At 37.0% G+C, this 67673-nt stretch overlaps 8 protein-coding genes and 1 long non-coding RNA gene across 13 annotated transcripts; 5 read left to right on the forward strand and 4 right to left on the reverse strand.

Moving 5' to 3' along the window:
- Positions 1 to 566: 566 nt before the first annotated feature.
- Positions 567 to 2910, reverse strand: LOC137243429 (uncharacterized). Of its 2 annotated transcripts, none has more exons than XR_010950529.1 (5): positions 2114 to 2910; positions 1693 to 1954; positions 1438 to 1639; positions 1318 to 1348; positions 567 to 1256 (listed from the first exon to the last, which is right to left on the reverse strand). It is a non-coding gene; the product is annotated as an uncharacterized lncRNA (long non-coding RNA). The 2 variants fall into 2 exon arrangements; XR_010950528.1 differs by having other exon boundaries at positions 2049 to 2908.
- Positions 2911 to 3645: 735 nt separating this feature from the next.
- On the forward strand, positions 3646 to 8949 carry Dpit47 (DNA polymerase interacting tpr containing protein of 47kD). Of its 2 annotated transcripts, none has more exons than XM_067771195.1 (7): positions 3646 to 3861; positions 3930 to 4219; positions 4277 to 4469; positions 4533 to 4816; positions 4890 to 5054; positions 5134 to 5240; positions 8813 to 8949. In XM_067771195.1, exons 1-6 carry the CDS (start codon positions 3709 to 3711, stop codon positions 5237 to 5239), a joined length of 1191 nt encoding a protein of 396 aa, XP_067627296.1. In that variant the 5' UTR covers positions 3646 to 3708; the 3' UTR covers position 5240; positions 8813 to 8949. The 2 variants fall into 2 exon arrangements, with proteins under 2 accessions (XP_067627296.1, XP_067627295.1); XM_067771194.1 differs by lacking the exon at positions 8813 to 8949 and adding an exon at positions 6981 to 7115.
- alpha4GT1 (alpha1,4-galactosyltransferase 1) lies at positions 5333 to 8052 on the reverse strand. Its single transcript, XM_067771196.1, has 2 exons — positions 7237 to 8052; positions 5333 to 7177 (listed from the first exon to the last, which is right to left on the reverse strand). Exons 1-2 carry the CDS (start codon positions 7815 to 7817, stop codon positions 6598 to 6600), a joined length of 1161 nt encoding a protein of 386 aa, XP_067627297.1. The 5' UTR covers positions 7818 to 8052; the 3' UTR covers positions 5333 to 6597.
- Positions 8950 to 9594: 645 nt separating the features above from the next.
- Positions 9595 to 12946, forward strand: Prp40 (pre-mRNA processing factor 40). Its single transcript, XM_067771190.1, has 7 exons — positions 9595 to 9985; positions 10057 to 10307; positions 10376 to 11424; positions 11495 to 11797; positions 11867 to 11935; positions 12009 to 12095; positions 12160 to 12946. The coding sequence occupies exons 1-7, from the start codon at positions 9597 to 9599 to the stop codon at positions 12439 to 12441; spliced, it is 2430 nt and encodes an 809-aa protein (XP_067627291.1). The 5' UTR covers positions 9595 to 9596; the 3' UTR covers positions 12442 to 12946.
- Positions 12609 to 34495, reverse strand: LOC137243424 (sister chromatid cohesion protein DCC1). 3 transcript variants are annotated; one of them, XM_067771193.1, is made up of 4 exons: positions 34341 to 34495; positions 33310 to 34276; positions 33089 to 33252; positions 12609 to 13950 (listed from the first exon to the last, which is right to left on the reverse strand). In XM_067771193.1, the coding sequence occupies exons 1-4, from the start codon at positions 34388 to 34390 to the stop codon at positions 13941 to 13943; spliced, it is 1191 nt and encodes a 396-aa protein (XP_067627294.1). In that variant the 5' UTR covers positions 34391 to 34495; the 3' UTR covers positions 12609 to 13940. The 3 variants fall into 3 exon arrangements, with proteins under 3 accessions (XP_067627294.1, XP_067627293.1, XP_067627292.1); XM_067771192.1 differs by lacking the exon at positions 12609 to 13950 and adding an exon at positions 19959 to 19989; XM_067771191.1 differs by lacking the exon at positions 12609 to 13950 and adding an exon at positions 32834 to 33006.
- On the forward strand, positions 13249 to 24982 carry Mpcp1 (Mitochondrial phosphate carrier protein 1). The gene is made up of 5 exons (XM_067771197.1): positions 13249 to 13408; positions 23577 to 23753; positions 23811 to 24387; positions 24447 to 24634; positions 24717 to 24982. Exons 2-5 carry the CDS (start codon positions 23603 to 23605, stop codon positions 24872 to 24874), a joined length of 1074 nt encoding a protein of 357 aa, XP_067627298.1. The 5' UTR covers positions 13249 to 13408; positions 23577 to 23602; the 3' UTR covers positions 24875 to 24982.
- LOC137243422 (ATP-dependent RNA helicase DDX24) lies at positions 29632 to 32925 on the forward strand. Its single transcript, XM_067771189.1, has 10 exons — positions 29632 to 29999; positions 30059 to 30469; positions 30529 to 31000; positions 31065 to 31388; positions 31448 to 31567; positions 31620 to 31936; positions 32009 to 32144; positions 32266 to 32449; positions 32507 to 32635; positions 32690 to 32925. Exons 1-10 carry the CDS (start codon positions 29739 to 29741, stop codon positions 32820 to 32822), a joined length of 2487 nt encoding a protein of 828 aa, XP_067627290.1. The 5' UTR covers positions 29632 to 29738; the 3' UTR covers positions 32823 to 32925.
- Positions 34496 to 35296: 801 nt separating the features above from the next.
- sced (scrambled) lies at positions 35297 to 39468 on the forward strand. Its single transcript, XM_067771198.1, has 3 exons — positions 35297 to 36050; positions 36110 to 37763; positions 38230 to 39468. The coding sequence occupies exons 1-3, from the start codon at positions 35530 to 35532 to the stop codon at positions 39031 to 39033; spliced, it is 2979 nt and encodes a 992-aa protein (XP_067627299.1). The 5' UTR covers positions 35297 to 35529; the 3' UTR covers positions 39034 to 39468.
- A 14174-nt stretch (positions 39469 to 53642) lies between these two features.
- LOC137245855 (uncharacterized) lies at positions 53643 to 61934 on the reverse strand. Its single transcript, XM_067777065.1, has 7 exons — positions 61619 to 61934; positions 61470 to 61547; positions 55872 to 56021; positions 55541 to 55813; positions 55240 to 55490; positions 54675 to 55176; positions 53643 to 54615 (listed from the first exon to the last, which is right to left on the reverse strand). Exons 1-7 carry the CDS (start codon positions 61932 to 61934, stop codon positions 54002 to 54004), a joined length of 2184 nt encoding a protein of 727 aa, XP_067633166.1. The 3' UTR covers positions 53643 to 54001.
- Positions 61935 to 67673: the final 5739 nt, after the last annotated feature.

Below are 67673 nucleotides of genomic sequence, written 5' to 3' on the forward strand. Positions count from 1 at the left end.
AGATTTTGCCACCGGATGATAGCTATTTTCCATCTTTCAGTGAGTTTTACAGCTCCGGCTCACGCTCAATTCTCACGGGAATGCTCTGGATCATTGAAAGACTTGAGAAGCAGATGTCGTGAAATTTTCGCACACGTGAAAGACATCTGCCTATCGCCGCTGTTTTTCATTTAACTCATACGGCGAAAGGCTTAGTAGCGACATCTATTTTTGAAAAAGTAGGTATATTAAAGGCTGCGTTGCCAACCTAAAAAAGAAGTAATTAACAAATTATCTGGCTCACAAATTGAACCAGACTTCTATCTGAATTTATGTGGCTCAAATCGTTGTTGTTGCATTTACATGCAAAATTATTTATCTGGCTCAGGATTTTGCCACCGGATGATAGCTATTGTCACTGTATGAAAGAGCACAAATCACACGAAAAGATTGCGCATTGCGTAAGTAAACAAAAGATCAGCTGTTTTTGATGACGTAGCATTTGTTTTTTTTCATTAAGCCGTTTTGATTTATCTACGTATGTTTGTGAAAGTTTTAATTAAATAATTATATTAATAATGCATTGTTCTGTGTTTGGGTGTGATAACAACTACAAGAAAACCAGTGAAAACAAATGTAGATTTTTCCATTTTCCAAAGGATGCAGTATTGGCTAAGAAATGGCTTCATTTTTGCCGCCGAAAGGACGTAGTGAATCTCAAAACAGCATGTATATCTGAAGTGCATTCCACTCCCGAAGATTTCGAAAAAAATATGTAATATGAATTAATATTTTATAATTATATAATATAATTATTAATAGCAGTCTAAAATAAATTTGATACGTGATATGATTATTAATATATCTACATCTTTTTATAAACACCAATATCTGGTAAGGAGTCTTTATTTATGTTTGTTGTGTAGATGCTGGTTGTCCGGCGGATGCGCCCGCTGCTGAACCTGATTGTCATGTGTCTGTTTTTTAGTGGTCAAATTCTTCGAAAATTTCACGTAAAACACGAAATTTTATTGGTTCTCCTATATCCACGAATAAAGCATGCTTAGCACCATCTTCTAGTGGATATTCCCATACGCAAGCTTGCTCAGCTTCCTCGAACCGGGAAGGATGTTGTAATGCAGATGGCGGTATTTATATATCATCAAAGAATCCAAGGGTATGTATGTATGGGACGCGCAATCCCTCTGTAGGATTATTAAATCTTTAAGCGATATGATATCTTTGAGCGCAATGCAGAGACCGAATTTTAATAAAACCTGTTACAATAAAATGCCAGTTTAGTAATTTCACATATGCATACACATATATTGAACTTACCTTATTGGATGGTGTTCTTCAGTTCTGCGTTCTGTAAAAATTAAGGTGGTTATTAAAAGTGTATAGGGCATTAATAGACCTCTCGCAAGATAATCTAAGAATCCTAATAGCTATTCTTACAGGGCACTGTAGACTGAACAGTCACATGCAAAACCTGGGTATAATATCGAACAACACATATCGATTTTCTGATCGTATTGTAGCCAACTTCATTTCCCAATTTCTCGCTCATTTCTGAGCTATAGGCGCTGCAACCCACATGGCAGCTACACGTCTAGGTTGTGCAAAACAGATTCGTAAAACAAACCACAACTATTGAAATCTGAAAAGATGAGATATAAAGTTTCTAATTTTTCAAATTGTGCTGTATTTTACCTGATGCTCCTTTACTGCAGCTATTAGATCCTCTTTAAATGGATAAACGATGTTGAATATAATTTAGCACCATTGCATGCTATAATCTGTATCAAGCCATTGATTATAGACTTGCAACAAACTCAAATGATCACCATGTATATGATTGAAGTTCTTACGAGCTGTAGCGGCATGTATGATTTTATCTTTTGGAGGATAGAATATTGCGCTATTCACAGAAATCATCACAGCAATTGATATCAATTCTTCGGAACATTTGAACCTAAAATTACGGAATTCAAATTTAATAATCCTGTCTACAAAGTATGGAATTCCGATTATGAAATCAAACTAAATTATATGCATTGGGTAGTTACATTTCAAATTCGGAATGCAGTTTTTCCAAATTTCTACTACTTCTCACTAGCAAACAGCATTTTACCCATCAACTGGAAATTCGGCCATACGTCTACCCAATTTCGTTAGTTCACCATGATGGTTGAGAACACCCAAAGCGTATAATTGTTCTAAACTAAGACAAGCGTTCATATGGCGGTGGATCTGAGAAGTCAAAGTGAATTAGATCATTTACACCAAGTGCTTTAAGCATAAGCACAGCATTCCCAAGATTTAAAACACATTTGCCCGGCGTAGTGCGTCCAGCACGTCCTTCACGCTGATTTGCTGATGCTTTAGAAATCGGTTCAACCATTAACGATTCCACACCAGTATGAGAATTAAAATTATTGTGCTTGGCAAAACCAGAATCTATCACATATATAATGTTGTCAATTGTGAGCGAAGTTTCGGCGATATTTGTTTAGATATGTTAAAATCATAGTTGACCGATAGGAACGATACATTTCTCCGATACATTTACGATTAAAACCATTTTAGTTAAACAATAAAATTATTAATTAAAATAGGTAATAGTCTAGTTGAGGGGTCGACTGCTAATACGCTACAAAAAATATCGAGAGAGGTGTGAAAAAACGCGTATTAATCTCGAGAACAATAATCCGATGGCGGAAAAGAAAAATTTTATTTCTGTCCGGAGATATTTGCAGTTGAAGTTGTCGATTTCCATGTGGTTGTTGTTGTGTTTTTACCCACCAAAAAAATTGTGCATCACCGTGGCGGTAGCCACGGTTATACCACACACCCGGTCTTGGCATGGCGGGATTCAAGGGGTTGTGTAGCGCAATATATAGCTTCTCCAACCCAATTGTCAACCTCACCTTCGAGCGGCGAATCCCGTTTCACTAACAGACGAGGCTCTGGCGACCCCGAGCTCCTCATGGAACTTGGGGGTGGGGAGGGAGGGATGGCCTGAAGGTTTAATGTGGCCATATAAATCGTTCCCGAGATGGTCGGGCCAGCACCTTAATGGTGCTGTGTTACCGGAGCGTATCGGATCTGTATCCGACAAAGGACCATCACATCGATAACACTCCCCAAAACCTTCGGGGAGTAACTAATCGCTACAACAACAACAACAACTTGGCATGGCGTAGCCCAGGGTTATTTTTTATAAGCGCAGCCGAAAGCCGCAAACGCAGAAAGGTGTTCTGCGCAAAAATAATATAGATCCCACCCCCGGTTTCGGAGGTACCCGCGGGTCTTTTTCCGGTTTTTCGTTAATATCTTTTGAACGAGTTAAAATTTTTATTCTCCGCCTTCGGATTATTAATACTGATGTCAAGACGCGTCGTTTGACACCTCTCTCGATTGTAGCGTATTAGCAGTCGACCCCTCAACTAGACTATTACCTTAAAATAGAATAAATTTACACAAAAACATGCTTTTGTATATTGCAATAAAAACAGCATAGCTGTTCGCTCGAGTCAGCTATGACGTTTTTGCGCAGAACGAAGCAATTTTGAGCTCGTGAATGTGCAATCTACACAATGATTTCTGGTTGATTTGTTGATGTCGTATAAGCTGATCTTATGAAACACAGCTCGTAAACAAAAACACATGTTCATTCATTTGTTTACAATTTTTCTGCGCCGTGTTTTTGGAAAATATTGAGGAATTATGACCGATGAAAAATTGGCAATGAGCAAGCAATGGACGGACGAGGAGCGCCTGGCTTTGGCGACCAAATTAGACGAAGAATTGGATGCATTCATTGATAGTTTGGAAAAGAAGCGCTATGAGGAAGGCTGGCCGGAAGATCGCTGGCTAGAGGTAATGCTGATTAAGAGTGAAACAAGTAGAAGACTTCAAACTTAAAATTGATATTAACCACTCTTTAGGAAATGGAAAAGCATCCGTTCTTCATGAAAAAAGCACCACAACCTGGTGACGAAGTACATCCAATGTTTGAAGGTTTGCAAAAACTAAAATATGATCCTGAGGAAAACACTGCGGAGGAGCTGGCGCTTAATTATAAGGAAGATGGCAATTTTTATATGAAGCATAAAAAATTTCGCACAGCAATTTATAGCTTTACAGAAGGTTTGAAAGCGAAATGTGAAAAATCCGAAGTAAAATCTGTGCTCTACAATAATCGCTCAGCAGCTCAATACTTCCTAAAGAATTACAGGTAAAATATATGGTAATGCTTGATGTACGTTAATTATTATAATTTTCAATATTTCAGATCTGCACTTAGTGATGCACAACGCGCACTGGAATACAATCCTAATTATAAAAAAGCACGTTGGCGTGCCGCCCAATGTGCCTACTTTTTGGATAAATTTGAAGTCTGTACACAATTGTGTGACGAAATACTTGAACGGGATGCAGACAATAACGTAGCTCGAGATTTGCTAAAGAAAAATAAAAATAAAAAAGTAAACCGCTTAGCATTGATTAAATGTTATGATATTTTTGAATATTATTTAAAATTTTTGCAGCTGGAACTTGAGCGTAATCAGCGTAAAGAAGCCGCTGAAACCAAAAAGCGTCTGACACGCTTGCAACATCTAATTGACACTCTTCAAAGGCGCAATATCAAATTCGATGATCAGAAGAAAAATAGTCCAATCACAGAAGAGTTACTGCGTCCCAAGCTCCTACCAATTGAAGATTACCCGTTGCACTTAGACGATGATAATGAGACTTTAATATGGCCTGCTGCATTTTCGTATCCAGAATTTTTATTTAGCGATTTTCAACAAGAACTGTGCGAAAATGTCATGTAAGTAAAAATATGTTAAATATTAGTTTCCTTGTGCATATATAAAATATGTATGCATTGTTCTCTACTGCAGCATGGATGACTGTATCAACGATATGTTCAAGGAGCCCCTACCCTGCGACAAATCGAATAGTTATCGGGCAGGAAATTTGAATGTGTTCTATGAGAATCGTAAAGTGGGCTGTGTGCATAAAGTTGATTTAAGCAAAACCATTAAAGAGATTGTAAATGAAAAGGGGTAAGTGATAACATTAAGCTGGTATTATAACATAATGTTCTTTGCTTTACCAATCTCAAATACTTTTCATATTCCGCAGCTTTTTTGTTACTGGCGGATCACTTTTGTTTTATATAGTACCGAAAAATTCTCGCATAGAAACTGAATTTGTTAATCAACAAAGAAGACCGTTAGTGTACGCTTAAGGTTTGTGGATTTTGCTAGTTTTAGGAAAAAAATGATCATAATTATGTAGGTATGTATATATGTATGTACTAAAAATAATTAAACAAAGTATATATGAAAATCGCAATCCTCATTTTATTTAAACAATATTGGAATTCCGGTGGAGGTTTTCTAACAGTGTTAGAATTCCAAAACAGGATTTCTGCATTTTCAAGTATTGTGAATGTATCACTTGCTGTAAATCAATCTACTCATAAAGTCGCTGAATACAAGTAATCCTGGTGTTGAACAGTTTCTAAGTTGGGTAACATTTTTTATTTGCAACAGTTTTTTAACTATACAACATTACTATTCGGTTTAATGTCATATACATTTTCTTATCGTAAACGCAGGCTAATATGTTTTGCATACAAATACATGTTCGGTACAAAAAGCGTTAATTTCGACTGTCGAAAGCAATGAAAAAGCAGATATGATACAGAATGGTAGAACCAATGTTTAAAAATAATATCAAAAAGTTTCACATCTGCATTCTTTTCATTTGTATATGTGACTACTTTGATGTGACCTATTTACATATTACATGGAAAATAAGTTTTTGGTAGGAGATTCGTTATATAATTCGATATGTTATCATACACAAAATTTAATTACATTTTGTGAGTAAAATAAGAGTATAAAATCATTGGTAAAATTATTTAAAATAAAAAAATACATCTATGGAATTTGAATTCAATACAATAAGGATATAATTTTACAACTAATTACCTATGTAGATATCTCACTGGTATCAAATATCGTATATATCATTTGTTCCTTTGTTTTAAAATTAGTTAGGCCCACTATTTTTAAAGTCTTTTGAATTTAAAAAAATTATAATTTTCTTATTTGCCTTTGAAACCGTATATAATTATGTTTTTAGCGATAAAATAGTAAAATAATAAAATTCTCTATTTATTTTTTCGAGTTATGATAAATTTAAAAATTAATTTGCGTGTTTTACACTAATCCAGCTAATTAATTAAAAAAATATCTTTTCGAACAAAAAATAACGACTTAAATGATTTTAACTAAATAACATTTTGTACATAAAATCATTGCACTCTTGTCAGAAACGTGAATGTGCAAAACGCAAATATTTGTGCAATCAGGTTCAGAACTTTTGTGAAACGATCAATGTTTAATAAGGTGAACCAATTAACTGCAAATCGGAAAATTTTCACACTCAAGCAGCTGACAAAAGTGCAAGTGTTTGTAAACTATCTTAACTATTTTCTACTACACTGGGTATATTACATATCTATTTTACAAGCTTTCACATCTAGTTTTATCCTATGCATGCAATATTTTTTCATCTACACATTTACTACAATTGTTTTCAAAAATACTCGCCAGATGCTGCATATACTCTTGGACAATGTTTTTGTGCTAATATACCGTATGCAGCATTAGCGCCTACTTTTATACGCCTTTGCTTTGAATGTTTGTTCCACACGTGTGCTACATACGAGTCCTGCAACCTATTCATTGTCTCTGTAAGGTATTGTGCCTCAAAAAAATGCTCCCAATTTCTCCATGGTATAGCATAAAATGCATCTCGTGGCATTACGTGGAAGCCCATACATCGTTTAGGATCTAGCATTAGCTCAATATTATTGGTTTTGCAGATATCATTCATGACGCGCGTTATAACGCCTGGTCCATTGTTACCCCAATCTTTACCATTGAAATTTATCAAAAAGTCGTAAATACATTTTCCAGCAATTTCATGACCAAATCCATCAGGCGCGAAATTCATTACTCCTGCCGCCAACGATGCACTTGACTCAGCACCGGTATAATTGGGTGGTAATTTTTCTAAACTACGTAAGACTACGACATCCATATCAAGATAAGTACCACCCCAACGCCATAATGTTAGATAACGCAAAAAATCAGAAAGATGTGAAAGTACATAACTGAAAGTAAATATAAATGATGCATACAAATTTTACTTTTATTCACTGTATTGTTTTACTTAGATCTAAACAGTTCCCCTTCTTTGAGCCATTGATACATTGGTGTGCCAGCTGCATAAGTCCAAAGGTTTAAATTTCGCAAATGTACGTTTGGATACCGGAGTATTGCTTCTATTACAGGTATCGTATTATTGTTATCACGATAGGCCGGACTAGCGAATAGTACAAAAACATTTAAATTAGGATTGTGTAATGCGGCCGATTCTATAGCACACGCTTCCCTTGCTGTTAGTTTCATCATGTTAATAGGGGCGTTTCCCATATATTGAATATGACTGCGTATTTTTTCATTCGAACAACTGGTTTCATGAAAAATTATGCTTTGCCCATTGGAGTTTGGCTTTGGTTCTGCCAGCATAACGTCTTCGAGAAGGTTAGGACCGAAAGTATACTTATTTCGTGTTGAACGATGTCGATGCTCATTCAGCGAGGCAGTCGATTGCAATGGACTAAAGCTATTCATAAAACAATAACGCATATCTCCTCGGTTCATGTTGGCACCATAGATTATGCACCAACTGAATGCCAAAAGCGATAGCATTACTAATATTATCCACTTCATTCTCGGTTTGTACATCATTGTACTATAGTATCTCTGATAGGAGTGGCGATTCTAATTGTATACAAACATTTTCACATAGTACTCAGCACTTTAGACATCGTTTAAATTATTTTGCAAAGCCAACCTCTGTGAAAATTTGGGACTTTCATGCAGACAATTTCGTCCTTATGTTGAAATTTCCATGGCAAAACACAAATTTTACAAAGTTTAAACAAATAAATTCCATCGAACTGTACGTACCCTGTAAGAACACTCTCAAGAGCAATGCTGCTAGGCCTACATCCTGTCAAGCGAAGCAACGCATCAAAGCGTTCTATGGAAATGCGGCATTAAGGCCAATTAATGGTGACTTATAACCATAACTAGATAAACAGCTGATCGAACCTACCTTTTGGAAATCAATATAATCGATTAATGGTGCCATACCATAACGCCACCGTGGTGTGATGGTAGCGTGCTCCGCCTACCACACCGTATTCCTTGGGTTCAAACCGCGGGCAAAGCAAGATCAAAATTTTAGGAATACGATTTTTCAATTAGAAGAAAAATTTTCTAAGCGGACTCGCTCATCGGGTGGGCAAGCGCTCCGGGTGTATTTCTGCCATGAAAAGCTCTCAGTAAAAACTCGTCTGCCTTGCAGATGCCGTTCGGAGTCGGCATAACACATGTAGGTCCCGTCCGGCCAATTTGTAGGGAAAATCAAGAGGAGCACGACGCAAATTGGAAGAGAAGCTCGGCCTTAGATCTCTTCGGAGGTTATCGCGCCTTAAATTTATTTATTTTTTTTGTTTACCATAACGCTAACGCCATAAACATATCATAACCAACCAATTGGTTTTTGGTTTCTCGCCATATCGATAACCTAAACATATTTGTGTTGGTGAATTTAATAACTTTTTGTTGATTTTATTCATTGGTTTGGATACGTTATGACCAAGAGACTTATTTTTTGTGGAATATGTTTGTAATTTTTTGCGTTTTCTTCATTTTTATGAAATTTTCACGATTTTTAGGTTAAGGCACCATTAAACGATCACATTGGAGATGGTTATGGATATGGTAACGACTATGGCATTGGGGTTAAAGAAGTTTAATTGGCCCTTTAATTTACAATAAATCGCCAATAAATAATCCACGCACAACTTCAACAGGAATTACTAATATGCGTCGAAAAGATCCGGGAAGGTTTCACAGGACGTGTTTAGACCTCAATGCCAAGTATCAGAAGACGGAAAAAAAAATTCATTTCCATCAGACGATATTCAATTGTGTTTCACCAACGGCCTTAAAGCTCTGAAAATTAAAATATGTAATTTCAACAATTGAGTCAAAAATTATTAGAAGATATTCAATAAGACTTGACCTGGTTGGACAAATACAAATACAAAAAACATTGTGTTTTTGGGCGGAACGCCTTTCTTAACCACTGTGCACCAATTGCGCTAAATGCAACCCTTCGTCGACGCTGTGAAACGTCAAAAAGGCAATTCTTTTCAGCCGGGAATAGTAATTTTAACAATCTTGCATGGTTTAATTTATCCAATAATGTAAACAATTGCACTCTAAATGCAAGTAAAAAGTTTTTGGGACGTTATTCTATTATTAAGCTAAAAACAATTGCGCTGCTAAAGAAAAATTTAATGTAAATACAAGCAAACGCACAAAGTACGACAACCTTATTTGAGGTTAGAAAAAATCGAGGAGTAGAGCGACTTATTTTCAGCATACGTTGACAAGTTTTGACGGGTACTTCCAATTAATTGCACTACTTTTGATCATATACTATAAAAAGGTACAATGAATGTGCCTCCGATAGCAGCTCCCAGTGTGATTCCACCACCATTGGGCATACCACCAATGTTTAATATACCGCCACCAGGTTTCGGGGGTCCACCACCACCAGAATTGGCAGCTGCATTTGGTGGTATACCGCCCAATACAGAATGGACTGAACATAAAGCGCCAGATGGACGCCCTTATTACTATAATAATAATACCAAACAAAGTTCGTGGGAGAAACCCGAGGCCTTGATGACACCGGCAGAGCGATTGACTCATCAATGTCCCTGGAAAGAGTATCGCTCGGATGCGGGCAAGGTATATTATCACAACGTTAACACAAAAGAGTCTCGTTGGGAACCACCTGCAGAATTCTTAGAAATGAAATCCAAAGTTAAAGCAGAAGAGTAAGTGGAATAATAAATTATTGCCTACTAGTTCAAACCAAATTTTCATCAATGTATAATATTGTTTATAGAGCTGCAGCTGCTGCCAAGGCTGTCGCTGCCATGACTTCATCCAGCTTAGTTGGTTTGGTACCACCTGCCGCTCTAGCCAGTATACTACCTGCGACTCTGCCCACCGTAGCAAATATAACTACACCTGACATTCGTTCACCATTAACTCCAGGGAGTAATGAAAACTCTTCATCCGCTTTGGATCAAGCAATGGCCGCGACTTTAGCCTCAATCGAAATGCCACAGACCAATAAGGAAGAAAAAGAAAACAGTAACTCAATAAAATATATTCATATACTCTAATAATGAAATATATTATTAATTTTAAATATTTTCCAGATAAAAAAGATCCTCCGAGCGACGAAAAGATTATATATAAAGATAAAAAAGAAGCTATTGAAGCTTTTAAGGAGTTACTGCGTGAAAAAAATGTTCCCTCAAATTCAAACTGGGATCAATGTGTTAAAATAATCTCCAAGGATCCACGTTATAGTTCCTTTAAAAATTTAAATGAAAAGAAGCAAACATTCAATGCTTATAAAACTCAAAAACTGAAAGATGAACGCGAAGAGTCACGTTTACGTGCTAAAAAAGCTAAAGAAGATCTGGAGCGTTTCCTTATGTCCACCGATAAAATGAATTCACAAACCAAATTCTATAAATGCGAAGAACTCTTTGCAAGCAATAAAATTTGGACTAATGTACCAGAACAAGATCGTCGCGACATCTATGATGATTGCATTTTCAACTTGGCAAAAAAGGAAAGAGAAGAAGCGCGCTTATTGAAAAAACGTAACATGAAAGTTTTAGGTGAATTACTAGAATCGATGACATCAATTACTTTCGAAACAACCTGGGCACAGGCACAACTAATGCTGCTGCAAAATGCTGCTTTCAAAAACGATGTAAATTTACTTGGGATGGATAAGGAAGATGCACTAATAGTTTTCGAAGAACATATCCGTTCATTAGAAAAAGAAGAAGAAGAGGAGCGAGAACGTGAAAAGAAACGTTTAAAGCGACAACAACGCAAAAATCGTGATGCATTTCTATCATTACTCGACGCACAACATGAGGCGGGGAAGCTTACATCAATGTCTTTGTGGGTGGAACTATATCCGATTATCTCAGCAGATTTGCGCTTCTCTGCTATGTTAGGTCAACCAGGTTCAACACCACTAGATTTGTTTAAATTTTATGTGGAGGACTTAAAAGCGCGATATCATGACGAAAAGAAAATAATACGTGAGATCCTAAAAGAAAAACAATATGTAGTGCAAGCCAACACATCATTTGAAGAATTCGCTACAGTTGTGTGCGAGGACAAACGATCTACCAATTTGGATGCAGGAAACGTAAAATTGACTTACAACGCCTTGCTTGAAAAGGTAAATTTAATTCACATTGTTCTGTTTTCAGTGTTTCAGTTTTTTTTTAATTTTTTTTACGTTAAAACAGGCGGAAGCTGCTGAAAAAGAACGACTCAAAGAAGAAGCGCGTCGTTTACGTAAGCTTGAGAATGAGATCAAGGCAGAGTGGCAAGAAGCAAATATTTCCGTACAAGAACCTTTTGAGGCTGCAAAAAAATTGGTGGAACATTTAGAAGCGTACACTGTATACGAAAAAGAACTTGGTGTCAAAAAAATCTGGGATGATTATATAAAAGAAAGTGAAGATGCATGCAGTCATCATCATTCCCGCTCTAAAAAATCCAAAAAGAATAAAAAGCACAAGAAAAGAACACGTTCTAGCTCTAAATCGGTAGACAAAATTTATCTTAATAACGTAACATATAGTTTTAAATTGTTTACCTTTAAAATTGCTTTATAGGATATTGAAAACGAACAAGAGGAAATTGAAAACACAAAGTCAAAGAAAAAGAAGTCAGTTTCTCGATCAGTAAGTGTTGTTGTTGCAAATTAAGCGTTTTTGAGCATTATAATTTATTGCTATTTTACTTCACTTCACACAGCGATCGGCTAGTTCTAGTCAAAGCATGGAAAGCGAACGCGTATCGAAAAAGAAGAAAAAGCGAAAGAACAAAAAGTCATCTCGTGCTGTAAGTATCACATTTCACGGTCTACATTTGTTGATGTACATAGGTTTCTACTTTCCATTTTAAGTCTTCCTGTGAATCGGAACGTCCTGTTTCCACGCCGATTGCTTCACCAGCAGCAGCTCCAATGGAAGATATAACTGCTAATCGGAAGAAAAAGCGTGACAAAAAAAACAAGAAAGATAAGAAACATCACCGATCTGTTACACCAATCAGCGCCAATGGCAGTAATCATTCTGATATTGAAAATTCGAACAAAAACGCAGAAGAACATGGTCTAAGCGAAACTGAGCTTGTAACAAAACGAGCCGCTCTTTTAGCACAGTTAAATGAACAAATGGAAGATTGACCATTAGACAAAAAGCGATTAGGTTCAAATTCAACTAGAACTTCAATTAAGAACCGAAGCAGCAAATAAGTACGCCAACTTAAACACAACCAAAATGCAGCAAGATGTACAAAAATCACGGGCACCGAAACATAAAAAAAAACGCCTTTCCTAATTTATGCATTTTGGTAGCAATAGAGTAGCTGCAATTTGTTTTTCTTTATTAAGAAGAATATTTATTAATATTAATTGTACTATGGGAATTACATACATTGTATTTATATACCGTAAATTGTGTGAAGACTTAAGTAGAAACTGGTAATTCAGTACTGGTATTATTATTATTAAAAATAAATATTTTTAAATTATGTAGTTGGCAGACATAATGAGCGCAATTAATGTACTTTAGCGTATAAAATAAAAAGTATGTATTAATTTTTTCAAATAAATAATGAATGAAGATAGAAATTGCAGATTGATTGTAAACAAAAGAAATAAAAATTTAACCTAACCTAATTTAATTACATATACGTATATGTATGTACAAACATTTTAATTATATACACAAGTGCAGAGAATAATTTCAACGGTCAGTACAAAACCAGAGCACACACTATGCTTCGCTGACTTCCCCTTCATAACAATTCCATCAGCAGCGTACACACTGTACCACGAGCATTTTCAAATACTACGAGAGACTGTTTTTGAAAAATAAGCGCTCGCAACTATGTATTTCAAAATATACTCTAATGACTAATTTCTAAATACATACTTTTGTATGCACTTGATGCGATATATCAAAAATTTTGCCAAACATTGAGACTTGAGCGTTCATATTAGAATTTGCTTGTTATATCAAATAAATATACAGTGCGTTTCGGTTCGTGGTTTGGCGTGCAGCGAACGTTTCTACGCTCGATTACTATTCCTTTATTTCAATCAAAATTTTTTTTCTGTTTCAAAACTTATATTTGTGATCTGAATTGAAGTGAGTTAAATTTATTTACTTATACGTAATTAAACAAATTGTATAAAATCCTTGTGTTTAGCTTTAAAATTTACAACTTTAAAGAACACAAAAATAAAAAATTTCATTACGCAACTTGCATTCTGTAAATCGCAAAATATGAGCGCGTTATATAATATGCACATGTACATGAAATGATATATGCTATTTATGTTTTGAATGAGTGCGCTATTTAACAGAAAAAATTAATTTTATGAAAATTTATTAAATTGTTCAATTTATATACATATTAAGGTGTAAAGGTTTTGAAATATTTTCTGCTTATACATACATCTATGTGCTTGCGTAAATATAAATGTGTTAACTACTCATATTTTAATACGTGAATTGGGTTTTCGAAAAAAATGTTCGTGCTCCGTTCTTCAAATGAAAAAAATCGCTACGTTGGCATGGCCTCTAATGAGATAATGACCTTGCCAAAAAAACCATTGATAAAAGAGTGACAGTTTGGCTTTATGTGTATTCGATTAATTGCATAATTTTTGGCAGCAAATTAACATAACCTAAAAAAAAAAAAAAATTAAACAATTAAGGAAGGCTAAGTTCGGGTGTAACCGAACATTACATACTCAGTTGAGAGCTTTGGAGACAAAAAAGGGAATATCACCATGTACGAAAATTAACCTAGGGTAACCCTGGAATGTGTTTGTATGACATGGGTATCAAATGGAAGCTATTAAAGAGTATTTTAAAAGGGAGTGGGCCATAGTTCTATATGAGGACACCATTTCGGGATATCGCCATAAAGCTGGACCAGGGGTGATTCTAGAAAGTGTTTGTACGATATGGGTATCAAATGAAAGGTATTAATGAGGCTTTTAAAAGGGAGTTGTATATGTGAAGGCGTTTTCGAGATATCGACCAAAATTTGGACCAGGGTGACCTAGAACATCATCCGTCGGGTACAGCTAATTTATTTATATATGTAAGAACAGTATTCTGCCATGATTGCAAGGGCTTTTGATTTCGCCCTGCAGAACTTTCTATTGTTGTTGTTGTTGTAGCGATAAGGTTGCTCCCCGAAGGCTTTGGGGAGTGTTATCGATGTAATGGTCCTTTGCCGAATACAGATCCGGTACGCTCCGGTACCACAGCACGGTACAAAGCAATCCAATCACCATGTTTCATCCTTTTTTTCGTATTTGGTATAGAATTATGGCATTTTTTTCATTTTTCGAAATTTTCAATATCGAAAAAGTGGGCGTGGTCATAGTCGGATTTCGCCCATTTTTATAAGCTTTTATTTAGTTTCACTTTTGTTGTATGTAATGGAATCTTGCAAGTTAAATTTGATACACTTCCCGGTGTCCGATTGAGCTGAAATTTTGCACACATGTATAACTCCGATGACAATGCAATATTAATTTACGAGAATTCGATAAATTAATCGATAACACAGTTATCGGTAAAGATTTGTGTTTACTTTGGCATAACAGCCTAAGTCCCGTACAAACCCGACGCCCGACGGTACCTAACCGTGGATTTTGAGACTTAGACGTGGTGAATCACGCGTGTCACACGTGGTGAATCTCACGCTTGCGAAAAGCGGAGACACAACCCTCTGTTGTATTTCTGTGTATAACCAACTTAGCTGAATTTTTAAGGCTGTTTAACTCTGTAATTTATTTTGCTTTTGGAAAAATTACCTATTTGAAAAAAGCTGGCTGAAAAATATTGGCATAACAGCTTAAGTTAAATCAAGAATGGAAAATCTTGGAAAATTTGGGCAGATGTGGCAATTTCGCGCGTCCATTGAACGAAATATTGACAATCTATTGATCATCGCTAGGAAATTAGCGACATTCCATCAACTTAGCAGCACTTTAGCAATACTACTGTTATTATTTGCCCGCTCAAACACACCCATATTAATTGTGCATTAAATCTAAAATATACAATTCAAAAATTACTCCGGTTGTTATGTCCGCAGCATTTATTTGGTGCAAATACACCACAATAATTTACACGGCCAAAGCAATACAACGAACGCTAACGCGGTTAGGCTGTTATCGGTAAGTGCTGCATACTTTTCTGCGCACTTGATTTTGTTTTACAAATTTTTGGCGATGGAATTTTAGCTAAGCGAAAGTTGGAATATTAGACGTTTTTTTATACACGCGTATAACGTTTGCGCGGGGAAAAAAAACGCCTATCCTCGCTTAGATAATGCTTAGGAGACCCATCTAGCGGCAGTGGTTAAACAAGTAGCTATAGCTGCAGGATGTACCGAAAAGCGGAGACACGACCCTCTGTAGTATGCTTGTGTATAACATATAGTTAAATCAGTTGCGATGAATTCTGGACACACATAGAATACATAGAATTAGTGGAAACAAAAACACATATTTCAGTTACATCTGAGTATAATGCGTATTGAAATTTAGTAGCACATATTTTATGCGCAGCAACTTCAGAGGTGTATTTAAAGTTTGACGCTTAGCAGTCCATATAAAGTATAAGCGTATAGACGTTTACGTGTAAAAAAAAACACGGCTATTATTTTAAAACAAATTTAACCACAGAGCAGAGATCTGCAATGAGTAGTTGTAAACTGAATGTGACATAGGCAAAGCCACAATAAAATATGATTTTAAGTTAGTTAACACTGTTTGAACAATTTTATATGTGCTCTCTGTCAAAAATGCTTCAACTAACTTAGTCACATTTTATTTCGATTATGAATATGCCCCAATATATTCAGATCATGATATAAAAAATCGTGTACTCATACTCAGTCAGGGTTATTCAAACGTAGCGATTCGTATCAGTAATTTGGTTGAGTCTTTTTTCATCCTGACACCACGTTAGCGTTGAACGCGAAAGATCTGACAACCGAAGATGCTGATATCCGAAGTGAAGCTACTTTTGACACACACATACGATATGTTTTCTCGAAAATCTGTATATTCATATGAATGTATGTATGTATTTAACGTTTTGTTGTTGCAAGAACACGTGAACATGTGTATGCAAATATATACAAATTCATTTGAATGAGTTTAACAAAGCATAGGGCGCATTCCAAAAGCAACACTGCTGGCGAAGTTGATTAGTGATAACTTCTTGGAACGCAGAGTTGCAACTTTACAGCAAATTAGTGAGCATACAAATTTTCCGCTCCATTCACTCAACGTTTTTATCGATGGGTTGTTGACAGTTGGCTCAACGTATCGTTTCAAAAGCACAATTTCTTTCACTCAGCTGATAACTGATTAGCTGAGCTAGCAGTTGCGCTTTTAAATTCACCCTTCGAAGCAAACTTTTGCTTCGTATTTCAATTAAAATTTCATACGAAAGCAAACCAAACACGAGAATAGTTCGTGAGAGACCGTTGTAGCTTGTATTCATATGCATCATAGCTTATGCTTACTGTTATGTTTGTCGGGTGTTAGCCGTAGCTCAATCTTTATTAAACATAAAATAACATACAATTTACAGGTCATAATTACATAAAAAACAAATAAATATATAAAGTCTTACCGCGTATTTAATTACCGGTTGTGGGATGTTCGGAAGACAGAAAAGGAATATGTAACGTTATGTCTTTTGACACTTATTTATACATTAGCGATGTCACATACATATTTAAATGAACGGCACAATACAATAGTAGATACTTATACAAATACATTTGACAAGTGAACATTTTCGGAATTTAATCTACAATTAAGGGTTGCCAACATCCCTTTTTCTTTTAGTTGGATGGTAATCTGGAGTCCAAGCTGGAGGTCTCTTGCGTCTCGTTGATCTTCTTAACTCTTGAGAAACTGCAGGTGGTTCAGTAGTTGACTCTCGAGCATCTGTAGGTGTATCACTGCTAACTGCTGTTAATGATTCGTTAACAGGAATTTCTATATTCGGAGACTGTGTCTGTTCCTCGGCTGGATTACTTAGCGTTGACTCTTGCACTGTGGCAATGTCACTTTCTTGAACTCTTGAATTGGTTGAATCGGAATTCGAAGCTGTTGGCTTAGGTAGAAGCTCAAAATAATCATATAAAATATCCAATGTGTTGTTTGGTGTTTTTACGAATCTTGGTCGAAGCTGGTTTGAATGAGATTTTACCGTCTAAATATGTCAGAGTTTTCGATTTTAACCTCGTAGTTAACTTTGCCTAGAACCTTTATGATTGTTCCGGGTGCCCAATAAGATTGGTTAAGTTTATATAACTTTGCGTAAACTAGATCTCCAACTTCATAATTTCTTTCTTTATCTCCATGTCGCTTATTAAACTGTTGTTCCATGTGTTCGTTACGTGACTCATTGGATGGCTTCGAAATTTTAAGCATGTCGAACCCTGTACGTAGTCTTCTCCCAACGAATAATTCAGCTGGCGATTTCCCTTGCGGTGCATTGCGATTGGGTATGGTGCGATATGTTTGCAAAAACGTTTGTAAAATTTGGGTTGGCGTTCCCGCGTCCTCCAATTTCTTTAAAGCTCGCTTAAGTGTGTCCACAAACCGTTCCGCTTGACCGTTCGACTGCGGGTGATACGGCGCTGTGAATGTATGAGCGATACCACGGTTTTTGCAAAAATCCGCAAACATTTCACTGGAAAATTGTGTACCATTATCGCTGACAATTAGCTCAGGATTTCCAAACTGTGATGTAAAATCTGAAATGCACTCTAAAATCTTTAATGATGTGATCGACTTAATTTGATATATTTGAGGCCATTTCGAGTATGCGTCGATTATTACCAAATAGTAAATTTGATTAACCGGACCTGCAATATCAATATGAATGCGTTGCATCGGATGCTCTGCATTACGCCATGAAGAAAGAGTTGTTTTTGGTAATGTTTTAGCAACAGTTGCACATTTTTTACATGATTGAATATACTGCTTTATATCCTCATCTATACCCGGTCAGTATACATAACTTCGTGCTAGCGCTTTTGAGCGTTCAATTCCTTGATGACCTTTATGCAGTTGCTTTAGGATTCGATTGCGAAAACACTTGGGAATAACTAGACGATCTTTTAGCATGATGCAATGTTCAACCATACTCAGACTATCACGATGTGTATAGAAACTACGTAAATCGTTGCTGATTGTGTTCGGCCACTTACCTGTCTTCACGTGTTTTGTAACATCTTGTAAAAATGCGTCTTGCATTGTCGCTTTTTGTACCATCTGAAAAGTAATTGGCAAAAATTCTATGGTATCAATTGTAATTTGTTTAATATCACGTTCAAGCTGGCAACTTGCTATGACCGTTTCTTCATTAGGTTTTGATGTGCTTCTAATAAGACGTGAAAGTACATCAGCTGCACCAAATTCATTGGTAGGTACGTATTCTAAAATAAAATCATATGACATCAACGTTAAGGCCCATCGCTGAAGGCGGTTTGCAGAGTGTGCAGGAATCCCCTTCTTATTACCAAATATGGCAAGTAATGGCTTATGATCTGTATGTAAACAAAATTTTTTTCCATACAGGTACTTATGAAACTTTACCACTGCAAATACCAAAGCCAAGCCTTCTTTTTCAATTTGCGAATAGTTCTTCTCAGCTTGTGTCAGAGCTCTTGCAGTATGCGCGATTGCTTTTTCTCTACCATCTGCGAACAAGTGACAAATATATGCACCTAGACCCACGTTAGAAGCGTCCGCTGCTACCTTGATTGGCAGTTTGGGATCGTAGTGTGTTAGTAAGAGATCTGATGAAAGAAGTTTTTTAAATTTATTGAAGTTATTCTGGCATTGTGTGGACCAGTTCCACTTTGCATTCGTTTTTAGTAAATTATCCAAAGGGTTCCTAAGAACGCGCATACCTCGGATAAACTTTCCGTAATAATTTATGGCACCTAAAAACGATCTTAATTCGCTGACATCTTTCGGTGGTGGAAGTTCCAAAATTTTGCTGATTTTATTCTTATCTGGCCTTACGCCTTTCTGATCGATGTGATATCCCAAATACGTGCAAGATTGTTGAAAGAATTTACATTTATTGAAATTGACCGTAATGTTGTGGAGTTTAAAACGTTCAAAAGGTTTAATTACTGCGCTTATATTTTCTTCTTTAGTTTTAGTAGCTACAACAACATCATCTAAATAGGGAAATACTCCAGAGAGTCCCGAAAGTAATGATTCCATAACAAGCTGAAACGCTCCGGGTGCAGATTTAACTCCTGGTGCTAAACGATTGAATGTATATAACCCGTGATGTGTTGATTACGAGAAGTTTTTTTGTTTCCTCGTCTACTTCTATTTGCATATAAGCATTGTTTAAATCGACTATAGAAAAATATGAACAGCCGTTGAAATTAACAAAAATTTCGTCTGGTAGTGGCAATGGAAATGTGTGAGGCTCAAGCTGTGCGTTGAGGCCTGTAGAATAGTCACCACAGATACGAATATTACCTGAAGCTTTTTTGACTACCACGATTGGAGCTGACCATTCGGAGAAATTGACTGGAGTAATAATACCGTCATCTTCTAATCTTTTCAATTCCCTTTCGACTTGTTCCCTTGCTGCATAAGGTATTGGTCTTTTTGGGCGAAATACCGGCACCGCTTGAGGCTTAAGCTGTAAGTGAACTTTGTATGCCATACAGTTGGAGATTAGAACAATTAGGACTGTGATATAAACTGTAAGATTTAATAATTTAGGTGTAAAGTTTTAATGTTAAAAATATATAATTATGTACAATATAGAATTTTTTTTGTCGCAGACGAAAAAGCCTAATTATCGTTAAAGGTTGCAATGAACATATAAAGTGTTATATTTCTTTAGGGTCAATTTATTGTTTACTTTATAGTTAATTTTATTAACCAATAATAAAAACTTATTTTTAAAAAAGTTTTTTTCTTTAATTTTATTTAATACCAAGATAAAGTGAGGTCAGATAAGTATGCAAACTAAGTTTAGTAAAGATATATCGATTTCTGTTGAAGTTATCGTGTTAACGGCCGAGCGGAAGGACAGACGGTCGAGTGTGTATAAGAACTGGCGGTGGCTTCAACCGATTTCGCCCATTTTCACAGAAAACAGTTTAGAGAATAGGAGCTATGCTCTTGCCACAAGGATTGGTAAATCTTTGTTCGACTTATTGCATTAAAAGTATTCTAGACAAATTAAATGAAAAAGGGCGGAGCTACGCCCATTTTGAAATTTTCTTTTAGTTTTGTATTTTGTTGCAGCATATCATTACTGGAATTGAATGTTGACATAATTTACTTATATACAGTAAATATATTAAATTTTTTGTTAAAATTTGACTTTACAAATTTATATTTAAAAAGTGGGCGTGTTCGCATACATATAGTAATAGGAGTAACGTTCCTGCCAAATTTCATCATGATATCTTCAACGACTGCCAAATTACAGCTTGCAAAACTTTTAAATTACCTTCTTTTAAAAGTGGCCGGTGCCACGCCTATTGTTCAAAATTTTAAAAATTTTCTATTCTGCGTCATAAGGTCAACCCACCTACCAAGTTTCATTGCTTTATCCGTCTTTGGTAATGAATTATCTCACTTTTTTGGTTTTTCGAAATTTTCGATATCGAAAAAGTGGGCGTAGTTGTAGTCCGATTTTGTTCATTTTAAAAAGTGATCTCAGATGAGTGCCCAAGAACTTACATACCAAATTTCATTAAGATACCTCAAAATTTACTCAAGTTATCGTGTTTACGGACGGACGGACATGGCTAAATGAATTTCTTTTTTCGTCCAGATAATTTTGATATATAGAAGTCTATATCTATCTCGATTAGTTTATGCTGTGAGCTCTGCTCAGCTGAGTATAAAAAACAAAACAAAAATTAAACAAGTAAGGACGGGACTGTCTTCGGCTGTGCCGAACAGATGTGAACAGATGTATAAAAGATTTTAAGATAAATATCAAAAAAATGGCAAAAAACCCCCTTATCTGAAAGATCGGTTGTATGGGATATATATTATATATAGCTCCGATCGGAATGATTTTTACAGGAAATCTTCTATAATATATTAGAATATATATAGCAGCAAGTTTCACGTTTTTATATTGGAAACTAAGGGAGAAATGGCCAGAAATCTTTCTATCTGAACGATCGGTTGTATGGGATAGGTATATACTATATACATATAGCTCCGATCAAAGTGATTTTTTCAGGAAATCTTCTATGATATATTAAAATATATATCACCGAGTTTCACGTTTATACTTTCTAAATTAAGGGAGAGATGGCCAAAAATCTTTCTATCTGAAGGATCGGTTGTATGGGATATAACTATATATAGGTCCGATCAAAGTGATTTTTTCAGGATATATTCTATGATATATTAGAATACATATCACCGAGTTTCATGTGTATACTTTCTAAATTGCAGCAGGAATGACCAAAATCGTCTTATTTGAACGATCGGTTGTATGGGAGATATATGTTATAGTGGTTCGATCCTACCGGATCCGACAAATGCCTAATATAACACAAAAATACATCCTTGTGCCAAATTTCATTGAGATATCTCAAAATTTGAGGGACTAGTTTGCGTTCAAACAGACAGACGGACAGACGGACAGACAGACATGGCTATATCAACTCAGTTCGTCGCCCTGATCAATTCGGTATACTTAATGGTGAGTCTATCTTCTATATTTCTAAACGTTACAAACATCGGATCAAAGTTAATATACCATTTCATGTTCATGAAAGGTATAAAAAGTGACCGCTAAACTATTTATGCAGTTGGTGAAATGTCACATTCGCAACTAGGGTGATCGCGTTTTCTTCCAAAATTATTGTTTTAGAGTTCAAACGAAACATAGGCACATCTAACTAGGGCTGTGAACTGCATCCGGATTTTTCAACTATCCGGAAAAACCGGATAGCTAGGCAAAAAATCCGACTATCCGGATTCGTAAATGGAAAATCGGGATATCAGCTGTTAGGATATCCGGATACGTAAACGGAAAATCCGGATATCCGTATGTCCGGATACTGGAATATAAAAGTTGAGTACCTGCATATGAATTGAACGAAGTAAACATCGAAAAATTGTTCACAAAATATGTTTATAGATCATGATTCAATTACTAGAGGTTTGTTCTTCAATGACGGCAGAGCTTTGACACTCCCACATTGAAAAATCTGGACGGGTTGCTTTTACGAAGTAAGGAAAACGGGTAATAATCTAATTCCCTTTAGCGAAAATTGTAGTAGAAAAGTACATTTAGTAGTATATTAGTAGTGATAATAAATTTGTAAATGCCAACATGTTTTGGAGGAAATAATTCATTTTCTACTAAATATTTCGTGAATTGATAAAAGAGAATTTTATTCAAAAATACACTCTATCAAAATTTGTTTCAAAAACTCCCTATATGAGCATAAGTTCAATGTATTTTGACATAAGAGGGAGTTAATGAAAATCATTCTGAGGCGATCTCCAATCTAATTCTAATATAGGATTTTTTGTGACAAATCATGAAATGGGAAGTTTTTGAAAAATATTTTGAGATAGGACGATATTGAAGAGGCAGCCGACATGGTCTGACAAAAAACAAAACAAAAAAAAAAAAAAAAACAAACAAAAATAAATGGCTTATTGTCTTAGAACTTTATATTCCGGTCTTGAATTTGACAGAAGAGTTCAGCTTTTATGCGGTCTGTAGCAGGAGCAGGGAGTATTCACCTTTTTATTCTGAAATTTCGGAAAGATTATTAAATGAACGTCAAAAATAAAAAAGCTACAATTTTACAAACATCAACATTTTTTTTTTTTTTTTTTTTTTTTTGTTTTTTTTGTTATTAACGTTAAATAAACATATGTTCATCAGTTTGTTGTTTTCACTGGATATCCAAAAATACGGTTATTAACCGGATCTTCATAAATCCGGATATCCGAATAGTTTCTCAAACGAATATTTACCGGATATCTCAAAGGATATCCGTATGGATATCCGGATATTCGAATATGCAGATAGTCCCAGCCCTACATCTAACTTATTTTTTAAGCTCCAGAGATTTTTTGTTCTCTAGCAAGTTCTGCGGAACGCATAAATTGAAAGAGTTAAATATATCGGCTGTTTTTGTTTTCAAAGCTCTTATCTTTTTTTAATTCTTTTACACAAACATAGGCGAATTTTGTGTTATTATTTTAAATAACCACCGTTTGATTTGATAACTGTCTTCTTTTAGTCCCATCGACGCACTGCACTTTCATTATGCTCTTCACATCACTGCTAGAGGCCGCTCAAAACTCTCCGTTTAAAACTCCTTTTTCTGCAGCGAGCTGTCAGGCAAGCACTCGAAGCGATGGAGTATCACAGCTTACGCCAAACCACCATATAATGGCTGCAGCCGCAGCTGCGGGTGGTAAGATTAACTTCTTTTAAATTAAGATTCGAAATTTACTTTTTTTCTTTGTTGCAGACTCTTGCGAATTTGGCTCCAATACCTACTTCGCACTGTGTGGTCTTGGTGGTATTATCTCTTGCGGGCTCACACACACCATGGTGGTACCGTTGGATTTAGTAAAATGCCGTCTTCAAGTTGATCCAGCAAAATACAAGAGCGTATTTAAAGGCTTTTCTATTACGCTGAAGGAAGACGGTATAAAAGGTCTTTCGAAGGGTTGGGCACCGACTTTCTTTGGCTATTCAATGCAGGGTCTCTGTAAATTTGGTTTATATGAAGTATTTAAGGTGATGTATTCAAATGCGATCGGTGAGGAGAACTCATATCTGTATCGTACTTGGTTGTATTTGGCAGCTTCTGCATCGGCTGAATTCTTCGCCGACATTGCTTTGGCACCTATGGAAGCGGCTAAGGTGAAAATTCAAACCACTCCAGGTTTTGCCAATACGCTACGTGAAGCCTTACCTAAGATGTCAGCACAAGAGGGCATTTCTGCTTTTTACAAAGGTCTAGTACCATTGTGGATGAGACAAATTCCTTACACCATGATGAAATTCGCCTGCTTTGAGCGGACATTAGAGTTGTTGTATAAGTGTGTATAAAATGTATAAATCAGCCATGAGATTTGTTTGAGGAACATTTCTTTTGCAGATATGTTGTACCAAAGCCACGTCAGGATTGCACAAAAGGTGAGCAATTAATTGTCACCTTCGCTGCTGGTTATATTGCCGGTGTCTTCTGTGCTATTGTATCACATCCAGCCGATACCGTTGTATCCAAATTGAACCAAGCCAAGGGTGCCTCAGCTTTTGATGTAGCCAAACAATTGGGTTGGGCTGGTATGTAAAATATGATGTAACCAATTCTTACCCAAATATTAATAACTATTTTGTAATTTTTTTGTTTGTTTTGTTTTAATAGGTCTTTGGGGTGGTCTGATGCCTAGGATTGTCATGATCGGTACTCTTACTGCTGCCCAATGGTTTATCTACGATGCTGTTAAGGTTTATTTGCATATGCCAAGACCTCCACCGCCAGAAATGCCAGAGTCGTTGAAGGCAAAATTGGGCGTAGCATAATTTTAAAGAAACATTTATTTGGATAGTGAAATTTATTTAGGGACTTTTCTGTAAATTGTTAAATTGATTAAAGATAAAAGTGCAAAAATTATTCACATAATAATACAACGAAGTTTGTATTAAATAAATTATTCGAAACCAATGTGGTTACAACAAGAAATAAAATAAGTAAGGAAGGCTAAGTTCGGGTGTAACCGAACATTATATACTCAGCGTGAGCTTCAATTGTACATTTCATTTCAGATAAATTACATTTTTACATAACACGTGGCACCGCCCGTTTAAAAAAAATGTCTCCACATTTCCTCTTACAATAAGGGTTGATAACTGAAATATCATTGATTCGAAACTATTTTTTGCTAAGTTATAATTTATTATTCTGTTGTTGTTGTTGTTGTAGCAGTGCTTCGCCCCACCTAATAGGTGCGACCGATCACAAATTGTCATCAATATCCTCTAACGGGAGTCCAAGGAAACTTGCAGTTTCAACAGGGGTGGACCATAATGAAAGGGGTGTTAGAGGCAGGTTCCACATTACAATTAAAGAGATGGTTGGTGTCATGTGGCGACACATTGCAAGCGGGGCATACATTTTGAATGTCGGCGTTGATTCTGGATAGGTAAGAGTTTAACCTGTTACAGTATCCAGATCGAAGTTGAGCTAGAGTGACTCGCGTTTCCCTGGGGAGTGTGCGTTACTCTTCCGCAAGTTTTGGGTATTGTTCTTTGGGTACTGGATTCACCGGGCAATTCCTGGCATAAAGGTCCGACGCTTTTTGTGGAGTTCGCTGAGGACCTGCTTGTGTTTTTTGGCTTCATACGGCTGAGTTCTCAGATGCCGTATTTGCTCATAATACTTACGGAGATGACTCCGTGTTGGCTCATCAATCATATTCTGGGTATTCAACAGGAACTGTTCGGTTAGCATCTCATTGCTCTCCCTGATGGGGAGTATTCTCGCCTCATTATGTAGATGGTCTTCTGAGGACATAAGAAGACAGCCCGCGGCTGTACTGAGAGCAGTATTTTGGCAGGCCTGTAGATTCTTCCAATGAGTAGTTTTTAGGCTTGGCGACCATATAGGGGACGCGTAGCATATAATCGGCTGGCGAATTGCTTTGTGTGTGGTATTGAGTGTTTCTTTGTCTTTTCCCTAAGTACTGCCAGCAAGAGATTTTTGATTATTTTATTACGGCTCTGGATTTTCGGTACAATTGCGGCTGCATGCTCACCAAAATGTTGATCCTGATAAAACGTCACACCCAAGATTTTGGGGTGTAGGACAGTCGGCAGCGTAGTGCCATTGATGTGGATGTTCAAAATGGTCGACATTTGGGACATCCATGTTGTAAATAAGGTCGCGGAGGATTTATTTGGTGATAATGTCAGGTTTCGCGAGGCGAAAAAGCTGGAGAGATCAGGGAGGTAGCCGTTAATTCATACAAATCGGTGGGAAGCAGACTCCATGTTTTATGCAGACCCCAAACGGCAGCTGCAAGGCAGATAAATTTTCACTTATTTTTACTGAGAAACTTTTCATGGCAAAAACTTAGATGTAGTAGGCGGAGGACACTAGCACCACACGACGGCGGTCTTTAAGTCACGGTTACGTAGGAAAAAAGAAAGACAGGGGGAAAGATAAACCGAAACAAACTGAACAAAAGAACCGAAACCGACGGACCGACACCAGAATTGAATCTGGGACCGAAAGTACAACAGCGACCAATCGCACCAAAGTAAGAGACCCCCAGCGGGTTAGGGGGTTAGAATATACCCGCGGTAAGTATGCACGTCGTAAGAGGCGACTAAAATACCAGATTCAAGGGGTTGTGTAGCGCAACCCTTCTGGTTGCCAGCGCAATATATAGCTTCTCCAAACCCAATTGTCAACCTCACCTTCGAGCGACGAATCCCGTTTCACTAACAGACGAGGCTCTGGCGACCACAAGCTCCTCATGGAACTTGGGGGTGGGGAGGGCGTTATGGCCTGAAGGTTTAATGTGGCCATATAAATCGTTCCCGAGATGGTCGGGCTAACACCTTAATGGAGCTGTGTTACCGGAGCGTACCGGATCTGTATCCGGCAAAGGACCATCACATCGATAACACTCTCCAAAGCCTTCGGGGAGTAAACTTATCGCTACAACAACAACAACCAAAATAAGAGCCGCAGCTAGAATGAAAAGAAAAAACCAGCTAAAGCCGAAATTGATCTACAAACCGAACCAAAGTGTAAATAAGAAGTGATTTCTTAAAAGCAAAGTAAAAGTAGAAAAACGACTTCTCTGGACCGGTGTTAGGTTCAACACCTTCCCGGAGCAAGAGAATATGGAGCAGTCCGACTGCTAGGATCTGCTCAGAGGATGGCAATTTGATGGAGGGACGCAACAAATTAAATGAGGTTACACTTAAATGACAGTCCTTGGTGGGAAAAACTCTCGAGTTGCTCGTTGCGGGTTCTCTATACCTCCAAGTAGTGGCGGCTACCTAATATACCGAAGATCTTGGGTTTACATTAAAAATAAAAAAAAAGTTCTGGAATAAATTTAAAAAATATATAGGCAATTGTGTTTTTTTTTTTTTAACCCATTAGTGCCCAGAGAGATCCAGATGGGTTAGGAACATAAAACTTTCAGACAAATATTTATTTGCTCGTAGAAGCAAAATATGAAAAAATAAAATTTCTACCTCTGCTGGTTTTCGAGTTATGAGCTGTAACATATGTGTAACGTACTCAGTACATTTTGATTGCCTTATTGGTAACTGACAATAAACGGAACTTGTTGAACTTTAAGTAACAGTTCACTGGTTTATTGTATTTCACTTATTTATGTAGTGGTGTGATGGTAGCGTGCTCCGCCTATCACACCGTATGCCCTGGGTTCAACTCCGGGGCAAAGCAACGTCGAAATTTTAGAAATAAGATTTTTCAATTAGAAGAAAATTTTTCTAAGCGGGGTCGCCCCTCGGCAGTGGCTGGCAAGCGCTCCGATTGTATTTCTGCCATGAAAAGCTCTCAGTGAAAACTCATCTGCCTTGCAGATGCCGTTCGGAGTCGGCATAAAACATGTAGGTCCCGTCCGGCCAATTTGTAGGGAAAAATCAAGAGGAGCACGACGCAAATTGGAAGAGAAGCTCGGCCTTAGATCTCTTCGGAGGTTATCGCGCCTTACATTTATTTATTTTTTTATGTAGAGAAAATAAAGAAATTCAGTCAACTTTCGAAACAAATATATAAAAACTTATAATAAATACATATGTATATGCTCCATTTAGGAATAAAGATTTAGTTAGTATTGAAATAATGATATTTCTCGAAACATTTTATACATAAACCAACGTTAAATTTTTTACACATAGAAGAAGGGTGAGCTGCACAATTCAGCCCAGCGCAGCGTCGCCTTTTTTTATCGATAGTTTCGACCACAAATGATTTATGCTGTCAAAACCCCGTAAGTTCTGCAATAACGATGTAAAATCCAAGCGTTTTGTATTGAAACATCTATTAGCCAAGTAACAATTGAGCGCCACCATTTTCTACCACGTGTTCCAATTCTATAGGCATTTACATTTTGGTCCATTCTATCCGTTCCACCCATGTGTTTGTTGGATTGTTGAATAGAATCTGGCAAAGGTAACATAATACGTTTCCTTTCCAATCGCGAATACCTACCAATGGTGGTAACAGGTAGTTTGCCATGTATAATAGAAGATACACTCATCACTGCATTGTCAACCCATTTAGTTATTTTAATATCGGTTGACTCCATCTTCGCGTTTTCCGTGTAACCACGTTCAAGTTTTCTCAATTCTTCTTTCGTCTGCAAAATACATGATTTTGGAATTATGTTTGGTCGAATGGTTCCGGTCCATGTTAACCACGTTGCCTTAGTCCAACTAAGGCTGAGGGTGACGTGAATAAGTTGTCAAAATAAAAACTGAATTCTAAACTCCTGATACTTTGGTCAAACGCGTCCAGCATGCAAAATAGCGGCGTTATGTTTTAGCCGTATTGGAATGCATACTCCTCTTTCATACGAAGATTCCATCCTTGGTACATCTCGAAATTTACTAAATACCCTAAAGGAGTATTCAGGCTCAACATTTTGTATCCAAATCGTAATGGCTTACTAACTTTTCTATGCCTTACACTGTTACATATCCGTAACGCTCCGATTGTCGGTTATCCCTAGAAGCCTACCGCTACCAAACATTTCATTTTGCATTTGCATAACTCTATATATATATATATATATCTAAGTAAATAAACACAAAACTTATATATATATCTAAGTAAATAAACACAAAACTTTCACTGCTAAAATGTTTCTTTATTATTTTAATATTTGTTCTTACCTTCGTCTCGTTGTAATTTTGGGTTTCGCCTCACTTTTAAAAAAGTCGTTTTCACAACGACCAACCGCGATGAAATAAAAAGTGCAACTGACTCAGTACTTGATTGACAGGATTATCTACATTTTATTATATTTCTCGGAATGCAAAAATTTGAAATTTTACTAGACTGCTATGACTAACGGGTGTTTCAAATTCAAACGGGCTGCGTTACGCATATGTAACAGTGGGCAGTATTGGGTTAAGTGCGATTGAGTCTCGACATGACTTGGAACACAGTCCGAGTGTATTTCTGTCATGGAAATGTACCCAGCGAAAATGTATGTGCTTTGAGCAAAGCGAATCCCTGCGAGTCAAGTTCGATTAACTGACATATTAAAGTATTAAAGTATCGGTAGGTATATCGCGTCTAAAATTTTCAGTTATTACATCGATTTTTCGGTGGGTGGTGTCCCATCCCTAATCCAGTGGCTTCTCAACTATATGATAAACAATTACACGTGCCAAGCAAATGTCAAAAATTTTGTTTTGTCAACCAAATGCTAATAAACATAAAAATATAAACTATTCGATTAAAATGACTGCAGTAAAACCTAAAAACGGAAAACAAGGTGCAAAAACAAAAAGTATTGGAATAGCTCTAAAAAATAACTCTTGGGAGAAGGTTAAGATAAAGGGCAATATAATCTCGGATGACGGCGGCGGATTTGAGGGTCTTATAGGATTAGAAGTTTTGGAAGATTATGATCCGAAACTGGTAGAAAATGCGAAGGTAGAGTATATTTTTATTCTTTCTTTAACAACTGCCCTTACAATAAGAACGTTCAATAGGAGAAACGCAGTAGAAAAGAGAAGCGAATGGATCGAAAGGCACATACCAAAAAGCGCAAGTTGGAGCAAACAGATGATGAGGAATCGGATGAAGCGGATACAGCAAATGTGGCAGGTGAAGATAAAGGCATAAAGAAAAATAAAAAAGAACGTATTGCAGAACGAAAAGCAATTTTAGTTCAGAAGCGCAAAGAGAAACGTTTACAACGTAAAATAAAAAGGAAAACAACCAAAGGTGGACAAGTAGATCAAGACCGAACTGAGTCACAAGATGATAAGGAATATCCACCAAATCGGTTTGCATTACTACGACCCCCACCAAAAGATGATGGCGGTGTAAACTGTGATAATCAAATTAATGAGACACCACAGCTTGTGAAGTCATCTGCACTAAGCGTTGATGAATTGGAGGTAAGAGAAAGAACTGCCACCTTCTCTAGTTAAATTGATATTTTATTGCTACAATTCAGGGTTGGAATGGACTGGGAGTTCCGCAAACTATTTTGCGGGCAATTGCTGATAAGGGTTTCAAATCGCCGACTGAAATACAAGCTATGACCCTACCAGCTGCTATTATGGGAAAGAAAGATATACTTGGCGCAGCAGAAACTGGCAGCGGTAAAACTTTAGCGTTTGGTATACCAATTTTAACTGGCATTATGGAACTGAAAGCCAAAAATATACGTAGTGGTATACGCAAAGCACCCAAAGTGAAGGGCCAAAAACTGGATGATGTAAAAAAGCAAACCCTTGTAGAAAATCGCGAATTGACACCTCCACCAGAAGAGCTCGACTTTTATCCCACTTTGCCAACAGATGATGAAGCCAGTGATTTGGAAGAAGTTGACGATAAAGGCCCACTTTATGCGGTTGTGTTAACACCAACACGAGAGCTGGCGGTGCAAGTTAGAGACCACTTGGTAGCAGCAGCTAAATACACCGGTACAAATAAAAATGTAATTAAATAAGGTTTTTATTTAATTATCTACTTTTTGTTGTAAATAAGGCATTAATATAGCTGCTATTTTTGGAGGCTTGGCTGTTGCAAAGCAAGAACGTTTGCTTAAACGTTGTCCTGAAGTTGTGGTCGCTACACCCGGTCGTTTGTGGGAGTTGTATCAACAAGAAAATCCACATTTGAGTAAAATAGAGGACATAAGCTTCTTGGTAATAGATGAAACTGACCGCATGGTAGAAAAGGGACATTTTGAAGAATTACGCAGCCTTTTAAAAGTGTTAAACGCCAACGAAGATAAAAAGCATTCACGTCAAAATTTTATATTTTCAGCAACATTAACATTAGTCCATGATTTACCAGAGCATATGCAGCGTAAGTTTTTTATGAACCCCTCTTTACATCAACTAATTTTAAAAAATTTTAATGCTTAGGACGCAATGTTGGAAAGCGACCGAAATTTATTAAACAAACGCCGGGCATGAAAATTCAGAGTCTGATCGAGGAGTTGGGTATTTCACAGCCTAAAATAGTGGATATAACAAGCAGTCAACGTAAGTGCAAATAAATATTTAATTTTTACGTTTATACATTTTGTTTATATAGAAACGGCACAAACTCTTACTGAATGTCGCTTGATTTGTCAAATTGATCAAAAGGACTACTATCTCTATTATTTCCTACAACGTCATCCGGGCCGTACAATAGTTTTTTGCAATTCAATCGATTGTGTAAAACGTTTAGCCACAATATTTGGTTTATTAGAATGTGCGCCTCTACCGCTTCACGCAAATATGATACAAAAACAACGCTTAAAAAATTTGGAAAAGTTTCGTGACAATGTTAATGGCCTCTTGATAGCTACTGATGTAGCAGCGCGCGGCCTTGACATACCAAACGTAGAGCATGTCATTCACTATCAAGTAAATAATTTTAGTATTTAATGTATCACTGAATGCACTTTGTAGTTTAATTATTGTATCCCTTATTCTCAGGTTCCACGTACTAGCGAAAATTATGTGCATCGTTCAGGACGTACAGCGCGTGCAAATAAAAATGGTATCACTGTAATGTTCATGGAACCAGGTGAAGTAAAGAATTATGTGAAACTCTACAAAACTTTAGACAGAAGTAAGTTTATACATACATACATTTGGCATAACACTAATTTCATACATGATCTTATTGTACTAATATATATTTCTTTTAATAAATGAAATGAAATGAAATGTATAATTTATTTGTCTTATAGCGGAGGATCTACCGCTGTTTCCCGTTTCCGAGCAATATTTACGTGCTGTAAAAGAACGTGTTAATTTAGCTCGTGAAGTGGATAAACAAGAACTGAAATTACGCCGTACGCAAAGTGAAATTGGTTGGATGAAGAAGCAGGCCGAGGAAATGGATATGATCATAGATGGGTTTAACGACGAGTCGTAAGAAGACTAGACATTTAACACACAACTAAGAATAATCACCATTTTTACTTGCAGTGGCAGCGATCAAGAGGAGGACGCATTTGTGATCGAACGAAGACGTAATCGGTTACATTTGGAGAACGCGCGTGCGCAGCTAAAGTCTTTGTTGGTCAAACCTATGTTTCCAAAAAGCTTCAGTTTCAGGTAAGTGTCAGTTAGTAAAACAATGCTTACAATTGGTATATGCTTTTGGTTTAGGTATCCAACCAGCACCGGAAAGTTGCTGATGCCAGAAACAAACACAGACAAACCAAGCGCTGTTAATGTTATGAAGGCGGCTATCGAAGACATGAAAGAAGCCAGGAAACAACGCAACAAGAAACGTAAATAATGACGTGAAAATTTGTACATATGTATATAAGTATTTTTTTATAATGTTTGGTAAATCATGTTTAAATAAACCATTAAAATGAAATCAGTGTTTCGAAACGAAATACCGTACACCGTTCTCCGTAAGCGAGCGCGCATGCTTCGCCAGCAAAGTCGATACAGAAAGTGAAGGCGTACTGAAGCATCTAACAAGAAAAAAAACAGAGACAACATTACAATACTTCCCCCCCCTTACATTGATACTAAAAGCTAACATGCCAAACTTACTCTATATAAGGCTCCATTTCTGCCATAGTCCAGCGCGTCTTTGTCTTAAATAATACACGCATACGTTCCTGTATATTTGTAGGCAAAAGCTCTTCAACTAATGAGCGTATACAAACTGTATTTCCTTCTTTATCTATAATGCCCAATCCACGCAAATAGTTTTCCTAGTAAAAAAAAACAAATTATATAAAAAAAGAAATTGCCAAGTTTACGCAACTTACATCACAGTTCATACCCTCTGGCATTGCTTCTTGCCAAGTGTTCATAAATTCATCTTTGCGAAACTTCAGCTCCGGTTGCAAAATATTTTGCGCTATAATACGCGCAACTAATTCTTTTTTATAAGTGTACTTGCCCTCTTTGCCCTCAGTTGGTATTGTGTAAATATTAAAGAGACCTTTTACAATGTCCGCTGGTGCAATTCCGTCCAATGCGGACACAGTCTCTTCATACTCTACTTCATCTAAAGCCCATGAATTTTCACTTAATAACGCAAGCATACAATTCACAATGCGCATTTCATATTCACTATCTAGCATACGCATGCGTCCATCAAATTCAATAGCACGAAAATGCTGCAAACCTTCATCGAATTGTTTACGACTACATTGCACTGTATCCAAGAGTTGGTTGTATGTGAATAACAGTTTGCGGTCTATATACTCCTCATTTTCTGGGCCCGAGTAACGTGTCAACTGCAATAGTTCATATATTTTGCGGTAACGCGGACGTATTTCACGACATTCGAAATACTCGTGAAAGATTTTCAAAATTTTACGTTGCTCCAGCACACGGTCGACCAAAACATCATCATCATCATCATTAAGGCTTGATTCGAGTGATGCCTGGCCAGTGCGTGGACTTTTTAATGGAGATGTGCTAGTGGCAGCAGCGAATTTCAAGTCTGGCACCAAAAGCAAACTATTGGAAATCTCAGCGCCTTTTACATCGTATGTTTTCTCCTCGGTGCAGAGCACAACCTTTTCATTATGGCCGCCTTTAAAGTAGAGTGTTTGGCCCAGTCGAATTTGTTGATGCATGTGTGTGTCTAACTCTAGAAGTTTCAAATTTTCACTTTCCATAGCTGCGGATGGATAATAGAGAGCTTGCGTAACTTGTGTGAGATTTTTTGCATCCAGTTTGGCGTGCTTGATAATACTTTGCACATCCTCTAGGGTACGAACGTAGCTGCATTTAATCCACATGACTAATTAGTAAAAAGTAATAGTGTAGCTCATCTTGATATACTCACGGTTTCTCCTCATCATCGTCCAGTTCAACTTCCATCTCTATCTCAGTCATTTTATAAGGAATCAGTAGAATAATCAAGTATATTTAGGAAACAAGTAAGAACAAAGTTTCAATTTGGCGCTAAATTAACAGCTGTGTTTGTTTACATGACGAGGTCTGTTCCCTTCCTTCATGATTTTATAAGCTGGACAGATTTGGTGCCACTAAATGGTTATCGTAAACTTGGCAACTTAGCCACGATTATACTCCACTTAGCGCATATTCCACAAAAAATAAGTCTGTCTGTTGGTCATAACGTATCCAAAACAATGAATAAAATCTACAAAAAGTTTGTCAATTCACCAACTAAAATATTTTTGGGTTATGGATATAGCGAGAAACCCAAAACCAACTGGTTTATGCTTATAGCGTTAGCGTTATGGTATGGCACCATTAATCGATTACATTGATTTCCATAAGGTAGGTACGATCAGCTGTTTTATCGGGTTATGGTTTTATTGTTATAAGTCACCATTAAGGTTCATGCACATTATACGACTCGACATGTAGCGAGACGTTCCGACAAAATATTCGCGGCATTTTTCCTAGTTTTGGTCAGGCGCATGGCTCCATAAGAATACATTCAAAGAATATTTTGTCGCTGCAGTCGCGTCGTATAATGTGCATGAACATTTAATTAGCCTTTAAAGGAAAATGACGTATGAATTGCCCATAAAAAAACAGCTGAGCAATGAAGCAAATGTGATTTGTGGTTCACTGGAATGGCTGGACAGTTTTAGTGCCACTAAATGGTTATCGCAAACAAGTTTGGCGACCACCGTTGCTCTTAATCAGGCTACATATATTTGAAATAATTTAAAAAAACGTAATAGACCATGAAACCTAATGTAGGTATATATTATTCATATATTATATGAACAAATTAATTATTTTCAGGTGTGTTCCAAGTGACTCCATAGAAAGAAAAAAACATATCCATATTATTTTATTTAAGTCCATAAATGTAATACCCTCATGAAAGACGGCAACTCTGTTAAGGAACGGTATCCTAGCGTTCGCAATGATTTATTTGTTGTTGTACAGACAAAATCAAGAAAATTTCCTTCACTACCTTTTAACACCTTCGGATTTATTTTTGGTAGATTTTTCGATTTATTAAAGGTAAATTGGTTAATACAAGTTCGCGTAAAATGGAAAACAACGAAATTACTATGTTTATGGAAGTCAAACTTGACATACACAATAAACGCCCAGATTCCCTCAAATTCAAGAAGTGGTCCAAGTGTGAGGTTAAAATTGAGGGCATCAAATGCCTTCCCAGCTACCTGCGGCTCACAATCACTGGTTGTAGTAGTGATGATGAATTGAATGAGACTGAGGACCAACGTTCAGAAGGAAAACGATGTATATGTGTCTCCATTATAGTACCAGGGGTCAGTATTAGTTTAGCAGCATCGCGCACAAAAGAGTTTAGTTATGGTCTTTTCTGGACACAATATCGCAAACAATGTTATATATATTTTGCACTTGAGACGGATACAAGTTGCAGAAGGCACATGAGATGGATAAAGAAGACTATTAAAAACTTGGAATTACATAGGCAATTGATGTTGGAACAAAATCGAATAAGTAGAGGGCCAAGTATGGGCGTGGTTGGCGAGTTGACCACAGACATGGACAAGGAAAACTTGCAAAAGCAAGATGATGAAAAGTGAGTAGTATTTAAGAGTTTCAAGTACTCATTAAAATAAAATGTATTTCACTTTGCAGTTTACCAAAATCACCATATTCTGCGCTGGGACCACTGCCGAATATACCCAGTTGCCATGATTGTAATCAGAGTGGTGTATCGCAACGGATATCACACATTTCGGGTATATATGAGGAAATCATCGAATTTGTTGGTGGGCAACCTCGTCTTTCACGGCGTGTATCGCGTGCTTCTATTGCATCTGGCATCTATGAAGAGATGCAGCCCACCACTAATGAGTTTAATGCCATTGACGAAGAATCTTGTGATTTTTTTAGTACGGCGGCATTAGCTATTTCACCACCACCACCACTTCCGCCTCTACCACCACCACGTAAACGTATAAACACGTTCGATGGTCAAGGTACATTAGGCGTAATTCCACGCTCCAATACAAATCCTGAGTCTGAATTAGCGAAAAAAAAGAAGTATAAAAATGTACTGGATATTATTTTCGGTAATGGGCGTGGCAAACGCGCCGAAAGTGTTAGTGAGACACAGGCTTGTAGTGCAGAGGATATAATTAATAGTATTACACCCACTAAACCTAGCAAGGACAATGAAGTCATAACACCAATTTATGCCAATGATACAGCAGTTAATAAAGAAATGAAGCCGAAATGTGTACAAACGGCCTTAGCAAATTCAAAGCGTAATAGCTTTTCCTCGCCAGATTTATCAAAAATAAACTATTTAGATGATGATATTGCATTGGGCTACTCATTGTCAACAAGCGGTGATCTGCATCTAAGCAATGATAGTTTGAACAATATTTGTTTAACAACATCAAAAGATGTCGGCCAAACTTCAAACGTGCTTGGAAAACATGCCGCTGTTGGGCTTAATGTTTCCGAAAAAATTCCAAATAATTTTAATTTTTCTGCTGCTAATTGTTCCAGCATAAACTTAATTGGTTTTAATGGTGCAGCCATACCTTCAAGTAATTACCGAAAGAATAAAATCTTAATAGATGATTTAACAGGCTATTGTGTTATGGCGCCAATTAAGACTAAGAAAGTGGAAGACGCTTCCGTTGATAAGACACCAGCCGAACCAATATCATCAGGTTACTCAACACGTTCTGATCCTTCAACAAGTTCTTCCACTGCTGATGAGCCAAAAATAACTAAAACAGAAACTAAAACAATCCCTGCGGCGGTTTTTAAAACAACAACGACAAAAGAAAAAAACGCAGAGGAAAGTGCGATATATGAGCAAATGTTACCTTTGCGCGCAGGAAATGCTGAATCAGATAATGAAACGAACAAGAGTACAAGTAAACTAGCCGAAAATTCGGTTTCTACATCTTCCAATGTCATTGATTTTACTGGAAATCTGTATGAGAATTTATTAGCTGTTAAAGCTTCACAAGAACTGGAACATCAACTGCCAACTTCGACTTTAAGTACAAGTACACCGACCGAATCGCCTCTTACCCAACCAACTGTTTGCAATGATAAGCAAATGATAGATTATGAAGAAGACTATTATCAAACACCACGAAAATCTATTGTAAGTGTAGATGATAAGATTCCTTCGTATTATCCAAATAGCTGTGATACAATAAAAACTCGACGTCATCATACATTGGCGTCAGGCAGTCCACAACATTCGATATATAATACTTCACCGATTGGCGGTTTAACCAATGCGACAGTACCAAATGCAACCGAGGTAGGCGACACACCCAATAAAAAAGAAGAAATATAAATTATTTTCATTAAAATATTTTGATTGTGTTTTTGTTTAGCAGTATTTGATTTAATATTTTAAGTCGAAGACTGTAGTAGTATTTTATTCGTTGTTACTATCTTTTGAATGTTTAGTGGTATATATTTTAATTATTTGGTCTGAACTTTAGTTGAAATGTGTTCTATTTTTGTCGATGTATAAAAAAGATATGTTCCATATTTCACAAAAGCATCAACATGTAAATGATGCTCCCAAAGACATGGCCTATGTATGCAATTCTAGTTTTGCACTAGAGAAAATATGTTACTTTTGCGCAAAAATCTGTGCACTTTGTACAGTCTTTGGCTGCCAGTAAGACCATGTTTGTGTTGTGTTTGATAAACAACTTTGTTTTCATTTGCATATCGTAGGTATTACTACTGTATTTAAACCCTTCAATCGTTTCCAGAAGTGCAATATCGCCCCAAAATCTGTTGGCTTACGCCACCTGGTCACGCTTAAAATGCGTCGTGAACACAAAGATAATCTTTACATATCATCGCCACAAAACATAATTGAGCAACGTCAAAGTGGTGTAAATTGCGCAACCGCATTGGACAGTAAAAACGCACAGAAAAATAGTAAAACCCATAAATCCATAAAAGCAGGTGCTTTAAAAATAGCCGAGCATGTTTATGCTGTTAAACATCTCAAAGAGAAGAACACCAATACGGACAATAATCTAAACAATAACAACGAAACAGATGTAACCAACTTTACCGCGGACATGCGTGCGCGTCTCCAAACGGAACTTCTACACTTTGCGATATTACAAAAAATCGATTTTAAATTTGATGATGCCAATTCTGCTGCTGCAAGTCAACAGATTTCATTTGAAGGCCTTAAAACTCCCTCACCAACAGGACAACGGCAACAGCAAACCACCGAAAAGCAGGATCACATCTATGAAAATCTAATGCTTCAGCAAAACAGTGACAGCAGTTCAATGGTACCGGCAGTAGCCGCCACCAGTGAGGCAAGTCCGAAAATGGGAATGCATCAAAGTTGTATGGCTGGTGTACGTATCGAAGTGGACGTTGCTAATAGTGACACTGCAGTTCAAGTAACTGATAGTTGTAGCCCTGTGGAGCTGGGTAGTGGTTTAAGTAATGTAAAGAAGTTTGCTTCGTTGCCGCGTTTCAAAAAAATAGATTTCTCGCCGCTGCGCTTAAGAATAAATAATGTGCTGCAACGCGGACAGCAACAAGATTAGTAATTGCCAGCCATTCAAAGGGTTTTGTTTGTTTGCTGGCAACAATGCAAGAGTTAAAAGAAAAAAAAACGCTTTTTAAACTCAAACGTATTTAATAAATGTCGTTAATATGTAAACGCTTCAAAAGTGGGCTTATGTAAGTATGTGCGCTGTACATTTAAATTAAAAATTGTTAAGTCTTCTGTTTTAATCGAATTTACTTAGAAAATTAAGCTCCGCCTATTGTTCGCTTTGAGCTTTTATGTATTTGTATATCTACTAATGTTATTGTATTTTCCGCGAAAGGTTAAGCGATTTTATAAGTGTACCCGTATTTGTAAGTACTAAAAGGATGAAAGTTTAAGTGCTATTTTATATATAAGCTGCTTTTAAAATAAACTAGTATATATACAGTTACTCACAAAAATAAAAAAAAATCTGAAAATTCAGAAAAAATTTTGAATTATTTCTAACTTGCACATTATTATACTAAAATTTATAGGGCTACAAAACTGCATTCTCAAAAATTTTCTAGAAATTCTGAAAAAAATGTGAAAATTTTGATGGTCATTTTTGAAATTTTGATTAATTCTCCTTACTTTTGAATAACCTTTGACTTTTTTTAATGTGGTTTCTGTTAGGGAATTTGCGATATTTTAGATGAAAATTATCAATAAAGCTGTGAGCCATTGCATTTGATTTTTTTCAGCATAAACCAAGCGTGTACTTATTTTTGTGAGTAACCGTGACCACAGATATCACAATAAAACACCTCAAGTCCCTCAAGTATATGGAACTTGGGTGATTTTAGCTTATGACCAACCACAAATATAAAGAACTTTTATGGTTCCAGTATTACAAATATTATTTAAGCCTATTAACTTTAATGCAAAATCGCAGTTTTAATTTGTTGGCTTATTGAGCTCGAGTACATTATTTTTTAATAATAATTTTTTCGAATTTCTGAAAAAATCAATAGCTTTAATATCATTGCTTTCTTTACAGAAGCATGAATGTGGATTTCTTTCGACTTTCAAGTTATGGGGGCCACTGTGCTAACAAATAAATGGTGTAAATTGTAGAACCAATTTGGATAGTAAAAATGTGCGAGTTCAAACTCCAACTAAAGTTAGCTAGAGTTCAGCCACTTCGGCCGCTTGAGCTGAGATCAGCAGCAAAGTTTAATGAACGAAGTGGAAAATTGGAAGAGAAGCTCGGCCTAAAATCTCTTCGGAGGTTATCGCGCCCTATATATATATGTATATATATGGGGTATTCCAACCCATTTCGACCAATTTTGAACCCGACCCCTTTAGAATTGGCTGAAAGTTTTTCTTCTTTTTCTAGCTTACGAAAGACGTTTTTCAGAATTTTTTCAAATTTTTTCATCCAACTCAAAAAAAGTTATGAATTTTAAAAAAACACGGTTTTTGTTTTCAAAATGCTATAACTTTTTCAAAAATTGACCGTTTGTGATCTTTTTTTTTTACATTTGTTTTTAAATGTACTTTTCCGAAATAATACAAAAAAATTTTTAAAGTTTTTTTTTAGTCATATGTATTTAATTAGCGAGCTTTGCTCATATTGCTTTATACAATGGTTTTTGTAATTGATATTAGAGAAAAATTTTAAGTTTACAAACGGCGATGGTGGATGATGAAATTTTTCTAAAAATAATGTAACAAATTATGCATTTATTTTCTTAAAAATCATTTTCGCTTTTTTGGAGTTGGATGAAAAATTTTGAAAAAATTCTGAAAAACGTCTTTCGTAAGCTAGAAAAAGAAGAAAAACTTTCAGCCAATTCTAAAGGGGTCGGGTTCAAAATTGGTCGAAATGGGATGGAATACCCCATATATATTAGAGCGGTCAACTTTTTTTTCCTACAGGATTATAGCGTAATCTACAGATGATTCTAAGAAAAATTTCTGAAGATACCATAGCTCTAAGTCCGATTTTTGCAAAATAGATATTTTACCATATGAATGTAGGGTTTGGTCAAAAAATCTTCATAGCTTCTGATAGAATTATAGTGAAAATATCATATTGGGCCTACTTTAAAGGTATTTTACGTACATTTCAGCATTGGTATTAATATCTATAGTGTTTTTGAATTTTGATAGAGATATCAGGCTTAAATTATGAGAAATTTGCCTAAAATGAACTTTCAACTACTAAATAAATAAATGTAAGGCGCGGTAACCCCCGAAGAGATCTAAGGCCGATCTTCTCTTTCAATTTGCGTCGTGCTCCTCTTGATTTTCACTACAAGTTGGCCGGACGGGACCTACATGTTTTATGCCGACTCAAAACGTCATCTGCAAGGCAGATGAGTTTTCACTGAAAGCTTTTTATGGCAGAAATACACCCGGAGCGCTTGCCAAACACTGCCGAGGGGCGACCCCGCTTAGAAAAATTTCCTTCTAATAGTAAAAACCTTATTTCTAAAATTTTGATGTTGCTTGGCCCGGGGTGTGAACCCAGGGCATACGGTGTGGTAGACGGAGGAAGCTACCATCACACCACGGTGGCCGTCATTTCTCATGAACATTTTTTTCTTTACAGCTAAAATAAGCTCAGAACATTTCCAACAACTTTCATTCAGACAGTTTCTCTTTTTTCGAATTCGTTTTTGTAGAAAAAAATTTTCAAAAAAAAAACCTATATTTTCCAGTAATAAGCAAAAAAAAAACACAATTTTTATAATTTTAATGTAATTTCTTCAAAAAATTATTTTTTACTTAGAATTTACAATTTTAACATATTTTTCAAAATAAAAGTAATGTTATTATTTTTTAATATCATTTTTGCTCTCCATTCGTGGTCGTTTTTCACGACTTTCTGCTGTAACAGCCATAACACCTTCACGTTTTTTTTTCTATAACACGTTTGGAAACATTTTTTGCAAAAATTAGAGCTATGGTGTCATCAGCAATTTTTCTTAGAATCATCTGTAGATTACGTTTTCGCTATAATCCTAATGGAAAAAATCCATCCATACAATTTGACCCGCTCTAATATATATGTATATATATATATGGGGTATTCTATCCCATTTAGACCAATTTTGAACCCGACCCCTTTAGAATTGGCTGAAAGTTTTTCTTCTTTTTCTAGCTTACGAAGACGTTTTTCAGAATTTTTTCAAATTTTTTCATCCAACTCAAAAAAAATTATGAATTTTTAAAAAAACACCGTTTTTGTTTTCAAAATGCTATAACTTTTTCAAAAATTGACCGTTTGGGATCTTTTTTTTTTTTAATTTGTTTTTAAATGTACTTTTCGGAAAAAATACAAAAAAAAATTTTAAAGTTTTTTTTTTTAATTTTTCAATTTTTCGAGATTTTTCGAATTTCGCCATTTTTTTTTCTCAGAAAAAACTTCAATCAATTCTGCAATCATCCCCACTAATCCCGGAGTGGGCCGATTTTGCTTTATATTTTTTTTTTTTATTTAATTGAAAAAAAATTTTCAAAAATAAATTTTTTTTTATCAATTTTATTTATATAATAAAAAAATGTAAGAAAATGATTTTTAAGAAAATAAATTCATAATTTGTTACATTATTTTTAGAAAAATTTTTTCATCCAACTCAAAAAAAGTTATGAATTTTCAAAAAAACACCGTTTTTGTTTTCAAAATGCTATAACTTTTTCAAAAATTTACCGTTTGGGATCTTTTTTTTTTTTAATTTGTTTTTAAATGTACTTTTCGGAAAAAATACATTTTTAAAGTTTTTTTTTTTTAATTTTTCAGTTTTTCGAAATTTTTCGAATTTCGCCATTTTTATTTATTTTTTCTCATAAAAAACTTCAATCAATTCTGCAATCATCCCCACTAATCCCGGAGTAGGCCAATTTTTTTAAAATATTTTTTTTATTTAATTGAAAAAAAATTTTCAAAAATAAATTTATTTTATCAATTTTATTTATATAACAAAAAAATGTAAGAAAATGATTTTTAAGTATTCTTTTCTTATATATAACCCTAACATCAATTTGCTTTTCTTTGCTTTTGCCATACGGTAATTTTCTCGTGCTGATTTACGCTTCTCGGCTTTCCTCTCCTCATATTTTTCTGCACGGTTTTTAAAAATTTTTGATTTGTTTTTCTTATAGAATTTCACATCGAAATGTAATATTTTCACTTTGTTTTTCTCAACAAACCCTTTCTTAACATTGCGACGTTGAATACGTTTTCTCTCCGTCAACTCAACTTCTGTTAAATTTAACTTCTTTCTATAAATTAAAAAAAAAAAAAACAAGTAAGGAAGGCTAAGTTCGGGTGTAACCGAACATAACATACTCAGTTGAGAGCTATGGAGACAAAATAAGGAAAATCAATCTGGGGTAACCCTGGAATGTGGTTGTATAACATGTGTATCAAATGAAAGGTATTAAAGAGTATTTTAAGAGAGAATAGGCCATAGTTCTATGGATGAACGCCATTTAGGGATATCGCCATAAAGGTAGACCAGGGCTGACTCTAGAATTTGTTTGTACGATATGGGTATCAAATGAAAGGTGTTACTGAGCATTTTAAGAGGGAGTGGGCCTTAGGTCTATCGGTGGACGCCTTTTCGAGATGTCCCCATTAAGGTGGACCAGGGGTGATTCTATAATGTGTTTGTACGATATGGGTATCAAATGAAAGCTGTTAATGAGTATTTTGAAAAGGAGTGATCCTTAGTTCCATAGGTGGACGCCGTTTCGAGATATCGCCATAAAGGTGGACCAGGGGTGTCTCTAGAATGTGTTTGTACGATATGGGAATCAAATGAAAGGTGTTACTGAGCATTTTAAGAGGGAGTGGGCATTAGGTCTATAGGTGGACGCCTTTTCGAGATATCGCCATTAGGGTGGGCCAGGGGTGACTCTAGAATGTTTGTACGGTATGGGTATCAAACGAAAGGTGTTACTGAGCATTTTAAGAGGGAGTGGGCATGAGGTCTATAGGTGGACGCCTTTTCGAGATATCGTCATTAGGGTGGGCCAGGGGTGACTCTAGAATGTGTTTGTACGATATGGGTATCAAATGAAAGGTGGTAAGGAGTATTTTAAAAGGGAGTAATCCTTAGTTCTATAGGTGGACGCCTTTTCGAGATATCGTCATTAGGGTGGGCCAGGGGTGACTCTAGAATGTGTTTGTACGATATGGGTATCAAATGAAAGGTGGTAAGGAGTATTTTAAAAGGGAGTAATCCTTAGTTCTATAGGTGGACGCCTTTTCGAGATATCGCCATAAAGGTGGACCAAGGGTGACTCTAGAATGTTTGTACGATATGGGTATCAAACGAAAGGTGTTACTGAGCATTTTAAGAGGGAGTGGGCATTAGGTCTATAGGTGGACGCCTTTTCGAGATATCGCCATTAGGGTGGGCCAGGGTGACTCTAGAATGTGTTTGTACGATATGGGTATCAAATGAAAGGTGGTAATGAGTATTTTAAAAGGGAGTAATCCTTAGTTCTATAGGCGGACGCCTTTTCGAGATATCGCCATAAAGCTGGACCAAGGGTGACTCTAGAATGTTTGTACGGTATGGGTATCAAACGAAAGGTGTTACTGAGCATTTTAAGAGGGAGTGGGCATTAGGTCTATAGGTGGACGCCTTTTCGAGATATCGCCATTAGGGTGGGCCAGGTGTGACTCTAGAATGTTTGTACGATATGGGTATCAAACGAAAGGTGTTACTGAGCATTTTAAGAGCGAGTGGGCATTAGGTCTATAGGTGGACGCCTTTTCGAGATATCGTCATTAGGGTGGGACAGGGGTGACTCTAGAATGTTTGTATGATATGGGTATCAAACGAAAGGTGTTACTGAGCATTTTAAGAGGGAGTGTACATTAGGTCTATAGGTGGACGCCTTTTCGAGATATCGCCATTAGGGTGGGTCAGGGGTGACTCTAGAATGTTTGTACGATATGGGTATCAAACGAAAGGTGTTACTGAGCATTTTAAGAGGGAGTGGACATTAGGTCTATAGGTGGACGCCTTTTCGAGTTATCGCCATTAGGGTGGGCCAGGGTGACTCTAGAATGTGTTTGTACGATATGGGTATCAAATGAAAGGTGGTAATGAGTATTTTAAAAGGGAGTAATCCTTAGTTCTATAGGTGGACGCCTTTTCGAAATATCGCCATTAGGGTGGGCCAGGTGTGACTCTAGAATGTTTGTACGATATGGGTATCAAACGAAAGCTGTTACTGAGCATTTTAAGAGGGAGTGGGCATTAGGTCTATAGGTGGACGCCTTTTCGAGATATTGCCATTAGGGTGGGCCAGGGGTGACTCTAGAAAGTTTGTACGATATGGGTATCAAACGAAAGGTGTTACTGAGCATTTTAAGAGGGAGTGGACACTAGGTCTATAGGTGGACGCCTTTTCGAGATATCGCCATTAGGGTGGGCCAGGGGTTACTCTAGAATGTTTGTACGATATGGGTATCAAACGAAAGGTGTTACTGAGCATTTTAAGAGAGAGGGGGCATTAGTTCTATAGGTGGACGCCTTTTCGAGATATCGCCATTAGGGTGGGACAGGGGTGACTCTGGTATGTTTTTGTACGATATGGATATCAAATTAAAGGTATTAATGAGGGTTTTAAAAGCGAGTGGCCCTTAGATGTATATGTGAAGGCGTTCTCGTGATATCCACCAAAATGTGGACCAGGTGATCCAGAAAATCATCTGTCGGGTACTGCTAATTTATTTATATATGCAATACCACTAACAGTATTCCTGCCAAGATTCCAAGGGCTGTTGATTTCGCCTTGTAGAACTTTTTCATTTTCTTCTACTTAATATGGTAGGTGTCACACCCATTTTACAAAGATTTTTCCAAAGTTATATTTTGCGTCAACAAACCAATCCAGTTACCATGTTTCATCCCTTTTTTCGTATTTGGTATAGAATTATGGCATTTTTTTCATTTTTCGTAATTTTCGATATCGATAAAGTGGGCGTGGTTATGGTCAGATTTCGCCCATTTTTTATACCAAGAAAAAGTGAGCTCAGGTAAGTACGTGGGCTAAGTTTAGTAAAGATATATCGGATTTTGCTCAAGTTATTGTGTTAATGGCCGAGCGGAAGGACAGACGGTGGACTGTGTATAAAAACTGGGCGTGGCTTCCACCGATTTCGCCCATTTTCACAGAGAACAGTTACCGTCATAGAATCTATGCTCCTACCAAATTTGAGAAGGATTGGTAAATTTTTGTTCGACTTATGGCAATAAAAGTATTCTAGACAAACTAAATGAAAATGGGCGGAGCCACGCCCATTTTGAAATTTTCTTTTATTTTTGTATTTTGTTGCATCATATCATTACTGGAGTTGAATTTTGACTTAATTTACTTATATACAGTAAAGATATTAAATTTTTTGTTAAAATTTGAATTTAAAAAAATTTTTTTTTAAAAAGTGGGCGTGTTCTTAATCCAATTTTGCTAATTTTTATTTAGCACATATAGAGTAATAGTAGTAACGTTCCTGCCAAATTTCATCATGATATCTTCAACGACTGCCAAATTACAGCTTGCAAAACTTTTAAATTACCTTCTTGTAAAAGTGGGCGGGGCCACGCCCATTGTCCAAAATCTTACTAATTTTCTATTCTGCGTCATAACGTCAACCCATCTACCAAGTTTCGTCGCTTTATCTGTCTTTTGTAATGAGTTATCGCACTTTTTCGGTTTTTCGAAATTTTCGATATCGAAAAAGTGGGCGTGGTTATAGTCCGATATCGTTCATTTTAAATAGCGATCTGAGATGAGTGCTCAGGAACCTACGTACCAAATTTCATCAAGATACCTCAAAATTTACTCAAGTTATCGTGTTAACGGACGGACGGACGGACGGACGGACGGACGGACGGACGGACGGACGGACGGACGGACGGACATGGCTCAATCAAATTTTTTTTCGATCCTGATTATTTTGATATATGGAAGTCTATATCTATCTCGATTCCTTTATATATGTACAACCAACCGTTATCCAATCAAACTTAATATACTCTGTGAGCTCTGCTCAACTGAGTATAAAAACAGTACATACTACAGAAAGATCATAACACTGAAATAAAATATTCCCGGAAGAATAAAACTTTTTTATATAATAGGACGAAAATGTATTGTTTTCTTTTAAAATTTTATGAAAGTTGAAATTTACAAGCTTATAACCAATGATCCATTTCGATTATTTTACGTTTTATTTCAAACGTTTTGTAAATGAAAAAAAAACTTTTTGTAAATTTAATGTCCATTCCTGTAAACTTTTTTAAAACTTACTTACCGTTTACTTAATTGCTTGTTGGGCATTTTCGAGACTCATAATTTAGAACACAAACATTTTCAACCAGTCTCATAACATCAAGAAGAACTAGTACCTTCATTCCAATGTTTTGTTTCAATGATAACCGTCTTCTTTTGGAATCAAGTTTCGGTTGATTTTTGCCTGTTGCCCGTTTTAGACTCTTTTGGAACCTCACCATTTTTACGTAATTTTGAGACTAATTCTAGTGTAAAAGTTTGCCTTTTTATCTCTCTATTTTCACTCAAGTTTTTGTGAAATTATGCTAATACATTCGTACATAGGATATAATATACAAAAATTAAATACTTCTGCTCGCTACATACATATATAGTCATAAACAAAATATGCGTACAAATTAAAAATATCCGCCGATTGTAAAGGTCTAAATATACTGTAGATGTGCATAGACGTAAGTATGTAAAATTAGGGATTTTTTTTATTTTTGTAATGCCTAATAAGTATTGAAAACTACTTGAAATAATGCAGATGCGATATCGACACAAGCGTTACATAATTAAAATCAATTTTTTAAGTTATAATAGCTGTGAAATAGTAAGTCGTGCTGATGTCGTGAACTTAGGCGCACCTGCGTTAGACTCATAACACAGGCTGGCAAATTTTAAAACTAGAAATGAGCCCATAATTTTTTAAAAGCCTTCGGGGTGTTGCACCACATTTTTGTACTTGAAAGTGCAAAAAATACGGTTTTCCGCTATATTCGCAACACTTTTTCGTCACGAAAACTTCTTTCAATAACAAAAAAAAAAAAACTTATAAATCTAGAAAGAGCAACTATTTTCGGTGAAAATGTGTTTTTATTTTTGGGAAGGCACCCTTTGCGATTTGAGACTCCCTAAAACTGTTTTGGGTTTGCGATATTTTCTCCATACACATTTTATTTAAAAAAAATTTGAAATCTTCTTACTTACACGATAGTCACTTTATAACTGCATGTGGCGAGTTCAGCAAACGCTGAGTCCTCGAAATAAAAAAGGATGAAACCAAAGACTTTAAATATAAGATGGTGCATTGTAGAGTTTTAAAACTTTGTGGAAATTGTAGGACGGCTGTAAGAGGAATTCACCATACCTTTTGCTATGCTGTCCGCCTCAACATAGCTGATTTTTTTAGGCTGTATAACTCTGTAATTTATTTTGCCTTTGGAAAAATTACCTATTTGAAAATAAGATGGCTGAAAAATATTAACATAACAGCTTAAGTTAAACCAACAATTGAAAATCTCAGCCAAGCGAGATGTAATTTGTCTATTCGTTTCTTATTTGCACGATATAGGGTGTGTTCGAGCGGCAGCAGTGTTACTTTTTATGACAGCATAACGTTCTTTAGCAAAATTTGAGCAGATGTGGCAATTTCGCGCGTTCGTTGAACTAAATGTTGACAATCTATTGATTCCCTTCAAAAAACGCGAGTACTCCATAAATAGTGTAAGGAATACTCCTTTAGGAGTATAGGAGTGTTCCAAAACTAATCTGTATTCATACAAAAAATGTGCTCCAATTAACATTGCGATGTCCTAGGAGAGGAGTAGGTGATTCCACTCTCGCTTTGTTTGTGAGTATTCCATAGAGTACATACGTGAGAGTACTTTCCAAAGTACTTTCACTGTAGTACTCCATGGAGCACACACAGAGGATCATATGCCAAAGTACTAAAGAGGAATTGTGTCGGAAAGAGTTATCGGAGTGAATTTAATTCAACGACAACAATTGGATTCCATGACAGCCCTGAATATCTCGGAAATAAGAAACAAAATGAAATGTCTGATTCGTCATATAGAATCAGCGAACAAAAGACCTTTCGAAAAGTATTAGCTCATTTCTGTGCCTGAATTTTTTTTTTTTAATTTTGTCGGCCTATGTAATTTATCATTATTTACGTAACTAAATTAGCAATCCGTTGAAGAGACCCAATTGCGATTGGGTATATGAAAAATCAATGCAGAAATTTTTTTACTGAATATTAATAATGTAAGAATTTTATACTAAAAAATAAAATATACATAAATATACACATAAAGTATTAGATAGATAATTAATTGAGGATCGCACTGCGACCATTGGTCTATTGTGCCCCACATAAAGTATTACCCGATCGAAGCAAAATTACTTTAAATATAATCATAAAAAAAATATATGTTTAACGTCGTGAAATATCAAACAAAATAAAATATCCGGTCGAAAATATAATATAAATAGTATATACCTGATCTTTAAACACAAAAACTAACAATATTAAACATATCTTAAAACTGAACCAAAAATACACAAAAATATGTTTTCGATAAAACCGGCCTTGAAATCGTTAAAGTACACTTGATCGTGCCGTTGTTAGGTTGAGAAATGTCGGAATTACGACCCAAATGTGGGATTTCATAGTGTTAATATATATTTTAAGGAAATATTAATATTTAAAGATATTTAATTTCGCATTAACTCAATTTCGAGAAAAAAGTCACTTCTGCGGTTATGACGCGAAGTCAAATAAATATGTAATAAACTATCAAAATAATTATTTTAACGCTAGTCTGCCAGAGCTATTAGATTTTCTTTGCAAATTAAATAAAAATATATCACATAACACATAAAGGCCCTTATCAACAGATTTTTCCGATCTGAGCTTTCACACATAGTTATTGTTATGATATGTGTATTACTTTGAAGGGTTAAGAATTTAAGGCTAGTAAATAAATGCTGCACAACCACAACAGCAATGTAAGCAGAAGAGGCAACGAATTGCTACGCACACATGAACACAGCAGCTAAAAGCGTTGTGACATTACTCCCATAGAAGGCAACAGCGAATATGAGATGCAGCAGATGAGAGAAGTAAATAAACAACTTATTTCGAAGGATGTTCGAGAAAAGTGTAGACCCTGGCAGAAATAGGCTAACGAGGCAACTGAGTGATAATGAATCAGTTTGATCTTAACACGCAATACGTGAAGTTCGCGAATACATAAAATTTTGAAGATTTAAAAAGCCATATCATATCTACATGTATTGGCATTTGTGAGTAAAGCTAAGGATATGTCGCTCGTTGTATTTTAAAGAGGTGTAATTCAAAATTTCAATTTTTTGGCAAATAAAGTTTTCTTTTTCCATACAGTTTCATTAAAAAAAAAAAATTCAGAGACCACTGGACCGGTCATCTTTGCCCCTAGGAGTATTCAATGTGGTGAACATAATCTTACCAGTTGGTTGTTGTAGGGTATCTTAAAATTTCGAAAAATTAAAATTTTGGAATACCTCAGTTTACAATAAAACGGGCGATTTTACGTTCCGCGCCAAACCTGATACCATATAATTTTGAAAGTTAGAGGATTTTTATAGTCTTTGTAGCTCAACAGTTTTCGAGATATCGTTTTTTTTTTGTACAAAAGTGAGTTTTCTCAATCAAATTTGTATAAACGTGTTTCCTATCAAATAAAGTTACATAGAAATTGAACCATTGAATGCCGTTTTCAACATCTACAGTCAACCATAACTGTCACATATTTTGACAGAATTGGTTCCGTGATCTGGCCATGGTTCAATTATACAGGTTGACTCATCTCATCAGCTGATTTTATTTATGTCATTGCATGTCGAAGGGATTGTCAAAAGGAGATGGCAAACTCAAAATGAAACCAACACATTGGCAACATTTTACTTGCACATACAAAAACTGCTAAGTTTTATGTTTTCATTCCATTCCATTCGCACCAACACCAATACACAGATTTTGACAATTTGAACAGACATATTTTGTTGCTTTACAGATGAGCCAACCATGTATAGTTGAACCATGGATCTGGCAAATAAAGTGTAAGCTAGCGTTAGTGACTTATCTCGAAGCTTCTAAAACGAATATGCAATGTATGTATGTCAGCTGCTAGTGTACTAAATAATAAAGATACTGTTTTTCCAAAATCGATAATCGGAAACGTCAGAACTAAATAAAATAAAATGCACTATAATCTAAAAATATATGAAAAAATCGAAGTGTTTACATCACATTGAAATCAATTGCTCAATTAATTGCTTGTAATAAAATAATAAACGCTATATTGCATGTTAAAAGTGTTATTTACTTAGATAAATTTTGTTGAAATAAACAAAAATATTTACATGAAATATTTAGTATTTATATATATCTACGGATGATAAATTATTCGAAGGAAATGCTTTTTTGGCTTCTTGCTTTTAATAAACATAAACATATCATTAAGAAAAAAAATTTTAAATCAAAAAGGAAATAATGTTTATGGAAAAATTTTGTAAGCAAAAACTTGAAAACAAAATAAACACAAACATTTAAAAATTTAAACTAAACAAAAAAATGTGTTTAATGCGCAATGTGCAAATTGCTTTTAGTATCGTTTTACAAAAAATATTGAAATGGGTTTAGGGTTTATGAGCTATTTTTTACTTAGTGCTCTATATGGTTTTACGAAGCTTAATTGTTCTTGAAAAAATATACGAAATTGCAATAGAATAAAATGTACTTTTAAATAAAAAATAAATAATTTACAGCAGAAAAAAAAATAAAATAAAAGGATACCAATTCTTACTTGCAGCTCTTTTAATTTAAAGTCGAGGATGTTTTTAATCTTTGAATTTCAGCAGATGTGGGTAGATTGGCGATCATCGGCCTCTAAACATTCTGCTTACTCCAAACCAGAAAAAGAAGCGGTAGAGATGGGTTTGATGGTGAATGAGGACAAAACGAAGTACCTGCTGTCATCGAGCAAAGAGTCGGCGCATATGCGCCCTGGCAACGACGCTACTGTTGGCAGCCATAATTTCGAAATAGTAAAAGACTTCGTTTATTTGGGAACCAGCATCAACACTTACAACAACATCAGCTCTGAAATCCAGCGAAGAATCACTCTTGCCAATAAATGCTACTTTGGACTAGATAGGCAATTGAAAAGTAGAATCCTCACTCGGCAAACGAAAATCATACTCTAAAAGTCACTTATCGTATCCGTCCTGCTATATGGTGCAGAAGCATTGACCATGACAACATCAGATGAAACGGCTCTGGGAGTGTTCTAGAGAAAAGTTCTTCGAAAGGTTTATGGAGCTCTATGCGTTGGTGATGGCGAGTACCGAAGATGATTTAACGATGAGCTGTACGAGCTATACGCAGACATCAATGTAGTCCAGCGAATTAAAATGCAGCGGCTGCGCTGGCTAGGCCATATTATGCGAATGAAAGATGACGCTCCGGCCAAGAAAGTATTTCTATCAGAACCCGCCCTCTACGGCCTCCACTCCGTTGGAAGGACCAGGTGGAAAACGATTTAAACTCCCTTGGTGTGACTAATTGGTGCCGGTTGGCAGAGAGAAGGAGTGACTGGTGCGCCCTGTTGAACGGCCATAACCGTTTAAACGGTTAAGTGCCAATTAAGTAAGTAAGGGTAGATTGGCTTCTTATCGAGTTACTTAAAACATGTTCCGTTCCGTTTCTCATCGAAACATGAAATTAAGCTTAAATGTGGCTTACAAAATTTTAACGGATTCCAACAGTTACAGTCGCGCTCGCTTTCGTCGATGCCGATGGATTAATCAGTCGGATTCTATTATGTCATCAACCAAAGTGGCAAGGTTGAACTCTATTCAACTTTAAGTGGAGTTTAAACTCGCTCTTAAAAACCGGGCCTTAGTAGAGCAAATGACTCGATTTAACAAAAAAACTATTCCTTTCATTTCAAAATGTATGAATTTTGAGACATTTTGATACTCATGGATTGGGGGACGATTTCTTTGCTTGGTTGTAAAGAAATGGCGGCCCAGAATCGCTAAAAATTACTAAAAAATAAAACCTGCAACTCCATACATTTTCAATATTATATTTTGAAATTTCAACGCTTTCATTCAATTGGGTATATTCGTTTTACTGTAAAATTTGTTGAATGTGCCCAGCAGGAAATGAAGGTAAGCTAAACTAACGATTACTATTATCAGTTTATTTTCTTTGAAAAAAGCTTACTTATTGTGTATGGTGCTGGTCGGAAAATAGGCGAAGGTTATTATATCTGCATTACTTACCAACTGTGACCTAAACATTTTTCGGTTTGATTTTTTCAATTTTCAATTCTGGTTTTGTGAAACGTAAATTTAAAAAAAATCCGTACATTTGAAAAAAAAATGTATTAATTTTTCCTAAAGGAGCTTTTCGGCCGATAAATAAAAAGACAAACACTTTTGCTTTTTCTTATTCTCCTATGCGTTTCGATGTTTTTTATAACATCTTCATCGAAACACGTAGGAGAATAAGAAAAAACAAAAGTTTTTGTCTTTTTATTTATCGGCCGAAAAGCTCCTTTTGGAAAAATGTAATAAAAACTATACTCTGGCACTCTGGCCCAAAATCACTAATAATGAAAAAAAAGTTGTTTATAATTTTTTTTTTTTCATATCACCGTTTCTCAGAGCAAGAATTGCCCCCCTGGTCGGCAATTTAGGCCCACTTGCAGAACTGTAAGTTATTTTTTTAACTCAAAAGCTAATTTTATAATTTGTCAAAAATGTTTTTAGTTTAACCCCGCATGAAAAGCTAACTCTGAGTTAGAAGGATAACTTGCCGCCTGCCGCTCTCTGAGCAGGCCTTATAATCTAATATTTTTGAACTTCATAGAATTCATTATCCTAACACACTTACACTTCCAAAAAAATTACATGCATTCCACCTGCTGATAGCGTAAACAAGCACCAATATTATCTTCAGGACTACCCTTCAACGCCCCATTGCCGAAATGCACACCAACATAAAAAGGCGTTACGGTGGACTCAATACGACATGGCCACACACCGCTAGCACAGAATTGTGAACCGCAGTGTACTGGCTCACAGCCTGGCAAGGTCGGTGAGCCCAGTGGCCCCATACCAATGAAGTCCTCAACAATACATGGCATGGTAATGCGATCTGTACATCGCGAATACAACTGTCGTCCCTTCTCTGACATCGCGCCATTATCTTTACTACTCTGACTTATTTTAAGAAGTTGACGCTCGGATCGTCGTTCACCAGTAAAATCGAAAGCGCTACGCAAACAGCCGAACAAATCAAAACCGCCTCGTACTGGACCTGGCCGCCGATTTGGACCGTCTGCAACCCAATCTTCATCTCCACCACCAGAGCCTTCATCCGCAATTTCGTCGCTTAGAGTTGAAGAGCTTGGCGTGCTCGGTGTCGTACTGCTACGAATGCTTAGTGTTGTAGCGCTGCTACTGCCCGCTGGCGCTTCAGATGATGCAGCGGATGTTGCAGAGGTCACTGGTGCGGCAGCTAAATAATGAAAAATATTTTATTTTTAGCTTCGAATATCCCTTGAGTGCAAAACTTACACGACATTTCTGTGCTAGCTGCTGGTGCCGACGTGGTACTCGCTGCAGCAGTGGACATGGTAGCTGCAGTGTTTTCTGTTGTTGCTGCTATCGTGCTACTATCCATTGTTTCGGCAGCGGTGGAGGTGGTGGCGTCAGTGACTGCGCTGCTCGACATCATTGCTGTTGTTGTTGAATCCATCATTTGCAACATATCGGAATCATTGGCAAGTGGTGAAGATTGTGTTATGGCGTCCATTGCTGGGCTGTCACCAATGCCAGCTCCGTCACCGCCGGCCCCGGCGCCCATCGTGCCACCCATTGCTGCAGCCAACATGGGATTCATCATTATAGGCGCTCCCATATTTAGCTCTCCTTGTTCTCCACCCTTGCTTGGTCCAATACGAAATGATTGCTCATCGCACGGTTGATACATAATCGAACACATATTTTGCTCTTGGCGCATACAGATTCGATAGTTTTGATTTGCCAAGTGCCGTCCATTCTCTGCAAAATTGAAAGTCTGGCATGGAGAAAAGAAATGCTTGAGTTCATAATTAGCTTTAAATGGGACAAATGTACGCACCTGTATGATTCCCTCAGTTCCTGTGTGATATTGTAAGCAGCCGACTGGCGCGCGCTGGCTAAACGGTATTTGTGCTATACGTATCTCCCAGAGCCGTATGGGTTGAAAACGCTGTGTGAAATTCATGTTGATCTCAATTACGGGCATTGCGCTGCTGCTGAAATTCGGAAAGAGTTGATTGAAGGTAAGTGGACGAAGATTTCCATAAAGTGTTTGGCGCGGTGCAGCAGTTCCGCCTACTTCATAATAAACTGCAAGAAAAAAATATGAGCTTCATTCTCGTCCATATGCATTTTCTTACTATGCTGTCCACTATTTTGTCCACACAGCGGTAGAGTGCCACTTGGACCGCCACTCACTGCAAAAACATCACTATCACAAACCCCAGTGCGACGATTTGGTTGTCCCATAGAAAAGTGATAAAAATCTATTCGCAGCTGGCTGACTTCACTGCCCATTAGCTCAATTTTAAATTTGCATGGCGCGCTGTAGTTGCTCGGCATGAAGCTGGGAAACTGTGGCGACACCAAGTAAGTAATGTTGTTGCTTATGGTGGTGTTGCAGTCGGCAATGACTAAAATCGAGTTTTGCAGTTTTAATTCGGTGCCAACAAAGATTTTGTCTTTACTCACATATACAGCAAACACCAAATCCCATAGCGCAATCGCCCTTCGCTAAGCCACCTTTGGCACGGCATTCGTAAATATTAAAGCAACTACCAGTGCGTCGTCCGTCATCGGAAAGACACTCACCATCGACAGGAACGGGAAACAGATGAATCACTAATTAGCAAAGAAAGTTAAACGAGCGTTTAAGTAAATAACAATTGATATTTTTTTATTCAATTTTGTAACATTAACGCTATCTCTGATATCTTAAATTCGAGCTTTGATATTGTTAGAACTAACAAGTAAGGAAGGCTAAGTTCGGGTGTAACCGAACATAACATACTCAGTTGAGAGCTATGGAGACAAAATAAGGAAAATCAATCTGGGGTAACCCTGGAATGTGGTTGTATAACATGTGTATCAAATGAAAGGTATTAAAGAGTATTTTAAGAGAGAATAGGCCATAGTTCTATGGATGAACGCCATTTAGGGATATCGCCATAAAGGTAGACCAGGGCTGACTCTAGAATTTGTTTGTACGATATGGGTATCAAATGAAAGGTGTTACTGAGCATTTTAAGAGGGAGTGGGCCTTAGGTCTATCGGTGGACGCCTTTTCGAGATGTCCCCATTAAGGTGGACCAGGGGTGATTCTATAATGTGTTTGTACGATATGGGTATCAAATGAAAGCTGTTAATGAGTATTTTGAAAAGGAGTGATCCTTAGTTCCATAGGTGGACGCCGTTTCGAGATATCGCCATAAAGGTGGACCAGGGGTGTCTCTAGAATGTGTTTGTACGATATGGGAATCAAATGAAAGGTGTTACTGAGCATTTTAAGAGGGAGTGGGCATTAGGTCTATAGGTGGACGCCTTTTCGAGATATCGCCATTAGGGTGGGCCAGGGGTGACTCTAGAATGTTTGTACGGTATGGGTATCAAACGAAAGGTGTTACTGAGCATTTTAAGAGGGAGTGGGCATGAGGTCTATAGGTGGACGCCTTTTCGAGATATCGTCATTAGGGTGGGCCAGGGGTGACTCTAGAATGTGTTTGTACGATATGGGTATCAAATGAAAGGTGGTAAGGAGTATTTTAAAAGGGAGTAATCCTTAGTTCTATAGGTGGACGCCTTTTCGAGATATCGTCATTAGGGTGGGCCAGGGGTGACTCTAGAATGTGTTTGTACGATATGGGTATCAAATGAAAGGTGGTAAGGAGTATTTTAAAAGGGAGTAATCCTTAGTTCTATAGGTGGACGCCTTTTCGAGATATCGCCATAAAGGTGGACCAAGGGTGACTCTAGAATGTTTGTACGATATGGGTATCAAACGAAAGGTGTTACTGAGCATTTTAAGAGGGAGTGGGCATTAGGTCTATAGGTGGACGCCTTTTCGAGATATCGCCATTAGGGTGGGCCAGGGTGACTCTAGAATGTGTTTGTACGATATGGGTATCAAATGAAAGGTGGTAATGAGTATTTTAAAAGGGAGTAATCCTTAGTTCTATAGGCGGACGCCTTTTCGAGATATCGCCATAAAGCTGGACCAAGGGTGACTCTAGAATGTTTGTACGGTATGGGTATCAAACGAAAGGTGTTACTGAGCATTTTAAGAGGGAGTGGGCATTAGGTCTATAGGTGGACGCCTTTTCGAGATATCGCCATTAGGGTGGGCCAGGTGTGACTCTAGAATGTTTGTACGATATGGGTATCAAACGAAAGGTGTTACTGAGCATTTTAAGAGCGAGTGGGCATTAGGTCTATAGGTGGACGCCTTTTCGAGATATCGTCATTAGGGTGGGACAGGGGTGACTCTAGAATGTTTGTATGATATGGGTATCAAACGAAAGGTGTTACTGAGCATTTTAAGAGGGAGTGTACATTAGGTCTATAGGTGGACGCCTTTTCGAGATATCGCCATTAGGGTGGGTCAGGGGTGACTCTAGAATGTTTGTACGATATGGGTATCAAACGAAAGGTGTTACTGAGCATTTTAAGAGGGAGTGGACATTAGGTCTATAGGTGGACGCCTTTTCGAGTTATCGCCATTAGGGTGGGCCAGGGTGACTCTAGAATGTGTTTGTACGATATGGGTATCAAATGAAAGGTGGTAATGAGTATTTTAAAAGGGAGTAATCCTTAGTTCTATAGGTGGACGCCTTTTCGAAATATCGCCATTAGGGTGGGCCAGGTGTGACTCTAGAATGTTTGTACGATATGGGTATCAAACGAAAGCTGTTACTGAGCATTTTAAGAGGGAGTGGGCATTAGGTCTATAGGTGGACGCCTTTTCGAGATATTGCCATTAGGGTGGGCCAGGGGTGACTCTAGAAAGTTTGTACGATATGGGTATCAAACGAAAGGTGTTACTGAGCATTTTAAGAGGGAGTGGACACTAGGTCTATAGGTGGACGCCTTTTCGAGATATCGCCATTAGGGTGGGCCAGGGGTTACTCTAGAATGTTTGTACGATATGGGTATCAAACGAAAGGTGTTACTGAGCATTTTAAGAGAGAGGGGGCATTAGTTCTATAGGTGGACGCCTTTTCGAGATATCGCCATTAGGGTGGGACAGGGGTGACTCTGGTATGTTTTTGTACGATATGGATATCAAATTAAAGGTATTAATGAGGGTTTTAAAAGCGAGTGGCCCTTAGATGTATATGTGAAGGCGTTCTCGTGATATCCACCAAAATGTGGACCAGGTGATCCAGAAAATCATCTGTCGGGTACTGCTAATTTATTTATATATGCAATACCACTAACAGTATTCCTGCCAAGATTCCAAGGGCTGTTGATTTCGCCTTGTAGAACTTTTTCATTTTCTTCTACTTAATATGGTAGGTGTCACACCCATTTTACAAAGATTTTTCCAAAGTTATATTTTGCGTCAACAAACCAATCCAGTTACCATGTTTCATCCCTTTTTTCGTATTTGGTATAGAATTATGGCATTTTTTTCATTTTTCGTAATTTTCGATATCGATAAAGTGGGCGTGGTTATGGTCAGATTTCGCCCATTTTTTATACCAAGAAAAAGTGAGCTCAGGTAAGTACGTGGGCTAAGTTTAGTAAAGATATATCGGATTTTGCTCAAGTTATTGTGTTAATGGCCGAGCGGAAGGACAGACGGTGGACTGTGTATAAAAACTGGGCGTGGCTTCCACCGATTTCGCCCATTTTCACAGAGAACAGTTACCGTCATAGAATCTATGCTCCTACCAAATTTGAGAAGGATTGGTAAATTTTTGTTCGACTTATGGCAATAAAAGTATTCTAGACAAACTAAATGAAAATGGGCGGAGCCACGCCCATTTTGAAATTTTCTTTTATTTTTGTATTTTGTTGCATCATATCATTACTGGAGTTGAATTTTGACTTAATTTACTTATATACAGTAAAGATATTAAATTTTTTGTTAAAATTTGAATTTAAAAAAATTTTTTTTTAAAAAGTGGGCGTGTTCTTAATCCAATTTTGCTAATTTTTATTTAGCACATATAGAGTAATAGTAGTAACGTTCCTGCCAAATTTCATCATGATATCTTCAACGACTGCCAAATTACAGCTTGCAAAACTTTTAAATTACCTTCTTGTAAAAGTGGGCGGGGCCACGCCCATTGTCCAAAATCTTACTAATTTTCTATTCTGCGTCATAACGTCAACCCATCTACCAAGTTTCGTCGCTTTATCTGTCTTTTGTAATGAGTTATCGCACTTTTTCGGTTTTTCGAAATTTTCGATATCGAAAAAGTGGGCGTGGTTATAGTCCGATATCGTTCATTTTAAATAGCGATCTGAGATGAGTGCTCAGGAACCTACGTACCAAATTTCATCAAGATACCTCAAAATTTACTCAAGTTATCGTGTTAACGGACGGACGGACGGACGGACGGACGGACGGACGGACGGACGGACGGACGGACGGACGGACATGGCTCAATCAAATTTTTTTTCGATCCTGATTATTTTGATATATGGAAGTCTATATCTATCTCGATTCCTTTATATATGTACAACCAACCGTTATCCAATCAAACTTAATATACTCTGTGAGCTCTGCTCAACTGAGTATAAAAACGTTGCGGTGTATACGTTAACATATCTAGCAGGCGCAGCTCTGATACCTTACTGAAGTTAGACTGGAACGGTTGGACCACTACGACAATAAATTGACAAATGGTTCCGTAGTTTGTCGGGCTATTATCTAAAGTTGATAGTTCCAGGACTATATATCCGTCAAAGTACTACAAAAAAAAAAAAAAAAACTGATAAAAGTTACCAACGAAAATTACAAAAACTGGGGACCGAATGAAGAATGAGTGAAAATTATATTCTTCCTGTGAATGTCTGAGAACCTCGCAGGGGGCGGCAAAAGCTTCTCCCCCAAGTAACGCCGTACCGCTTCGCTCCCTATGCCGATGTGTTTCCCTATCCCTATTTCTATCTCCTTCCGCATTACTATCCCTATCTCCATACCTATCCCTATCTCTATCCCTAACCCTATCCATATCCCGATCACCATGAGTAGATTAGGAACCACCAGGGTGTTTTGCTTTAAATATAAAAGATTAAATCCTTCTTCCTCATGAATTTTCCCATCCACCATAAGGATTGTTAATTTTAAGGAAATTAGAGTGAGAAATACGAAACCAAATCGAAGTATGTGTGAAAAATCCCTCTGTTGCCAGTTCGAAAACGCCCCAAGAGTTGGTTTGCAGAAAGTCATATTTCAGGTGAACTGACGGAAAAACGAGAGCTGGCGTCTTTGGGCCGGATTTCAACAAATCGATACCAATGGGATGCTACTCCACTACACTTCAGGCAGGAATCCATTCAATGGAAGTTTACGGTGGAGAACTTATACGAAGAGGCTTATCCTAGAAGAGTTTCCTCATTATGTCAGACAGCCAGGCAGCCTTACGTAGCTTGTTGACTTACACAATTTTTACTAAGCTATTGGATGAACGCATTGGAGTCCTAAATGATCTGGAAGCAAAAAACTACTTTTTTTTGGATGGACCACCGGACATACCGAGCTAACAGCAAGCATTGTATGGACCAGAGCCCTTCTGTGGGCTCATCATCGAATTTAACTTACTAAAGTGATATCGTAGACTACAGTGTCTCGTATAGCACCCAGTGAGAGCTCGTAAATCTTCTCTGCCTACGTTAATGAATTTATGGTCGCACTTGTATCTTAAAATTGCCATTTTCCGTAACGTAGCGGATCTGTTTCCGGAAAAGGATCATTATTAACATTTTATGGAAGTCGACTTATCGCTACAAGAAGAAGAAGCAGATCTCAGAATTATGTTCATAAACGCTCTATCTCAGCTCAAAATATATTGAATTAAGGCTGAGAAAGGGTGTTCTTATGAAAAATTCCAAGATCTGGAAGTCTTCAATCACATCCTCGGGCAGGTCGTTTTGGAAAAAACTTAATAGGGCGTTTTTAAAATGTTGTAAAACGACGTTTTCAAAACGGTAGTCGAGATAGGTGATATTTCACACAGCAGTCGGGTTTTTGTTTCAGGGTGCACTATATTTAGATAACTTCGGAAATGGGGATTTAAAACAACTTTATTTGAAAGCTTTTTTTGGAAAGGTTTCCATGCTTACCGCGATTATGACGTTCATTTGGAATATCAGCGAAGGTATTGTTCTCCAAATGCTTTTCAAGGGTGCTCCTGACAGCGTCTAAAAAGAGATTAAGAATTCATTTATTTTTCGTTTCACTTCGAAACAAACAGTAAACATCAAAACTTTACCGTGATTTGGCTTGTCGTTTGGTTTCCGTGAAAGATTCGTTCGATTTTGTTTGATGCCAACCACCCCATCGATGTCATCTTTCACATCGCCATCGTATGTGATATTCAAAGTAGCTACATCAATATTTTTGCCAACATATTGGAAACCTTCATTGATTTGCAACAGCAACACTTCTGGCTCATCCTCACGCGTATGCGCAGCACCATCGATTGGCGTTTCCACGGTGTTCCAAATATCGAAATGTTGCAAATTCGGCGGCCAAGCGTTTTCTAAACTGAGTGCTCCATTTATAGTGACATTTAAATCGCGCAACATCGTAATGTTCCGACTTGATAATGACAGAGACGGTAATACAGCTGAGTGACTGCAACAGATATTTTGCGCCAACAAAATAAAAGCAACAAAGTAACGTTGAAGCATTCTGGTATTTTTAAATTTAAAAATTTCAGTGGCACTTGAAATAAATATAATTTTGGAGTTACTAGAAATTTTTACGTGCACTTTTTCACTTTCCATTAAAATGCTTAAGAAGCGAAAAAAATTAAACTTTCGTTAAGTGCGAAATTGGCGCGTCTACACTTTTGTAACGTTCAATATAAAATGCGCTCAGCTTGTCTTGTTATTGCGGCTCAGCCACTTAGTTGCAACGGCTAAATAATGTCATCAACGCAGCAGCAGCAGCATCCCACCGATCATAGAGAGATGATACGTCTATGCTGTCTAAATATTCGCACACATACACGGAAATTAGAGTGACCATTAAATATGAGTTTTTTAACCCGTTAAGAGTAAAGTATACATCGTTCTCGGATATTTCCTCCGAAGATTCGAATATATCCGACCGGAATATTTATGCTTCATCTTCGCATAGGCTGGGCAGTTGAGAATAAATTGACTGCATGATTTCACCTTTTTCTTCTTGTTGCGATAAGATGACTCCCCGAAGACCTTGGGGAGTTTTTTCGATGTTGATCTGGCACGCAACGCAAAAAAACATCATTAAAAGTACTAACCCGATGATCGCGGGTATGATTTTGTATGACCTCGTTCAACCGTTTCCTCATCCAACGACCGCTTCCATGAGGAAACTTGGTGTCACCACAACCATCATTAACATGTTTTGACTGCCTAAAGGATTTTGTCTGCTTCGTAACCAGTCATGCCAGTTATCCCTGTATCGCGATAACTGACGCCATTTGGGAGCTCCAAGGGAGGTCAAGTCTTTCTTTCTCCACCTGCCTTTAGCAACTGAGTGAAGGTCTCCCCTTTTCTATGCTTCCAACCTCCGGTGTCGACTGAAATACTTTCTTGACCAGAGCGTGTTCGCTATTCGCATAAAACGACGTATGCAGCGAAGCTTTTGGGTTTTTATTCGCTGCACTTTCGTCATATCTTCGTAAAGCTCATGCAGCTTATTATGATATCTTCTTCGATACTCGCCGTCGACATCATGTACTATAAATCGCCAAAATCTCGACAGATAAATAAACAGCTTTCGTCTTGGGTAGTTGAGGTTGACGATTAGGTTGGAGTAGATATAAATTTCGCTGGCAACCGCTACAAAAGGTTGTGCTACAGAACACCTTGATTTCCTACACAAGCACTCGAATATTTGATTCCAACTCGTCGTCCTTTATATAGCTAATACAGCTGGTACTGTCCAAGATATTAAGGCGCATCCGCATACTCACATTATTAATAGCTTCGCCGGGTGCTTAGGGTCAGCCCTAATAAAGGACTCGGGTCAACCCAGCGCCTGCTTAGCTAATTCTCCAGGATCGGAAACAATGTGATCAGCGGAGCCACTACTGCAGCCACGTCAGTTCACAAGAGATTGATCGGTCCTAGAGATACCACCAAGGCCGAATATCCAGATAATTTACATCAAAAAGTAGTTTAATGCCCTGCTTCTAAGGTTAACCAATTCCCCAAAATCCCTCATGGTGGCGGAGCTTAGCCTCTTGACTGTCTGAGTAAATATCCCACTAAGACCCGGTTTTTCAGTAGTTGGTTAAGCTAAGCTTAAATTCTAGTCAAATTTAAACTCCAGTTAAACTAATGAGCAGTTTTTCAGTCACACTTTAAGGCCGCTTTTGGGGTATGCTTTTATGTGCGGCAACATTGGCTTTTTTATTATCTAGATAATTTGTAGATACGGCAACAGCTGGATTTTGTTTACCCAACAAACATGGAAAAAAATTCTCTAGCGAAGTTTATATAGTTCTGGAAGTAATATCCAACATCATTATTTCATTATACTTAAACCGTATAGTTCTTGAGTTGATATCCAAATTCATTCTCCAATCACTATCCAACCTTTGAGAAATTTTGTAAAATTAAGTTTTCGAGTTGATGTCCATTGTCAATAATATTTTCCAATTAATATCCTAATTTCGAGAGATCTTGAAAAATTTACAGTTCTCAAATGAATATTCAACAAGTTTCTCCAGTTGATATGCTACATTGGATATCGAATTGAGGTGAAGTTGAAAAAAAATCTCAAGGTGGTACCACCCAAACAAATAGCTATTTAATGTGAGAAATAAACACCTAATTGATATCAGTAATGAGGCGTAAGTAATCAAAAATAAAAAAATATATAGACGGCCGCCGTGGTATGATGGTAGCGTGCTCCGCCTACCACATCGAAGATTCTGGGTTCATGCCCTGGGCAAAACAACATCAAAATTTTAGAAACAAGGTTTTTCAATTAAAACCCACCTTTTCTAAGCGGTATTGCCCCTCGGCAGTGTTTCGCAAGCACTCCGTTTGTATTTCTGCAATGAAAAGCTCTCAGTGAATACTAATCTGCCATGCAGATGCCATTCGGAGTCAGCATAAAACAAGTAGGTCCCGTATGGCCAATTTGTAGGAAAAATTAAAAGGAGCACGACGCAAATTGGAAGAGAAGCTCTGCCTAAAATCTCTTTGGAGGTTATCGCGCCTCACATTTATTTATTTTTTAAATTATATATATTTCATTTTATTTTCTTGAAAAAACTGTACTACGGTATCTTTCACTTGAGTCCAGTTAAAGAACCACATGTTGTTAATTAAATTTGTTCAACTTAAGTAATAGCATTTTTTGTTTTATAAAAAGTTACCACTTTTACTGAGTACGCTATGATTCTCGAGTTGAGCCACTGTTTCGAAACAACTCCTGAGATTTTTGAGGTATGCTAGTTATCAACATGAGCTCTAATGGTATTCAAGCCCAAATGCTTGTTGGGTATATTCGACGCCATATCGAACGAACGGAAATCACCGATAGGTTAACTAGAGTTTAACCCAGCCAGATCGCCGCTTAAGCTCAGCTTACTTTTCAGTTAAAGTAGACTGAAAAACTGCAGAATAAGTTTAAGCGTAGTTTAACTGACAAATTGAGTTGAAATTGTACTGAAAAACCGGGCCTAACAACATCTTGAATATATGGCTTTTGTTTTTTTATTTTTCCACCGGCCACTCTAATCATAGGCACTAATAAACTAACAACCTGCTGACACACGCTCCTAAACAGATTGACAGCACAACACAACAACAACAGTAATATTGACACAGCTAACGATAGTGTCTAGTATTTAATCGAACTGTGAAATGAAAGTGGCGGTGAGAGTGAATTTCGGTTTTGCTCCGCCAACAAAAAAACATGTTCTTTGAACTTGATTGCTCTAATCGGCGTGCTCGCAACTCCTGCTGCCTGTGGTAAGCCACACATACGTAAGCTGTCATGTTTGTATATTTATGTGCGTTGGTTATTGTTGTCATTTAACTGCTTCAATAGCATAGATACAAATACGTTAAACTTACTTGCAACATCTGTTTAGCTAAATAATAATTGTACGTAGTCTACTCCGATTTTGTTTATTTGTGCACAGATATATTGCACTATTCGTTGAAGATAATTGTCCTCATTGCCAAAGCAGTTGTTATAATAGCAGGTTGTGTTCTAGCAAAGCGTTAAATATTTTGATTTTCATAGCAAAGTGCGATAAACAATTACTTAGAAGCGTCAATCGCAAACAAGTTCGTTTCCTAAGTCTTTTGTTCGAAGTCCAGGCACTGCATTGAATCAACAATTTCGAGCATGAATATGTTCCCGATATATTTTGTAATTTTAATTGAGTGCCGAAAAAATGTATAGTCATCTATATATATAAAAATCAAATTCTGTGTGTGTGTGTGTGTTCGCCATGGAAACGTATTTCCCACACTTCAATCATCACCAAATTTTGGCTATAGGTTCCTTTGATCAACACGAAGGTTTTGGGCTAAAAATAATTTCGATATATAAAAGGGGCGTGGCACCTCCCATACAAATGGAATTTTTGGTGCTGCATAACTCTGAAGGTATACATGCCAGAACATTGAAATTCAGTAAGGAGTTATATGAAGTCAATGCGTAACACCGCCAAGAAAATCTGGAATTAGGGAAAAGGGGGCGTGGCACCTCCCATACAAATGGAATATATGATACTGCATATCTCTGGATGTAGTAATGGTAGGATAATGAAAATTGGTAAGGAGCTATATGACGTTAAGTCCTAACACCTCCAGTAAAATGTGGAATGGGGAGAAAGGGGCGTGGCACCTTCCCTACAAATGGGATTTTTCAGAACTATGGCTGCCGTACAAACTAAGGTTACTTTAACACCTAAAGTTTGACTGCATTGTTGAGTTTGGCTGTTATTTCTTTTGGACGTTTAGTAATCTGCCGCCGTTAAAAAAAAAACTGTTAGCTTCAGTCTATCTACATCTTCTATAAAAATCAAATTCTGTGTGTGTGTGTGTTCCCTATGAAAAGGTATTTCCCACACTTCAATCATCACCAAATTTTGGCTATAGGTTCCTTCGATGAAGACGAAGGTTTTTCGGCGTTTTTCATGTTTCAGAATTAAGAATTTTAAATTTAATTTTTTTTGGCTATGCAAACGAGCAATCTTAGCTCCCAAAAATGGTCATGTTAACAAAATCAATGATCGCATTCAAAACCAAATTCCTGGTGAAGTGACGAAATATAAATCGATCGACACAGTTACAGATAAAGATAAAAATTTGAATTATCCAAATGAAATTTTAAACTCCTTAGAACCAAAAGGAAAGCGTGCGCATATATTAACTTTGAAAATTGGCTCACTAATCATGCTGCTTCGAAATTTAGACCCACCAAATTTGTGCAGTGGAACCAGACTTTGCGTTAAGAAATTAATGCCAAATGTAAACGAAGCAACAATCATCAGCGGTAAAAGCAAAGGTGAAGATGTGCTCATGCTACGGATCCCAATGATTCCTACAGATTTGCCATTCAATTTTAAGCGCTTACATTTCCTGTACGCCTTGCTTTTGCAATTAAGGATTAAATTAAGAGACTCCGTGCTTTTCCCATGGCCAGTTGGAACGCCAAAAAATGTGTTTATCTTTGCACCGAACGAAAAAACCAAAAATATTGTGTACCCACATGCATTACAATAAGATACAATAATAAAATATTTTAAACGAAAATTTCACGAAATATGCGTACAAAATTCAATTCAATTTATAGAACAATAAACTAAATTATCAACAAATAAAACAAAAAATAAAGCAACTTTCATTCGAGCCCGGGCGTTACAACGTACGCCGGATAAAGCTTTATTATAATACTCCCAATCAGGGAGAGAAATGAGATGCTGACCAAACAGTTCATGTTGAATACCCAGAAACCTGGGCATCCCAACAGACATCTGATTGATGAAGCAGCACCGCCTAGGGGCTTAAGGAGTCATCTCCGTAAGCATTTTGAGGAAATACGGCATCTGAGAACTCAGCCGTATGAAGCGAAAAAACACAAGCAGGTCCTTGGTGAACTCCACAAACAAGCGTCGGACCTTTATACCGGGAATTGCCCGGTGAATCCAGTACTCAAAGAAAAGTTTCCAAAACTCGCGGAAGAGGAACGCATACTCCCCAGGGAAACGCGTGTCACTCTTGCTCAACTTCGTTCTGGATACTCTTACCTATCCAGAATCAACCCCGACATACAAAATGTATGCCCCGCTTGCAATGTGTCCCCACATG

Source organism: Eurosta solidaginis, chromosome 3, assembly GCF_040869045.1.
Source record: "Eurosta solidaginis isolate ZX-2024a chromosome 3, ASM4086904v1, whole genome shotgun sequence".
Lineage (NCBI taxonomy): Eukaryota > Metazoa > Arthropoda > Insecta > Diptera > Tephritidae > Eurosta > Eurosta solidaginis.

Coding starts and splice junctions, on each gene's coding strand:
- sced (XM_067771198.1), top strand. CDS start 35,530: ATGGAAAACAACGAAATTACTATGTTTATGGAAGTCAAACTTGACATA. Junction 36,051..36,109: donor CAAAAGCAAGATGATGAAAA/GTGAGTAGTATT, acceptor TTCACTTTGCAG/TTTACCAAAATCACCATATT. Junction 37,764..38,229: donor CAGTACCAAATGCAACCGAG/GTAGGCGACACA, acceptor AATCGTTTCCAG/AAGTGCAATATCGCCCCAAA.
- LOC137245855 (XM_067777065.1), bottom strand. CDS start 61,934: ATGTTGCGCGATTTAAATGTCACTATAAATGGAGCACTCAGTTTAGAA. Junction 61,548..61,618: donor AAACGACAAGCCAAATCACG/GTAAAGTTTTGA, acceptor ATCTCTTTTTAG/ACGCTGTCAGGAGCACCCTT. Junction 55,491..55,540: donor ACAAAATAGTGGACAGCATA/GTAAGAAAATGC, acceptor TTTTTCTTGCAG/TTTATTATGAAGTAGGCGGA.
- LOC137243422 (XM_067771189.1), top strand. CDS start 29,739: ATGTCAAAAATTTTGTTTTGTCAACCAAATGCTAATAAACATAAAAAT. Junction 30,470..30,528: donor TAAGCGTTGATGAATTGGAG/GTAAGAGAAAGA, acceptor GCTACAATTCAG/GGTTGGAATGGACTGGGAGT. Junction 31,937..32,008: donor AGCATGTCATTCACTATCAA/GTAAATAATTTT, acceptor CCTTATTCTCAG/GTTCCACGTACTAGCGAAAA.
- Prp40 (XM_067771190.1), top strand. CDS start 9,597: ATGAATGTGCCTCCGATAGCAGCTCCCAGTGTGATTCCACCACCATTG. Junction 10,308..10,375: donor TAAGGAAGAAAAAGAAAACA/GTAACTCAATAA, acceptor AATATTTTCCAG/ATAAAAAAGATCCTCCGAGC. Junction 11,936..12,008: donor AGAAGTCAGTTTCTCGATCA/GTAAGTGTTGTT, acceptor CACTTCACACAG/CGATCGGCTAGTTCTAGTCA.
- LOC137243424 (XM_067771191.1), bottom strand. CDS start 34,390: ATGACTGAGATAGAGATGGAAGTTGAACTGGACGATGATGAGGAGAAA. Junction 33,253..33,309: donor CAGAGGGTATGAACTGTGAT/GTAAGTTGCGTA, acceptor TTTTTTTACTAG/GAAAACTATTTGCGTGGATT. Junction 33,007..33,088: donor GAAATGGAGCCTTATATAGA/GTAAGTTTGGCA, acceptor TTTTCTTGTTAG/ATGCTTCAGTACGCCTTCAC.
- Dpit47 (XM_067771195.1), top strand. CDS start 3,709: ATGACCGATGAAAAATTGGCAATGAGCAAGCAATGGACGGACGAGGAG. Junction 3,862..3,929: donor CGGAAGATCGCTGGCTAGAG/GTAATGCTGATT, acceptor ACCACTCTTTAG/GAAATGGAAAAGCATCCGTT. Junction 4,220..4,276: donor TACTTCCTAAAGAATTACAG/GTAAAATATATG, acceptor TCAATATTTCAG/ATCTGCACTTAGTGATGCAC.
- Mpcp1 (XM_067771197.1), top strand. CDS start 23,603: ATGCTCTTCACATCACTGCTAGAGGCCGCTCAAAACTCTCCGTTTAAA. Junction 23,754..23,810: donor TGCAGCCGCAGCTGCGGGTG/GTAAGATTAACT, acceptor TCTTTGTTGCAG/ACTCTTGCGAATTTGGCTCC. Junction 24,635..24,716: donor CAAACAATTGGGTTGGGCTG/GTATGTAAAATA, acceptor TTGTTTTAATAG/GTCTTTGGGGTGGTCTGATG.
- alpha4GT1 (XM_067771196.1), bottom strand. CDS start 7,817: ATGATGTACAAACCGAGAATGAAGTGGATAATATTAGTAATGCTATCG. Junction 7,178..7,236: donor GGGGAACTGTTTAGATCTAA/GTAAAACAATAC, acceptor ATTTACTTTCAG/TTATGTACTTTCACATCTTT.